Below are 72,089 nucleotides of genomic sequence, written 5' to 3'. Positions count from 1 at the left end.
TCGTAATATCTCTATGCACCTTTAATGAGAGGATGTTTATGACAGGACAGGATGAGATCAAACCATGATTCTTTTATTTTTGCAAATTGGAACTAATTCCAGGTTGGAACTGAAGCTGTGACCGGGGAACTGAAGAAACGTCGGACCATTGGATTGGTCTGCAAAATCGTTCGCCAGTCATTTGGTTTTGTCAATTTACTGCACACATCTTATTTGCATAGAATTGAGAAAATTTCTATTCATATGTTGACTTGTCACTGAAATCGCCACTCCATGTTATGAAAATGACTGGCTGTTTGTTGCTTGCTCATACAAACGTTGGATAAGTCTTCTTCTGTAACCAGCACACTCTTATGCTGATAAATGTGCCTTATCTTTGCACACTGATCTGACTGAACGGAGGAAAGTTCAAAACATGTTCTCGTACTTGTTTTGTTCACTAGCTACCATAGCTTCCTGAACACGTCGAGCAGGAATCGTGTCACTTCTGCATTTTCATGGTACACTACCCCACATACCTGAATATTGGCTTCTTTCTGATATGGCACCAGATACAGATAATGAGCTACAAGCAAATCAGATTAGATAACTCAAACCTGTAAGACTCAACAATATGTTCTTTCAATTAAAAAAAAAAACAGCATTGAAGAGCCCGCGTTGCTTTTAATGGACTGATTTGTTCCAATCCAAGGACTCAGGAGCAATCTGAGGAACAACTGAGGATCTCCCTGTCACCAGTAAGTCCACAATCCTTTATACCTTTTAGTGAGAAATCAGTATGAACATACAATCTCTTCTAAACTCACTTATGTTATCAGAAACAGAAATGATGTGCTAACAATAGTCTCTGTGTTCATCGGAGAGGATTCGCCTTGAAAACAAGGCGAGACATTTCTGTATTTTGTCAAACTATACAGTGCCTTGCAAAAGTATTCATACCCCTTGAACTTTTTCACATTTTTCCACCTTACAGCCACGAACTTAAAAGTTTTTTACTGAGATTTTATGTGATAGACCAACACAGAGTAGCACATCATTGTGAAGTGAAACGAAAATGATAAATGGTCTTCAAAATTTTAAACAAATAAAAATCTGAAAAATGTGGTGTGCATTAGTATTCAGCCCCCCTGCGTCAATACTTCATAGAGCCACCTTTTGCTGCAATTACAGCTGCAAGTCTTTTGTGGTATGTCTCTACCAGCTTTGCACATCTGGACACTGAAATTTTTGCCCATTCTTCTTTGCAAAATAGCTCAAGCTCAGCCAGATTGGATGGAGAGCGTCTGTGAACAGCAATTTTCAAGTCTTGCCACAGATGCTCAATGGGATTTAGGTCTGGACTTTGACTGGGCCATTCTAACACATGAATATTCTTTGATCTAAACCATTCCATTGTAGCGCTGGCTGTATGTTTAGGGTCATTGTCTTGCTGGAAGGTGAATGTCCTTCTCAGTCAATTCTCCAACAGGTTTTCTTCCAGGATTGCCCTGTATTTAGCTCCATCCATCTTCCCATCAACTCTGACCAGCTTCCCTGTCCCTGCTGAAGAAAAGCATCCCCATAGCATGATGCTGCCACCACCATGTTTCACAGTGGGGATGGTGTGTGCAGGGTGATGAGTAGTGTTAGTTTTCCGCCACACGTAGCGCTTTGCATTTAGGCCAAAAAGTTCAACTTTGGTCTCATCTGACCAAAGCACCTTCTTCCACATGTTTGCTGTGTCCCCTACATGGCTTCTTATGCCTGTCTTTCAACAATGGCTTTCTTCTTGTCACTCTTCCAAAAAGGCCAGATTTGTGGAGTGTACCGTATGACTCATAGTTGTCCTGTGCACAGATTCTCTCACCTGAGCTGTGGATTTCTGCAGCTCCTCCAGAGTGATCATGGGCCTCTTGGCTGCTTCTCTGACCAGTGCTCTCCTTGCTCGCTCTGTCAGTTTAGGTGGACAGCCATGTCTTGGTAGGTTTGCAGTTGTGCCATACTTTTTCCATTTTTGAATGATGGATTGAACAGTGCTTCTTGAGATGTTCAGAGCTTGGGATATTTTTTTTTATAACCTAACCCTGCTTTAAACTTCTCCAGAACTTTATTCCTGACCTGTCTGGTGAGTTCTTTGGTCTTCATGATGCTGTTTGTTCTTCAGTGTTCTCTAACAAACCACTGAGGCCTTCACAGAATAAGTGTATTTATGTTGAGAGTAAATTACACATAGTAGGACTCTATTAACTAATTAGATGACTTCTGAAGGCAATTGATTGCACTGGATTGTATTTAGAGGTATCAGAGTACAGGGGGACTGAATACTAATGCACACCACATTTTTCAGATTTTTGTTTGTTTAAAATTTTGAAGACCATTTATCATTTTCATTTCACTTCACAATTATGTGCTACTCTGTGTTGGTCTATCACATAAAATCTCAATAAAAACTTTGAAGTTCGTGGTTGTAAGGTGGAAAAATATGAAAAAGTTCAAGGGGTATGAATACTTTTGCAAGGCACTGTACATATATCTACCCTCTTATGTGTACCTGTTCTTACATTTCAAGCTTTGTGTTTCAAAAGTGTGTTCCACTATCTGTTGGTAGTTTTTTAACAACCCCTGAAGAACTCTCTGTGAAAAACCAGGGAATAGAATGGACATCTTGTCTTCTTCGGCATGGAAAATGAGGAAAGCAGTCACAGATATTTTCTACTTTTTAGGCCGTTAATGATAAGACAGTCAGTAGGCCTTTGCTTTGTTTCCATGTTGTGACATGATCTCTCACTGGTGACCCCAGCAGTCTGAATTCAAGGATGATTACATGTTCAAGCTGTTATAAGAGGTTATACACCCATGCACCCACACCGCCATCTTCTGGTGTCAAGTGTGATTGAACTTGAGATGCTCGAACCCTTGCCAACCACCTGGGAAGCATCATAAGAGATTAATACGATATTTATAATGGTGTTGAAGTACTATAAGTAGAGGTGTCTAATTGTATTTATAATTTAAAGATATACTGCTACGGACAGAACAAACATAGCACTCCTAACAATATGAATTCTTTTCACATACCATGGAAAAGGTAAAAACACAATGGTGGCACAAATTTTAACTAGGAGATAATATGATCATCATGCTATCAAAAACGTTAATGCCTAAGATTTCATCTCATCTCATCTCATTATCTCTAGCCGCTTTATCCTGTTCTACAGGGTCGCAGGCAAGCTGGAGCCTATCCCAGCTGACTACGGGCGAAAGGCAGGGTACACCCTGGACAAGTCGCCAGGTTATCACAGGGCTGACACATAGACACAGACAACCATTCACACTCACATTCACACCTACGCTCAATTTAGAGTCACCAGTTAACCTAACCTGCATGTCTTTGGACTGTGGGGGAAACCGGAGCACCCGGAGGAAACCCACGCGGACACGGGGAGAACATGCAAACTCCGCACAGAAAGGCCCTCGCCGGCCACGGGGCTTGAACCCGGACCTTCTTGCTGTGAGGCGACGGCGCTAACCACTACACCACCGTGCCGCCCTATATATATATATATATATATATATATATATATATATATATATATATATGAATGATTCACCACATTTCGTGTCAATTAAATCTTATTAATAGTAACGGATCTAGATAGATCCAGTGACTATAGACCAAACTTTAATATGCCTAAAGTCAATGTTAATGTCAATAATGACTATTATAAATTGCCAATGGTAGACCCTCTGATGATAATGTGCTTCTAATAATATTCTATTTCTAAGTCTAAGTTAGTAAAAGTCAGACAAAAAAAGTCAGACAAGTTGGTTAGAATCTAACATCTGGTCTGGTGATCTAACCCTGTCAGATATAGGGTTGTCTTGCTGCCGTCCAAAATAGTCCATCATTCGTCCCTGGTGACCATTGCGACGGGTGATCCCAGCTTTATCTTGGTGATATTTCTGATATTTTTTCTTCGTAGTTTGGCTTTCGCCATTTCCACCAACAGAACGTCGTTTCATTATCTAATTCAAGAGAACATAAAGTTAAAGATGAGCAGGCGATAAATGCAGACGAAATGCAGACGCGAAAAAACAAACAAAATGGTTGAGTGTCACGGGATTTCTCGTTCTCTCGCGCGTATCATTAATAGCACCATCTGTATGCTTTATCAGTAACTGCTAAGACATTGGGTGGCTCAGTGTGACCCCACGGCATACCAAATTCCGCTTGATTCATATGCACGCTTGATCTGCATGTGCATGCCTCCGGCATTCACTCCAATCCCCCCGTTACACCGATCGGTGTACCGACCGGGGAATCGGCATATACCGCGGGGTACACACACTTGAGTCAAACCATACAATGTCAGACACACGAAAAGCGGAAAGTCAACTATTAATTTTCGTCAACATAAATGGATCAAGTTCAGGGCCGTAGGCAGTATTTTAAAATCACCGAGGTCCATGATGTGCAAAGCGCGCACCGAAAAATTTTCGCCATATTTAAATGAGAGGGGTGAATTACACACCACACAAGAGATCTATTCCTGAAATTACTTTTAATGGTGTTTGAACTGAATATCATCAGTTTTGCAAAAAAAAAAAATCATGTATGTGGCAAGAGTAAGAATAATTTAAGCTTGTTTAATGGTTTGATCTGGCCCAAGCAATGAGGACAAAACTGCTGTCCTAAATTTAACAGCTTGATGAAAGCGCGCTGATGGTGACCATGAAGACCCCGTGTTTCCTGCACTGCGTTCCTCCCCCGAGTCGCGCGCTCATTCGGTTTTGTGTTCTTGGTCTCAGAGCCGTGCGCACGAAACAGACACAGAAGACAGAATCAACGTTTAACATAATTAACAATGCACTTTTTACGGAGACGTTTTAATGTTATTCTTTATTTTTTTATCCAGTTGAATATTTAATGTACAAATGTATTTTCAGCTCTTAAAAATGGCCGAGGTCCAGACCTCAGTCACTCATGATCAAGTTATATATTTTTTTAACTAATCATGTGTAGTAAGGGTGGGCGGGAGATTTTTATGTTGTCAGCGGGAGGTTGGGAGGATTTTCTAAATGTTCCCTAAAGCGGGAGATCTCTTGCCCACGACGGGAGAGTTGGAGCCTCTGATATACCCTCTGATAAATGTGCAAATTCTAATTGTGCAATATCCCCACATAACTCTCATCCCCCTCCCAAAATGTGCAATATTTCCATATAACTTTCCCCTCTTTTCATAATCCAGGAACAGCAATCAGGACTAGCCTTTTATTTTCTCATCTCATCTCATTGTCTCTAGCCGCTTTATCCTTCTACAGGGTCGCAGGCGAGCTGGAGCCTATCCCAGTTGACTATGGGCGAAAGGCAGGGTACACCCTGGACAAGTCGCCAGGTCATCACAGGGCTGACACATAGACACAGACAACCATTCACACTCACATTCACAACTACGGTCAATTTAGAGTCACCAGTTAGCCTAACCTGCATGTCTTTGGACTGTGGGGGAAACCGGAGCACCCGGAGGAAACCCATGCAGACACGGAGAGAACATGCAAACTCCACACAGAAAGGCCCTCGCCGGCCGCGGGGCTCGAACCCGGACCTTCTTGCTGTGAGGCGACAGCGCTAACCACTACACCACCGTGCCGCCCGCCTTTTATTTTATTACTGTTATTTAACATTTGCCCTCTCCTTTTGTTTAATACTTGGATTTTTTATAATTTTGTACATATTACCACCTTTTTGTATAGTGCTTTATATTTTATATTTTTATTATAATTTTCTATTTCCTAACATTGTATTTTTTTTTAAATAGTGTTTTATTTCCTAAACTGTTGACTCTGAGAGAGCCCTGCACAAAAATCCCAATGTGTCTGAACTGTTGGTTTATGCACAAATGGCAAATCTAATCTAATCTAATCTAATCTAATCTAATCTAATCTAATCTAATCTAATCTAATCTAATCTAATCTAACCAGTAGCTACATACTCTAAAAAATGCGCCATATTCCACTCTGCTCAGGTTAACTGTGGGGACTTTTATTTTGGAAAGAAAAAACAAGACTCTAGAAAAATGAGCCTAAATTAAAGTAAAATGGAGGAAGATGTTATTATTGTTCTAAATGTTTATGAATACCTTATAAAGTGTTTATGCCATATGTAAAGAATGTGTTATGTAAAGACCATTTGTGTCAAAGTATTATCAAAAGTGGCCTTTACAAATGTTGGAACAGGAATCAGTCCAGTTCGTATTTTTGAATAAAAACACATTTTATAAAATTACAGTAAATTAATTAACTCTGTTGTTGTTGTTGCTGTTGTGGTTTTTTTTTTTTGTGAAAATCAGCCATGTTCTTTCTCTTTGCTTGAGAACTCAACGTGACGTCACAGCCCTAACAACCAACCCTCGAACAACAGGAAAAACGCAGGGTCGTCATCGTCCAATCACAGACAGGAGAAGTGAAACACAAAGAGCTGGTTGGTTGCGAGTGGCGCGAAAAAGACCACGTGGTCACGAGCTTTGGCGCGAAAGTTTCTCTCACGCGCTGTGTCTCTTTCTGGGCTCGTGCAGCTTTGTGTTCGGCGCTGAGGTAAAAGAGAGGGAGGAAAGTGTTGAGTTATAACTTTGTAATAAACAACCTGAAGTAAAAATGGACATTGCGGAGCCTGCGGTGGAAAATTCTGGACAAATGATGAAGGATGAGTTAGCCGAGAAGTGTCAGAAGTTATTCCAGGCGTTTTTGGAAGAGTAAGTTTTGTTCTTTGGGTTTGGAAGCGAGCTAGAGAAAGTTACAGACTGTGTGGATAAAATACAAAATGGCGGCTGAATGATTCTGAGGAAACGTATGAATAGTAGTTTAGGTTTGACTTATACACTGCCTGGGGCTTTTTATTAGTTTTTAAATAATTGTTAATATACTAACATATTAATATACTCAACCGGGTTGGAGCCACCCATAATCTAAGCGAAGACATATTTGTCCCTTTTATGACTAAATGATTAAAAATATTTTAAAATGACCCTGAATTCAACGCATTCATTACTTTTCCTCAGTATCACTTGCATTATTAGTTAAATTATTTAACTATTTAACTACTCATGCATCCAAGACACGAAACAAACAACATGGAGGACATGTCTTTAAAGCAGATACGCAGAACCTTTATTTTTAAATACATTTCTGAGTGGATAGTATCTCCATCCTTGACTCTTGTATGCTGCATAAATGGGAATAAAAAATATATTTTTGAGAGTTAAAATCGACCGCAAAGTTGGGATTCGAGCTGAGCCAGCCAGCCCTGAGTGCATGACGTCACAGCAGGAACTGGTTTTAAGGCCGAGGCCTTTGACAGCTATAGACCAAAGTCATATAAATAAACATTTATGGTGAAAGTAAGAAATAGCGTTACCGACTAAGACTGATTTGACTTCACTGATTGTGGGTTGACTCTCATTAAAACAGGATGGGTGTTATAACTTATGCAACATGCATAAGAAAACTACATAAGAAAATGCATGCATTTTCACTGATAAAACGTAAAAGTCTCATTAAATAATCAGATGAACTGAGACAATCACATTCTGAAGCAAATTAAATAATCTTATACCGCTAACTTAAACACACAATACAAGTTACATGTATTAATCTAAATGCAGGTAAACAACATGTTTGTTGTTTTGTATCCAAATGAGAGTCGGAGCTTACCCGTCTGCGTTCTCACTTCTTGAAGGCCGATCTTGTGGCTGATTGTTTTGAAACAATCTGACTTTCGGTTGTTCGTTCAGTTCTTCGTTCATTCGCTTCTTCCTCTTAAGGGCCAGATATCGCTGCTGAGACCACTCATTCTCCGTTTTCTCCATATTGAGTACGCCGCTATTACTGCTCAGTTCAGGCAATTACTAAAACCCAGGACGGGACGGAATGGGACATCACCGGTTTTAGCAACAACTGCGGTGAGGTCACTGCCTGAGCGATAACGTGTCCCTTTTCCGTCACGGTCTGATCGTGCGCTGGTATAAATTTACCATGCGCAGACCGATTTTTTTTTTTTCCGGGAAGTCTAAATTTACCATTTCTTGCTGCGATTTTGTACCGAGCATTTCAACACATTTGTGGACTAATAGAATGCGAATTGTGACTACAATTGTGAGATTTGAATATGGATGAGGAAACAATCATTTCCCAGTCACAAAATGAAGATCAGCAAAACACACAGTCCAAAGAGGCACGAGACTAGCGATTCTCACTCAAATAAATCAATATTCATCAAGATAAAGTGAAAATAATTTATTTGTGGATCAAGTATGATCATAAATCTCCTATCATATTGGGCTGGTAAATTCTGACTAGGCCCAATGACAACAGTCTAATTATACCAAGTTGGTAAATTTGAGAGAATAACTAAATTATTATAATCATGAGGAGTCTTACTTAAACAAATCAATATTCATCAAGATAAAGTGTAAATAATTCAAGTATGAACATAAATCTATATTAGGCTGGTAAATTCAGACTAGGCCCAATTACACCAAGTTGGTAAATTTATTCTGTGGTAAGGTTAGACCGTGGCTGCTACAGTTTAAATTTACCTGGTAAATTCAGACTGGTGGTAAATTCAGACCATGGCTGCTACAGTATAAATTTACCTGGTAAATTCAGACCGTGACACCGGGTTTTACCAACCACCCTCAGCTCACACTCCAGGAGAACTGGTGCAACTGAACTTACTTTCCTTTTCTTGTAGTTTTCTTTCCTTTAATTGTTGGTACTGCACCCTGTTTCAATACGGGCTTGTAGCCAACGCTCCTCAACAGATCAGAGGTCTCGTACGAGTCTTCAGTAAAATGTGCAGAGCAGAGGAGAGACCACTTTGTAGGCACTAGGGCTGTAACAATATGCGTATCGAAATCGCGATACGCAGAGCCATGATCCGTGTCGCGATACAAGAAGGCAGAATCATGGTACACCCTTTCAAACTTCTCCTCAGCCCAAAAACAAAGGCGCTTCCAAACTTCAATTTATGAATACTTTACTTTTTATTTAAATTACATTTTAAACTTACTTAAATTACTTTTATTTTTTATATCTATTAGTAAGTCATTTTTTCGCTGACCTGCAACAATCTTCTGCGAGTCATGCAATGTCCACACTCACCACTGGCAGAGCATTCATTTCTTTTAAGCGGTCGCCATTCTGGTTGCGACCAGAGCGACTCTGTAAACAAGCAGCTCATTGGCTGGCTAGGTGTGCCACAAGCCAATCACTTGACCGGAAAGGCATGCAGTGTTGCCAGATTGGGCGGGTTTAGGTGCTTTTTGGCTGGTTTTGAACATATTTTGGGGTGGAAAACGTTAGCAATATCTGGCAACACTGAAGGCATGTCTGCTTGGGCGGAAGCCTTCTGTGGTAGTTACATTTTGACACATGAGCAATGTTTCACTATAAAAATTCCGTAATTTCCATCTGTTTTCCGCGATCACAGAAAATCATTGGCCCTATGAGAGTGAGACAGTGAGAGAGCCCCCCCCCCCCCCCCCCCCCCCCCCAAAAAAAAAATCTTAACGGATTTACACGATTTGGAAAAATGACTTTTTCAGAACCGAAAAAACCAGAGCTTCTGGCTCAACAGTATTATTTTGAGAAATAAAACAGTCTTTGGATATACATTTGTTCATTTTTGCATACATATTACTCATTCTCTGCAGTGGTCTGAATTATTTGTTATTAAATAGTTAATGTAAGTAAGTAAATGTTAATAAATCAAATTTACTACTTTAAAAATACATTTAAAAAAAATCGTGGGTGTATCAAATCGTGGGTCAAAAATCGCGATACGAATCGAATCGTGAGTTGGGTGTATCGTTACAGCCCTAGTAGGCACCCAATGTGCCCGTGAACTTCTCGCAAAACATGTCCAAATCTTTGCAGTTTGAACATTCTTGGTCCATGAATGCAACGTAAATCCACCTTCTGCCGTGTTGCTGCACCGGCCAGCAACACATCTACGTGGCATGGCGATAAATTATTTCAAAATGAAGGATCGGAGTCGCAGTCAGCTCTGTGTTTTAGTATAGCGGAAATGGCGATGAGACCAATAGCCTTCCTGCTGTGACGTCGCGGACGTCAAGGTCATTCACTCAGACCGCTACCTATATGAATCACTTTAATCGTAAAAATTACTATATTAGATTTATTGTTAACGCTTAAAACTGTTCCTGTGCCATTCTTGAGGTCTCAAGGCATTTATAAACAAAAGCGAGGCCATGGCTCTGCGTATCTCCTTTAATGAATAAGCATTTAGGTCGACTGCACAACTAATATAAATAATTTTAACTTTTGCAGATTACAGAAAAGTGCATGTGTACATTTAGATCAATGACTATTTTTTATTTGCCTTATTCAACTACTTATCCATGACATTTCCACTCACAGATCACATGAACTGGATATTAGTTACAGAATTGACTTTATTTATAGACTGAGTTCATTACTGCAACAACAGCAAAATCCTGCACATATTGTTTATACTTCACAGACCTGCCACTTTGAGAACCACTACTGTGGAGGACCAACGCTGTCTCCATTGAGATAAAATAATTATGAATGACATGAGATTAAACTGATGGGTAATTGCTTAACTAACCATAAGTTACTGATTAGTTACCCAAGAAAGCTGTAGAAACAAGAATAACGGTTTGAGTTATATTAATGTTCGTATGACTGTAACTGGGCGGCACGGTGGTGTAGTGGTTAGCGCTGTCGCCTCACAGCAAGAAGGTCTGGGTTCGAGCCCCGGGGCCGGCGAGGGCCTTTCTGTGCGGAGTTTGCATGTTCTCCCCGTGTCCGCGTGGGTTTCCTCCGGGTGCTCCGGTTTCCCCCACAGTCCAAAGACATGCAGGTTAGGTTAACTGGTGACTCTAAATTGAGCGTAGGTGTGAATGTGAGTGTGAATGGTTGTCTGTGTCTATGTGTCAGCCCTGTGATGACCTGGCGACTTGTCCAGGGTGTACCCCGCCTCTCGCCCGTAGTCAGCTGGGATAGGCTCCAGCTCGCCTGCGACCCTGTAGAAGGATAAAGCGGCTACAGATAATGAGATGAGATGAGATGAGATGACTGTAACTCAAACTGTCTGTGAGTGTCGACATGTGTGACACGATTAACCTTCATATATATTTATTATTTATTTTTCAGGTTTCAGAACAGCGATGGCGAGTTGAAGTATTTGCGTGATGCGGAGGAGCTGATCCGTCCAGAGCGCAACACGCTTCTGGTGAGCTTTACTGACCTGGAGGGATTTAACCAAGAACTGGCAACCATCATCCAGGAGGAGTTCTACAGGTATTAAGACTAACGCAGAGTTTTTCCTTTTTTTTTATGTTTAAGCACTTGATTGATGAACGTGATAACCTGTTCTTTTTTTTGTAGAATCTACCCCTTCCTGTGCCGTGCTGTGCGTAACTTTGCCCGGGATCATGGGAACGTTCCTGTTACTAAGGAGTTCTACGTGTCCATTCAGGATCTGCCAACCAGGCACAAGTAAGGAGAACGGATAAACTTCTTAGTTTTAAATGAAAATCAATTTGGCGAAGGTTTTGTTTACTTTCGTACAGTGTGGTGACAAGTAATAATTTTAAAAGTTCTTGTGCGGTTCTCCAGGATCCGTGAGCTGACCACGCTGCGCATCGGGTCTCTGGTGCGGATCAGCGGGCAGGTGGTACGTACACACCCGGTGCACCCCGAGCTGGTGAATGGCACCTTCCTGTGCCTGGACTGCCAGAGTGTCATCAAGGATGTGGAGCAGCAGTTTAAATACACGCAGCCCAGCATCTGCCGCAACCCGGTGTGCAATAACCGCCGTCGCTTCCTGCTCGACACCAACAAGTCCAAGTTCGTCGACTTCCAAAAGGTCTGAGATGAAAGGGTTGCTGGAAACCTGAATAAGAGATCCGTCTTAGTTCAAACGCTGATATGTAATGATAATTACATGTGCTGATGCTGAGGTGTTGCTCCGGAAACCAGGTGCGTATCCAGGAGACGCAGGCTGAGTTGCCACGAGGATCCATTCCACGGAGCATGGAGGTGATCCTGAGAGCCGAAGCGGTGGAGTCAGCACAGGCCGGAGATAAATGCGACTTCATCGGCTGCCTCATCGTCGTGCCTGATGTGTCCCAGCTCGCTACACCAGGTATCAGTCTTCATGCTCTGGATAATCAGCTATAAACATCGGGGTTATGTTTAGAAGTAGATGAACAAATGATGATGACGAAGGACTTGTCAATCATGTTGCCTGTCAATTCAGAAAGCTCCGCCCCTTTGCATTAGCATTTTCATTCGGGATCCAGGTGGGCTAGACAAAGCTACATAAGCTAGGTTTGATGGTCTTAACTGAGACAGGATGGTCCACCAAAATCACTGATTGCACTTTTAATTTCAGGGATGTGATCTTATATGTGATATAAAACATTGCAAAGCTGATCTGAATGTTTGGTTAGATATAACTGCTAAACACAAATGGATTTTCCACATATAATTATTTCTAAATATCGCCCGTAGTCAGCTGGGATAGGCTCCAGCTTGCCTGCAACCCTGTAGAACAGGATAAAGTGGCTAGAGATAATGAGATGAGTAGCACAGTATAAAGTGGGCAGTATAATATGACAAGTATCATGAAGTTACACATTTACCATGTTAATGTTTGTGTGTGTTTTAGGTGTCAGAGCAGAGACTGGTTCTCGTACAGCCGGATCTCAGGGTTATGAGAACGAGGGCGTGCGTGGTCTAAAAGCTCTTGGAGTCCGAGAGCTCTCATACAGACTGGCTTTTCTGGCCTGCCATGTAGCACCGACTAATCCCAGGGTAAGATCCGGCCTCCACAGCCAACCGTCACGCAGTTCTATAGCGTGATTATAACGTGAGTTGTGTTCCGTGTTTAGTTTGGCGGGAAGGAGATCTGTGACGAGGAGCAAACGGCCGAGAGCATTAAGAAGCAGATGTCGGTGAAGGAGTGGGATAAAGTGTTTGAGATGAGCCAGGACAAGAACCTGTACCATAACCTGTGCACTAGCCTCTTCCCCACTATCCATGGTACATGAACGCACACACACGCACACACTCAGACATTTACATTCTCAAATTAATCACTACACACACTCAGGCTGCTTGACAAAGCAAAAAAACCAAAACACTCATAGTGTGTGGAATCAACTTTTTGGAGTCAATTCCAGAGCTTTCAACTCGACTCCAAGGATTTACTGATTATTTGATTGAAAATAAAGAGTCGACTCCAAGGATTTACTGATTCTTTGACTGAAAATAAAGAGTCGACTCCAAGGATTTACTGGTTCTTTGACTGAAAATAAAGAGTCGACTCCAAGGATTTACTGATTCTTTGGAGTTGACTCTTTATTTTCAGTGCCTGGATTCAGGAAACAGCTGTTTGGCTGAGTGTATTTTGGAGTTGAGGGGAAGACTTTGGAGTTGACTCTTTGTTTTCAATGCTTGGAATCGACTCTGGGAACCTTTGGAGTGTGGAATTGACTCATTTTCATTGAGTTGACTCTTTGCTTTGAATTCCTGGATTCAGGGAATCGACTCTTTTTTGACACTAACTCCTAACACTGGCTGTGAACTGAAAGCAGGATGGTGACGATGAGTTTTCGTACAAATTATTTTAAAAGTATATATGGTGTGTATTAATAGAATTAAATGTTGTAGGATTTGTATATTAAAGAATAGTTGAGGTACTTGCAGACTGACTGATTTAAATAGCATCATGACACCGCATAAGGAGTATTTAAAAAAAAAACAACAACAAAATGAAACAGGAGCTAATAAACTAGGCGTTAATAAAAAGTGTTTGTGCATGTATCCAGGCAATGACGAGGTGAAGCGGGGCATCCTGCTCATGCTCTTTGGTGGTGTCCCAAAGACCACCATGGAGGGCACATCTCTGAGGGGGGACATTAATGTGTGCATTGTGGGCGACCCCAGCACAGCCAAGAGCCAGTTTCTCAAGTAAGAAACACATTGTGACAGTACGGATAATCGGTTTAACTGGTCTTTGTAGTTATGTGCTAATTAATGTAGTTATACTGATTGATCTGGAGTTTGCGACCATCAACTCTATTTATTCAGTCACAAATAATTCAGCCATTTTGAGCTCATTCTGATTGAGCACTTTGGTGTTTGGCTCAGGCATGTGGAGGAGTTCAGCCCGCGTGCCGTATACACCAGCGGGAAAGCGTCCAGCGCTGCAGGTCTCACCGCCGCTGTCGTCAGAGATGAAGAGTCACATGAGTTCGTCATCGAGGCGGGAGCTCTCATGTTGGCTGACAATGTAAATACAGAAGCAATAATAATTACAGTAACAGGAATAATTATAGGAGTGATAATAAAATACACAAATCCTCTATTTCGCAACTTTGTGCAGGGTGTGTGCTGTATTGATGAGTTTGACAAAATGGAGATGAGAGATCAGGTGGCCATCCATGAAGCCATGGAGCAGCAGACCATCTCCATCACCAAAGCTGGGGTCAAGGTAAGGGTTAAAGGTCAAAGCATGGTTTGCTTTAAACTAGTGTTTATCTCAAGGACATAATGGCAGGATGTAATGTTTTGTATGCATGAGAATACATTTTTAAGTTGTATCTTCACTCATAGGCTACACTGAACGCCCGAACGTCCATCTTGGCTGCAGCGAACCCCATCGGCGGCCGCTACGACCGCGCTAAATCGCTCAAGCAGAATGTCAACCTGACCGCACCCATCATGTCCCGCTTCGACCTCTTCTTTATCCTGGTGGACGACTGTAACGAGGTGTGCGTGTGTCACACAGTAGAGCCAAAGTTAAAGTTGCGGCTTTAGCTCTGACTGTTACAAAGCACTGACACCGGAGACTCCTTCCATAAATTTTAAATAAACATCTCCTTTGTCATTTCCTCAGGTGACTGATTATGCCATAGCCAGGCGCATAGTGGACCTGCACTCCAGGATCGAGAACTCCATCGAACGTCTGTACACTCTGGACGAGATCCGGCGGTACCTGCTATTCGCCCGCCAGTTTAAACCGAAGGTCAGGATCACGCTCGGCGACTCACACACCACTTCACTGATCAACCCTGAATAAGGCATTCGATAAGAGAAAACAAAGATGCGGCGCTGTCTTTAGTGCGCATAATTCATAACCAGAATTGTCTTGTTGGTTTCATCGTTATGAGTTAAGGGTGTGCTAACTTAGGCACACATCCAGGGCTCATCAATAGGATGATATAATATTGATATTATATCACAGTACATTTTTCTGATACACGTCTTGCTGAGTTTACCTTTATATCATGTGTCGTAGAATTGTCAAGTATCATGATATATGTGTTTTTTGATATATCGGCAAGCTCTACACACTGAAAAGCTACTTTGCTAGAATTGCATTATCGCACTAAATGCAAAAAACTGTGTGTGTTTTATTAGATCTCTAAAGAGTCGGAGGATTTCATCGTGGAGCAGTACAAGCGCTTGAGACAGAGAGACGGCTCCGGCGTGACCAAATCAGCCTGGAGGATCACCGTGCGCCAGCTGGAGAGCATGATCCGTCTGTCTGAGAGCATGGCCCGGATGCACTGCTGTGATGAGGTGGGCTGGGTGTAGCTACATCCCAAACCACACCTTTTCATCCAAGTGGTGCACTTTGACCCACAATGCACCTGTCTCACACTGTCTCTGCCTCATTCAGGTGCAGCCCAAACATGTCAAAGAGGCCTTCAGGCTGCTCAACAAGTCCATCATTCGGGTGGAGACGCCTGACGTTAACCTGGACCAAGAGGAAGAGGAGGCCATGGAGGAGGAGGAAGAGGAGAACCGGGTGAATGGTAAAGGATTCCTGCTCATCACAAACAGATTCATGAGTGATACAAATTGAAGCATTTGAAATGAAATAAAGAGCAATCCAAACAGATGAGATTCACTGTATACGTATGCTCACTACATAGGAGCTACATAACAGTGTACTAGAACCTACATAGTGTGCTGATTTGGGTAATCAGACATTCATTACATAGCTGTTTGAGATGATAATTTTATGTAAGCTCATATCACTTTTAGGACAGATTTGCGTTCTGTTTTTGTATTGAATTAGAAATTTAATGCATAATTTTGGAGGGGAAAAAAAGACAAATTTTCCCTCATACGCATTTTCTGACATCAACCAACGGCCCTCATTCATCCCAAGACATTAAAGCAATGATCGTTCATATTTTATGTTTGGATTTTGATAAATAATAATTAAAAAAAACCCTGTTTGAACATCTTAAGCGTTCAAATACATAAATACAACAAGGAATTTTGATAAATTAATTCTGGAAGTATTTTCAGAATCAGAAACCCAGAATCAGAAACACTTTTATTGCCAGGTATGTGGACACACACGAGGAATTTGACTCCGGTTTCACTTAGCTCTCATAGTACAAAACAGATACAAAGCGTATACACAAAACAAACAAAAAATGGTGCAATAGGTGCATAGTGCAAAGTAATCCAGGTAAGTCAAGTATGAAATAGATAAATATATATAAAGTATACAGTGTGCACAGAATGACGGTATGAATGTGCAGATATTTTACAAGTGATATCACTGATATATGAATCTGGATTTTAGCTGTTCATCACAGAAAGGATTTCCCTTTTGGTGCAATATGGTGCATAGTGCAAAGATGAAATAGTAAATATAAATAAGTCACACACACATCACATTATCTCTAGCCGCTTTATCCTTCTACAGGGTCGCAGGCAAGCTGGAGCCTATCCCAGCTGACTACGGGCGAAAGGCGGGGTACACCCTGGACAAGTCGCCAGGTCATCACAGGGCTGACACATAGACACAGACAACCATTCACACTCACATTCACACCTACGCTCAATTTAGAGCCACCAGTTAACCTAACCTGCATGTCTTTGGACTGTGGGGGAAACCGGAGCACCCGGAGGAAACCCACGCGGACACGGGGAGAACATGCAAACTCCGCACAGAAAGGCCCTCGCCGGCCACGGGGCTCGAACCCAGGACCTTCTTGCTGTGAGGCGACAGCGCTAACCACTACACCACCATGCCGCCCATATAAATAAGTATAAATATAATATAAGTAACAGTGAGCACAGAATGACAGTATGAGTGTGCAGACATTTTGCAAGTGATATTCCTGATATATGAATCTGGATTTTAGCTGTTCATCACAGAGACAGCCTGCGGGAAGAAACTATTCTTGTGTCTGGTTGTTTTTGCATACAGTGATCTATATCGCCTCCCTGAGGGGAGAAGTTTAAACAGTTTGTGACAAGGGTGTGATGGGTCCGCAGAAATGTTACCTGCCCGTTTCCTGACTCTGCACAGGTACAGGTCTTGGATGGAGGGCAGGCTGACACCAATAATTTTCTCTGCAGACCTTATTGTCCATTGCAGTCTGTTCTTGTCCTGTTTGGTGACCGATCCAAACCAAACAGTGATGGAAGAGCAAAGAACAGACTGAATGATGGCAGAGTAGAATTGTGTCTGCAGCTCCTTAGGCAGGTTGAGCTTCCTGAGCTGGCACAGAAAGTACAACCTCTGCTGAGCCTTTTTGATGATAGTGACTCTTGGTCTCCCACTTCAAGTCCCGAGAGATTGTGAAACCCAGAAACCTGAAGCTTTCAACAGCAGTCACAGTGTTGTTGGTGATGGGCAGCAGAGTGGGGGGGCTCCTCCTAAAGTCCACTGTCATCTCCACAGTTTTGAGCGTGTTCAGCTCCAGATTGTTCTGACCGCACCACCAGACCAGCCGTTCAACCTCCCGTCTGTATGCAGACTCGTCACCATCTCGGATGAAGCCGATGACCGTTGTATCGTCCGCAAATTTCAGGAGTTTAACAGACAGGTCTCTTGAGGTGCAGTCGTTGGTATAAAGGGAGAAGAGCAGTGGGGAGAGCACACACCCTTGGGGGGCGCCAGTGCTGATAGTCCGAGTGCTGGATATGATGCTCCCCATCCTCACCTGCTGCTTCCTGTGAGTCAGGAAGTTTGTAATCCACTGACAGGTGGAGGAGGGCACAGTGAGCTGGGTGAGCTTGGTGTGGAGGATGTCTGGAACAATGGTGTTGAATGCCGAACTGAAGTCCACGAACAGGATCCTGGCGTACGTCCCTGCAGTGTCAAGGTGTTGCAGGATGTAGTGTAGACCCATATTTATTGCATCATTTCATACCTTCAGTTTCCTCATTCGCCCTAAAGGGTTGGGGTTTTTTTTTTACACTAAAACATTTCCATGGTTACATGAGAGTATAGTATTCGTTCAGCCGACTGTTTGTGCCCATTTCGACTTCCCGAATCGAATCGAACAGCAGTGTATGAGCTTTCTAATTCCTCCGTCTCCTCTTCGCTCCAGGCCAGGACGTACCCAACGGCCATGTGGACGGTCACGAGCACACCAACGGGGTCAACGGCGAAAACCACAGCGCCAAACCGTCTCTGCGTTTGTCCTTCTCCGAGTACAAACGCATCTCCAACCTCATAGTGCTGCACCTGCGCCGTGCTGAGGAAGGTGAGATCTCTGGGTTCTGATTGGTCAGAAGATTAATTAATTTATTTTTAAACAGTGTTGGTTATTTTCCGATAACACTACCGCATGGAGTGTTTTATTCCTTACTTACAATGTGTGTGTAGATGAGGAGGAAGAAGCCCTGAAGAAGAGCGCAGTGGTGAATTGGTACCTGAAGGAGATCGAGTCTGAGATCGACTCTGAGATGGAGCTCATCAACAAGAAGGCCATGATCGAGAAGGTCATCCACAGACTCGTGCATTATGTAAGAGGATTATTATTTTTTTTTTTTAAATTCCTTCTTAGCAACATTGAAGAAGGCTTTAAACTCCACCCACTTCATGATACTTCCTGAATGTGCATTCCAGTCCTTATTTACAACCTTAATAGGGAGAAATTTCTCAAGATATTGATTGGATTTATGATCAATTTTATACCTAAAAAGAGATGAAAAAAGGTGTCGATTAAACAAATGAATCATTAAATGATCATGATTTTCTGTAAATATCTTTCCTCATTCCGCTTCTTCACAGTGAAATAAAATAAACTCACATTTTAATTCTTAGGTCATTCAAAGCCTAGATTTTTGATGCAAATGAACGAATATTTAATGAGAAACCTCATTTGCATAAATAAATGCAGCTTGCGAGGATTGCTATATCTGTCTTGAAGTAATTCCTTTCCTTGGATAACAACGAACAAATATTTTGTATCCTGGTGAAAGCACTGATGTTTGTTTTTGTTATTTTTTCAGGACTACATCCTAATCGAGCTGTCCCAGTCGGGTCTGAAGGGTTCCGCCGAGTCCAGCGCAGCTGAAACACAGGAGGACGACATCACGCTGGTCGTGAATCCAAACTACACACTGGAGGATTGAACTTTTCAACATGTGTAATGTTTAAAACATGCGTCCTTATTGACTCGTAGAGAACGAGGGCTTGGATCAGGATACGGCTCGGGTTATTTTCCTGAACTCGGCTGGTGTGTGTGTGTGTGTGGAGACCTTAAGGAAGATGGCCGTGTGAAAAGAAGCCTCTGTGCAAAACTTGTAAATATGTTTCTGAATTTTTTTGTTTTAAAGATGAATGTTTCTTTGTTGATTTAGCCGGTTTTGTTTTTTATCATGAAGAAAGAACTCTGTATGAAAATGTTTCTGTTGTCTGCATTTTGTTCAAAATATAATAAATAAAACTGCAATTTTTCTGATCTTTTTTTTTTTTTTGATTGTTTATTTGTATTTGTGCCACCAGAAACGTTCTGTTATGTTTTTATTTTAAAAAAGCTTCACTTTGTGTCAGGAAAACATCCAGTGCTGAAGGTCTCCAAAGAAAGAAAGAAAGAAAGACCTCTATTTTAAAATATTTAAAATATAATGGATCGTGAAAAATAATCAAAACGTACAGGATGTAAAATTTAAAGAAAACCTAGCTGGATGTTTTTGGCCTAAATTTTTAATTAAATCTAGTAATTTTTAAAAATTAAATAAAAACATTTAATTTTAAAAATCATTTTATATACATTATTTAAATAATTCCTTTACGATCAAAAAAGATTAAAACTAATAAAGTAAAATGTTTAAAGGTGTTTTCTTCACCTGCAGGGGGCGCCAAGGCAACAAACTGCGCATAACCGGAAGAAGAAGTCGATAAAGGAGAATTTATGCGCTTTTATAATTATAATCACAACACTTCAGGGTATTTACTGAATTAATTAAATAACCTAATTAATAACAGAGTGACGTTTCAAAATAAAAGGGCAAAAAGAAGACTCGTGACGCGCTGAGTGTGGAGAGAAGGACCCGGAAGTGCCGGACAAAATGGCGGCGCCCTGCAGGAGCCTGCTGAGGTCAGCTAGGGAAGGTAAATCTATGGAGTTTTAAGGTTTCATCTACTGTAACAGAATTAATTCACTAATATACATGTTGTGACTATTTTACTGTTGTATTTGTTAGAAGTTATAAACTGTACATTTAGATTTGAATCCAAAATTGAGATGTGTTTACTGTATTAGTGCACTTAGTAGCTATATGAGATTTTAATGTGATGTTCTAATGGATTGTACACTTCAGTGTAGAAAAGGGAGTGATTTGGGGATTAATTGACTCACTGTGCATGAATTTACAGTTGATTAAGTTGCTTGTGTAGTAAATTAAAGGGATTGTTAGAGATAGAAGTAAAGCAGAATGTAATTGTATGCAGAGAAATTGAGCACCAGGTCTGCAAAGTAACCTGGAGAAGACAGGAACAGAAGTTTGGTACCAATGGAAGGATGTCTCCTCTCATCTCATTATCTGTAGCCGCTTTATCCTGTTCTACAGGGTCGCAGGCGAGCTGGAGCCTATCCCAGCTGACTACGGGCGAAAGGCGGGGTACACCCTGGACAAGTCGCCAGGTCATCACAGGGCTGACACATAGACACAGACAACCATTCACACTCACATTCACACCTACGCTCAATTTAGAGTCACCAGTTAACCTAACCTGCATGTCTTTGGACTGTGAGGGAAACCGGAGCACCCGGAGGAAACCCACGCGGACACGGGGAGAACATGCAAACTCCACACATAAAGGCCCTCGTCGGCCACGGGGCTCGAACCCGGACCTTCTTGCTGTGAGGCGACAGCGCTAACCACTACACCACCATGCTGCCCATGGAAGAATGTGGTGGTGGTGGGTTTTTTTTGTTTTTTTTTAAATCAGTTCTGTATCGAGGAAAAAAACATCTCAAGCAGCCAAAATCCCAAAATGAGGTGCTTTTCAAGTTTATAGATGATTTCAGTCCAACATCAGGGCAGTCAGTGATAAGTGGATTACGATATTTAAGACATGGCTCAAATGTGAGGGTGAAATATTCGTATCTACATACTATCCATCAATAACACGACGATGAAACTAGTAAATAGTGTTGAGTAATGAATTGTCTCATGGGGAAGCCATGGCCTAAAGGTTAAGGAAGTAGCTTTGGGGCCAAAAGGTCGGTGGTTTGATTCCCTGTTCCAGCAGGAATGGTTGAAGTACTCCTAGGCAAGACACCTAAACCCCTGACTGCTCCCCAGGTTGTACAACGCACTGGATAAGAGCTTCTGTCAAATGTAATGTATTGTGACTGCTCATTGATGTAATAAAAAGGATGTGGAACAAATTATTGCAAGCTTTTCAGACGACGTACCAAACCAAGTACCAATTCCCAGCGCAGATACCAACAATGAACGAGCCACCTTGCTTATGCAAGTCCATCCCTGCCTGCTAGCTGTGACTACTAGTAGTAATGGTTTTATTAAGAATACAACTTCATATTCCCACAGTCGCAACCCAAGGGCTGAATTGATGTTGTGACATTACAAAATATGATTAACATTAAAAATAATGTAAAAGATCAATATACTCCTAATTAAAACATAGGAAGAACATTTGAACAGTTAAGTGTTGATTAAAGGAGCCATGTGCGGGATGGCACTAGTTCTGTAACGTTCAGTTCAACACTTAAGAATGTCCAGATTGCTAGTAGAACGGGTTTGATGGCAGCTAATGTTCACTCTTGTAGGCAGTAAAAGATGGCGATACTGTTCAGACACGAAGAATGATTTGGCAAACTTTAAAGTCAGAGTCGAACGTCTGGAGTGAAGAGATGGCAAACCAAGGAATGCGCAAGCGTCGGCGTAGCAGCTACTCAATAATAATAATAATAATAATGGTAGTAATAATACCATTATAATGAGATGTGAGACTGGTTGAATTGGTGTAGTCCGTTAGCTGAAGTCCAGACTTTTGGCCTTTCAGTAGGGCCTTTGTGTACCACCATGTGGAGACTACCATAGTTTGGGAATCACTGCTCTACTGGGTTCATACTGTACCATGCTTCATCCCAATACCAGATCTTCATTCATGCGCCAGAGGGCCCCAAAGGCTGCTGGAAGAGTCCGGGGACATGCTCCCCTGGAAAATTTTGAAATTACAGACCTCAAATGGTGCATTCTGGTGGCATCTAGGACTGATTTAGGCACAATTCAACATAATTTGCTGTTTTTTTTTTTTTTTTTTGGTTTGTTTGTTTTTTGTTTAAACCTTGTCAAATATCCAAGGGGTGGAGTTTTAAAGGGCAAAATTAGATTTGAAATGAAAACTCTTTGTAGCACGCCTCTTCATTTTCCAATTCGAGGATGCCAGGAACAGAATCAAGGTCAAATCATGCAACAGTGCCATCTAGTGATGAGCGCCTAGAACATGGTTTTATGCATGATTTGCGAATGGCAGTTGGTGCACGCAGCGAAACCTTTTATTTTCACTTCTAGTTTGAGTACTAGGATCGTCTAGACCTATGTATTACAATATCTTCCCATTTCTATAGTTATTACTCATTTTCAGAGGGGAATAGGAGATATTTAGGTGCAGAAAGTATTCAATTTATGGTATTGGGGTTTTGTGTGCGTGCGCGAGTGACCGCGCGGCAGAGTGCTGCGTATCCACGCTTTGGGGAAAGCCCTGGGTGTGAGAGTCTGTCATCACCTGACACGATTATCACTGATGGGCTTCATGAATCTACAGTCTGGGTTAGAAAGAACTCGGTCCCAGATGACTGGTGCTCGTGCTGGTGTGCTCACTTTGACAGAAATCCAAAATCTCCTTTAAGACATGGGGAGTCAAAAATTGGAGTCCCTGTTTGCTTTGACGCATTGTGCAATCTATTTTTTTTTTCTTTTCTATCAAATGATTCACTACATTGATTCATTCCTTAACAAACGTGTGCATATGTTTCAGCAGGTCTTCAGTACATTTCCAGCAGAAAGCTCTGTACAAAGACGTCTCGCGCGGAAAGCTTGACCTGCTTCAGACCTCAGCAGTGTGCGTTCCAGCACCGAGCTCTTCACTGTAGCAGCTCCAAGACAGACGCAGCAAAAACCACAGACCCTGTGAATAACAGCAACGACCAGGAAAAGAAAGGAGAGCAAGATTCCGGACCAGAGTATATTCCTAAGAGGAAAGCCAAAAACCCGATGAAAGTAATCGGATACGCGTGGTACGTGTAATACACAGTGCTCTGTGATGCAGTGTGTGGGAGAGAGAGAGAGACTCTTACAGTAACAGTGCAATTGATCAATATATGATCTCTTACAGGATAATTGGTCTTCCATCTGGTATAATCGGGTTTATTCTGGCTAAAAGGCAAGTGGACAAGAACCGGCTCCAGCAGCTGAAGATCCGACAAAGGATGAAGAAATCCAATGAAGGAGAATATGAACATGAACGCTACAAACCAGCAGCGCGGATGCAGTAACTGGATTCGGCGATATTTAGATATTTATGAAATGTGGATCATGTCGGAATCAGGACTGTCTGATGGGAACTTTATCAAAAAATATTTTTGTAATTAACATGATTTAATTTTGATTTTTGGATCCCAAATGTGTTTTTTTTTTTTAAATTCAGTGTCCTAGATTTGAAAAAGGGATACTCGGATTTTAGCTACGAATGAAACTCTGTTCGTCTTGTGCACAGAGTAAATGTGGTAAAAATGGGAGAATGTCAAATTTTCTGTCCCAAAATACACTAATAAAGGCTTATAGTCCTTGTATACATTCACGGCCACTTTTTAATAGAAACTTATTCTTGATTCTAAGGTCCCTGTTCTTGGCTGCAGGAGTGGAACCCAGCTTGGTGGGGGCCAAATGTTGCTGTGAGGATTCCCCCCCCCCTTCTGTTTTCTCCCCAGTTTGCATCCACATTCCATCATGCGCTCACTGGCCACTTAAATAGGAATGTGTTGTTGATTTTAAGAGCCCTGTTCTTGGTTGCAGGAGCGGAACCCAATGTGTTCTGTTTCTTGTTGCATGCTGAGATGCTTTTCTGCTCACCACAGTTGTAAAGAGTGACTATATGACCTACTATAGCCTTCTTGGCAAAAAAAAAAAAGCTTGAACCACCTCAAATGTGTCCATTTTCTGATCTCCAACCCTCTCTTGTCAACAAGGTGTTTGTTTCCACCCATAGAACCGTTGCTCACTCATTCACTCGTGTGGTTCCCCCCCCCCCCCCAACACTGTTCTGTGTGAACTCTAGAGACTTTTTTTTTTTTGTGTGTGTGAAAACCCCAGCAAGAAGATCAGCAGTTTCTGAAATACTCATCTCATCTCATTATCTCTATCCGCTTTATCCTGTTCTACAGGGTCACAGGCGAGCTGGAGCCTATCCCAGCTGACTACGGGCGAAAGGCGGGGTACACCCTGGACAAGTCGCCAGGTCATCACAGGGCTGACACATAGACACAGACAACCATTCACACTCACATTCACACCTACGCTCAATTTAGAGTCACCAGTTAACCTAACCTGCATGTCTTTGGACTGTGGGGGAAACCGGAGCACCCGGAGGAAACCCACGCGGACACGGGGAGAACATGCAAACTCCGCACAGAAAGGCCCTCGCCGGCCACGGGGCTCGAACCCGGACCTTCTTGCTGTGAGGCGACAGCGCTAACCACTACACCACCGTGCCGCCCCTCTGAAATACTCATCTGGCTCAAACCAACACCCATGGCACAGTGAAAGAATGTCACTTCACTGTGTGATCACAAATTTTCCCCATTCTGTTTGAACATTAACTGAAGCTCTGGAGTTGGACTTGCATGATGTGATGCATCATGCTTCTGCTGTCAAGGGATTGGCTGATCAGAAAACCGCCACCAACAAAACAGCAGGGGGAAGTGCTGGTGCTTTTTTTTTTTTGGACGTTTCAACAGCTGTCCTTTTTAGGCACAAAGTATTTAAGTGCTCAGCTGCTCTTTAAGTAGAATTTGAAGCACACTCTTCTTTCTTAATTGTCTTTTCTACTGACTTGATCCATTCACTTTTAACTACAAGGTTAAAGGTCTTGGACGAAGACGTTAACTTGACTGAAGCAGCCAAAATACCATAATCGTAAAAGGTTAAACTGTTGAGAAGTTATGTGGCTGCTATGGTGTTCCTAGAACAGGCTAGGTGGCTGTGATTGCTGAGCAGTTGGTAAGCTGTACCAAGTGGTTCCTGGAGCATAGCTAAGTGGTTAAGGTGTAGCAATGCCCAAAAATGTCCCAACTCGCAATAAACAAGCGAGAAGGTTGGTAAAAGTAGCGAGTATTGTGCTTTTAACGTGTGGAAGAACATACAGAAAGTGTGTGTGTTCATGGTCAACTCGCACACCAGCCAGACGACCACAACAGGTGTTTGGGTGTCCCTAATAAAGTGGCCGGCGAGTCTTTTGGCACCGTCTTGTGGAAGCTAAATTGTTTATAGCAGCTATAAAGGGTCGTTCCCACCCCAGCCGTTACACAGAACCCCTCCATTCTTACAGTTACAGCCTCCTCACAGAAAACTTCACCGGATCAGCGATTACTCGCGGTTTTTAACTTGTTACAGTTGTGCATCTGCCATACAAGTCTCTGAACGAGCTGTTACTATGGCAACGGTATGGTATTAGAATAGCACGAGTGTTATTACAGTAGTCTCTATGTGTATGATCGTCCAGCTTTGTAGACAGTTATTGAAAACCTTCACGCTGAGACAGTTACAAAAACACAACTACGAAAGATAAAGTGAAAAGAAAAAAAAATTAAAGCTTTAAACTCAAACTCGTTCAACTTTTCCTCATTTACTTTTAATACAGAGGATGTCATGTACAAATGTAAATTTGGGATAATCTGCCCATATGTAAACTTATTTACAAACTTCAGCATTGTCACAAAGTGACATCATAATAGGATGGTGCAAAATTATTGGCACCCTTTATCCCACCCCAAAAAAACACAGCATGTTATGAGAGCTGCTGTGGCTGCAATAGTGATGCTGTAGGGCTGGGCAATATGGCAACATGATACTGATATCGTGATCTTTAGGTGTAGTACAACCCCGATTCCAAAAAAGTTGGGACAAAGTACAAATTGTAAATAAAAACAGAATGCAATAATTTACAAATCTCAAAAACTGATATTGTATTCACAATAGAACATAGACAACATATCAAATGTCGAAAGTGAGACATTTTGAAATTTCATGCCAAATATTGGCTCATTTGAAATTTCATGACAGCAACACATCTCAACAAAGTTGGGACAGGGGCAATAAGAGGCTGGAAAAGTTAAAGGTACGAAAAAGGAACAGCTGGAGGACCAAATTGCAACTCATTAGGTCAATTGGCAATAGGTCATTAACATGACTGGGTATAAAAAGAGCATCTTGGAGTGGCAGCGGCTCTTAGAAGTAAAGATAGGAAGAGGATCACCAATCCCCCTAATTCTGCACCGACAAATAGTGGAGCAATATCAGAAAGGAGTTTGACAGTGTAAAATTGCAAAGAGTTTGAACACATCATCTACAGTGCATAATATCAAAGCATTCAGAGAATCTGGAAGAATCTCTGTGCGTAAGGGTCAAGGCCGGAAAACCATACTGGGCGCCCGTGATCTTCGGGCCCTTAGACGGCACTGCATCACATACAGGCATGCTTCTGTATTGGAAATCACAAAATGGGCTCAGGAATATTTCCAGAGAACATTATCTGTGAACACAATTCACCGTGCCATCCACCATTGCCAGCTAAAACTCTATAGTTCAAAGAAGAAGCCGTATCTAAACATGATCCAGAAGCGCAGACGTCTTCTCTGGGCCAAGGCTCATTTAAAATGGACTGTGGCAAAGTGGAAAACTGTTCTGTGGTCAGACGAATCAAAATGTGAAGTTCTTTATGGAAATCAGGGACGCCGTGTCATTCGGACTAAAGAGGAGAAGGATGACCCGAGTTGTTATCAGCGCTCAGTTCAGAAGCCTGCATCTCTGATGGTATGGGGTTGCATTAGTGCGTGTGGCATGGGCAGCTTACACATCTGGAAAGACACCATCAATGCTGAAAGGTATATCCAGGTTCTAGAGCACCATATGCTCCCATCCAGACGACGTCTCTTTCAGGGAAGACCTTCAATGTTCCAACATGACAATGCCAAACCACATACTGCATCAATTACAGCATCATGGCTGCGTAGAAGAAGGGTCCGGGTACTGAACTGGCCAGCCTGCAGTCCAGATCTTTCACCCATAGAAAACATTTGGCGCATCATAAAACGGAAGATACGACAAAAAAGACCTAAGACAGTTGAGCAACTAGAATCCTACATTAGACAAGAATGGGTTAACATTCCTATCCCTAAACTTGAGCAACTTGTCTCCTCAGTCCCCAGACGTTTACAGACTGTTGTAAAGAGAAAAGGGGATGTCTCACAGTGGGAAACATGGCCTTGTCCCAACTTTGAGATGTGGTGTTGTCATGAAATTTAAAAATCACCTAATTTTTCTCTTTAAATGATACATTTTCTCAGTTTAAACATTTGATATGTCATCTATGTTCTATTCTGAATAAAATATGGAATTTTGAAACTTCCACATCATTGCATTCCATTTTTATTTACAATTTGTACTTTGTCCCAACTTTTTTGGAATCTGGGTTGTACATGCGTGTACACACTAAGCAATTGGTTTAATATTTCAAATATATCAGCACTTTTTTTTTTGCACCATCATTTTGTTTGCAAACCCTCTTGCAAACTAAATATCAGCATCTTCAAGTATCACTATGATTTTTGGCATATTGCCCATCCCTACGACTCAGCACAAATATTAAGACATAAGGCAACTCCAAACAGATTTTAAAAAGGTTATTTAAATTGTAGGCAGTGTTAAATGCAGTTGAGCACAAAGGTTTGTGTCTGCAATGCTTTAAAAAAAAAAAAGTCTGAGAAACTGATTAAAATTAGAATTTCATGACGTGTGTATGAGAGAAAGGAAAAAAAATGGATAAGGCATTATACAAGTGAGTGTACGTTACAGTACTATTAATGTTAAGTCCACTTTGGATTCTTTAAACTTCGTATAAATACCCTTGTTCTGTGGGTGCACAATTTTTTACTCAACTGTAGAAAATAGGAGCTGGAAAGGAGAAAGAAAAAAACAAACAACCATGCATATGATATACGTGTAAATAATTTGCAGGGTTGATTCTCATTTCAAAAAAGAATATATATTTTACACATTTGTTACAGATACAGAGTAGTTTTACATTTTTATTCGAAACAACTTGGATAAGATTTTTGTCGTGACTTGATTAAGGGTGCCAATATTTCTGAAACTCATTGCAACTGGATTTGTTTGAATAGAAATCTTTCACTCCATCGTCCATCTCGTTCAGGCATCTTTACTAAAATAATTTCAACTTGCACAAGGTGTATAGACTCAGCATTAAATTCATTATTAGTACAAATAATCAAATTCCTGCTCGTATCAAAACGTAATTAATTCACCTGTGTCTAAAATACATGTTTCCAGCTCTTAAACTTGACCTAAAGACTAAGAAGGTGTTCATGGAGTAACCCATATTTTAAATATTCAGTAAACGCATCACCGCAGAAAAGTGCGTAGTACCCAAGTGGTTGGGCGACAGCTACCTAAGGTGCCTCCTATCTTTGTGAACCTCCAATGATTTGCAGGAGGAAAAGGAAAATCTGAAGGACGTCGACGTAGATGGACAGAGCGGCGAACACGTACTCCTCTGGATTTATCGCGTGCTTCCTGTTCCCGATGAGGAGCTGTGTGTGATAGGCCAGGAACTGGACACCATATGAAGCAGAAGAAAAAAGAAGCACTTAAATACAGAAGTGATCGAGAAGCTTGAAGTGTAAAATGTAGCTGAAGATGACGATGTCGAACTCACCAGCGTGAAGACGATCGCTCCGATAGCAGCGTACAGCATATGAAGCCACGGGATCTACAAATGACATTTACATTGATTTATATCTGAAATAATTTACTCTCAAAGTTAGAAGCAAAGTGCTCAAGTTCTCCTGACTGTGTCTCGTCATTATACCTCACTTCGCTATTCCCGATAACGAAAACTATTTTAATTTAATGCTGACTAACACGCATCAATACTTCCACTGGACACCACAATTAACCGTCTTTTCTTTTCGTGCATTAAGTAAAGGATAAGACACGCTTTGTCATGCTGTTCCCACACTGAAACAAGTGTTTTATTCCTCTTATACCAAATCAATTTTCCAATTATTACCGCACTTTATTTTATTAAAAGAGTGACACTGTGCTTTTTATCCATTTAGTGTTGTGGAAAGTCCATGAAACAAAGTTACTTCCTGCTGCCACGGATCTTCTAGACCAGGGCTTTTCAAAGTGTGGGGCGCAGCTCCCCTAGGGGGCGCCAGAGTTCTTCAGGGGGGGCACAACGTGAGGAAAAATAAACCAGAATAAGTTACTATTGCAGACATTTAGCGAACTTCAGCTAGCCTTTGCCAGAGACAAAATGGACCGATTTTTAGTACCTAAAGCTACAGTGAGTGAGGAGACAGAGTCTGGGCCAAGCAAAAAAAAGAAGGAAGTATGAGCATGATTATTTAAAGTTTGGATTTTCATGGACTGGATCTGAAGATGCTCCACTGCCACAGTGTGTTGTCTGCCAAGAGGTGCTAGCTAACGATGCTATGAGATGTTTAAAATGTGTAAAACAAGATGTTTAAAAAAAAAAAAAAATGTTTAAAATATGTAAAAAAAATGTTTTAAAAAGCACAGATGTTTAAAATGTGTAAAAAAAGATGTTTTAAAAAAAGCACGTTTAAAATGTGTAAAAAAAGTTAAAAAGCACAGATGTTTAAAATGTGTAAAACAAGATGTTTAAAAAAAGCAGATGTTTAAAATGTGTAAAAAAAGATGTTTTAAAAAAGCACGTTTAAAATGTGTAAAATTTTAAAAAGCAGATGTTTAAAATGTGTAAAAGGTAAAAAGCACAGATGTTTAAAATGTGTAAAATGTTTAAAAAAAGCACAGATGTTTAAAATGTGTAAAAAGTTAAAAAGCACAGATGTTTAAAATGTGTAAAACAAGATGTTTAAAAAAGCACAGATGTTTAAAATGTGTAAAAAAAGATGTTTTTAAAAAAAAGCACGTTTAAAATGTGTAAAAAAAAGTTAAAAAGCACAGATGTTTAAAATGTGTAAAACAAGATGTTTAAAAAAAGCAGATGTTTAAAATGTGTAAAAAAAAGATGTTTTAAAAAAAGCACGTTTAAAATGTGTAAAAAATTTTAAAAAGCAGATGTTTAAAATGTGTAAAATGATGTTTAAAAAAGCACAGATGTTTAAAATGTGTAAAAAAGTTTTAAAAAAGCACATGTAAAAAATGTTTTAAAAAGCACAGATTTTTTACACATTTTAAGCGTGCTTTTTTTAAAACATCTTTTTTTACACATTTTAAACGTTTTAAAAAAAGCACGTTTAAAATGTGTAAAAAAAAGTTTTAAAACGAAGATGTTTAAAATGTGTAAAAAAAGTTTTAAAAAAAGCACAGATGTTTAAAATGTGTAAAAAAAAGATGTTTTCAAAAAGCACAGATGTTTAAGATGTATAAAAGAAAAAGTGTACAACAACTTTTTTTTTTTTTTAATACGAATGGAACATTAAGTATAGCAACAACAAAAATTGTAAGGGGGGCGCTGTTCATTTGCTCTGTGAGGGGGGGCGGACTCTCCCACACTTTGAAAAACCCCTGGTCTAGATGCTATCAGCAGCCGTTCCTTCACCAGACAGATCTCAGCTCTGGAGAATCAGGGACAGGATGAAACTCGAACTTCTGATGTAGCCACGCCCACTAGCCTTGACTGATGTAACTTTGCATATGAATATCAGTCATGAATTGTGAAAATGAGAAATGGAAAAAAAATAATAATAATAATGAAACCTTGAACTTGCAAATACTGGACTTACCGGTAAGTGGCCACTTTTGTGCTTTCACTTTCTGTTAAAATTTCCACTCAAGTATCAACAGGCTCTACATTTTTCCCCACCCCCGCCTAGGATTAAACTCATAAACCTTCTGGTTACGGTTATGAACTTCACTTACGTATTTAAATGACAGTACGATCGCTGTGATGATTCCGGTCACAAAGACGACGAGTCCCAGGACGCAGAAGAGACCTCCACATTTGGTGAAATCCACCTGATTGGGAAAGTTAGTTGTAAACGAGCTCAGAAAACAGCGTGTACACACACATACCGTTCATGTCGTAGTTTTAAATCACCTTTGTCTGGAAGCAGAAGACGGTCACGGCGATGCAGACGACTACGGTGATCCCGAGCGCCAGGAACACAGACTTGGTGTCATAGTAACTGGAATTAGAAAGGATGTGTGGTTAAGGACTGAACATGTGATTTTAAACAAATAAACAGAAAAAAGAAAAGAAAAAACCCAACATGGAGAACAAGCTGTCCAAGGACTCAAAATGACAGACACCTTCATTTTAAAACATACATTGAAAGTCTCTCACTCGTACGGGGGGGGGATTGCAAGTTTGCCTCACTACTAAACAGATAAATTACCGTAAAATACCAAATAATAGCCCGGGCGATTATTTGTCTCAATCACGTAAGAGACCCGGCGCGTATTAGAGACTAGGCGGCTATTTGGAACAGGCGATTAATTCCTTCTTCACAAACACCTTCCCCAAAATCTACCTCAAAACGGGGAAAAAATCATTCTCAGATAGGCCTACTTTTAACCAGTATAACTTACAGTTTGTTTAGAGTTAGATTACAGATAGCACGGTGCCGACTTCAGGGAATTTTGAAGACGCAGAATGCATCTTCGCATGGCACAGTCGGGGTGGATAAAGGATAAATCACACACCTTTTCCTGTTAATGACTAGTTAAGCGCATGCTTTACAAAATAATCAAGAAACCACACCATTGTCTGTGCGCAGCACTGTGATTTAATTACTCTGCAAAGTTATGGTCACTTGCTATCACCCTCACCCATGCAGCCTCCACCCTTTGCGCTTCGCGATGTCTGTCAATCTGAAATTGCATGGAGGGCGCGACGTTGAAGCAACATAATTAGGGTGCGAAGTGTCAAACCAAAGGGTTTTTTCTTATGCTGAAAAATAAGTGACCTGCAGTGGCTACATACTGTCATCTTGCATTCTCACGTTTCTCTCCAAGACGTCTCCCTATTTGGCCGATATGAGCCTATTCCCCAAGTGAGTTGGTACGGTGGCTCGACCCCGTAGAAAACTTAAAGTTCGGATGAAAGTTAGTTGAATAGGTTACTGACTTGTAGGCCTACATGTTGCCTGCCTGACGCGTGCTTCTGCCCAACTTGCACGACAGATTACTTGTTGAAAAGGCCCCTTGGATTAGATTGGCCGCGAGCAGACTGAAATGCATGTTAGAACGCTCTCACCTTTTTTGTAAAGCGTCTTCCAGATCCGAATGGGTAAGGGCAAGTGAAATGGTATAAGGTCTTTAATAAAACTCAGTGTGTGCTTTGACGCATGCATTCGGCAATTTAGGTCGTTTAACAGAAGCAGCAGTCCAACCTTGGAAACCCGCAGTCCTCAATGTCACCACACACGCTGGCTTTCGTTGGGTATACCCAAAGGGGTGGCTAAGACATCTGTCAAAAGTTACGGAGTTGCATTCCTCAAGAAATATTACGGTAGACCAAGATTATAACATTGAAATGGCATGTTTATTATCACGTAACAAAATGTTGTAGACAGTATTATAGAAATAATTTCATTCATTCATTCATTCATTCATTCATTCATATTGTTTCGGTAGAAAACTATGCAATGCAAAATCGTTTAAACACCAGAAAACCAGAAAAGTGCTGGGCCTCAAGATTCTAGATAGAACGTTCGGACGCTTTTTTTTTTTTTTTAGACCCCGGCGAGTATTCGGAACTGGCCTTTATTTGTCACAACACACGCGTACACCCGGCCGTTAAAGGGAACTCGGCGGTTAATTGGAACTCGGCTATTATTTGGTATTTTACGGTAAAAAAATAAATTCAAAATTCATATTTCTAAAAGGAGTGATTAAGACATACAGATATTTATACCTAGTGTATAGTATTTCTGTCAGTCAACGTTGTTCCTTTTATCTAATTTTTTTTATTTAACTTGCTGCCTTTTTGTAAATCCAGATTTTTTTTTACATTTAAATTAAATCAATATGAACAGTTAAACAGCTCTTTCCGGCCATCAGACTGGAAGAGAAGCGTAGAGCTGTTAGACGCAGTTTCAGAGAAAATTGCATGCGCTGATTGAGAAAATTCAACCAGACTATTTCTCAATAATCATCTCGAGCGACTCGGCAAAATGGCATCCAATAGCTTAGTCACTGTAAGTGAGGAAGAATTACAGATGATGAAAGAAAATGCTGTTCCTAAAATAAAAGCACTAAAGATGCTGCGAAGTTTGGTCTGAAACTATTCGAAGGGAAGGTGGGACTGATTTATTTTACTGATTTCAAAACAAAGGATTTTGTGCGACTCAGTGTAGATAAGTGACAAGTCTGCGCTGCAAAGTTATTACATTTGAAGACTTTTTTTAAATTAAAAAAAAATTTTTTTTTCACCCGTGTATTGATTCTAAAGCAATTCTCCAGCTCAGGCTCAGTGAATAATAACCTCAACTTTGACTTGATTATTGTTCACTTTACCTTTGGAGAATAACTGTTAAATAATGATTTAGTAGCTCATAATGACGACCATTTCTTAATAATGAGATCCTCTCAGATAATTATAACGGAGTATCTCAATTATGACTTTCCATTTCTTAAGAACGAGCTCCGATCTCATCACCATGACTGAGCACCTCATAATTATGACCGTTCCTTACAGTGAGCTTCTCTCTCTCGTAAATCACAGCGTCTCATATCGATGACTGAGCGTCTCGTCACATTAACTTAATAGTAGACAATAGTTACATATACTATTAACTTAACGTAAAGATAACCAACAGATTCTTTTTTTTTCTTCATATTTATTCTTTTGTATTTGTAATTATTTCTACCTGTATATGCACGACCCCACCAGCTCTGCTGATCAACTTATTGTGTTTAAATAAAAAAGTTACTCATTCATCTCAATGACGCTATAGCATGTGACGGCTATTTATTTAAGTGGCAGAAACAGGCTTCCAGAATTTCTCACACACACACAAAAAAAAGTGAAAATGTAATTAAAGGAGATACACAGAGCCATGGCCTCACTTTTTGTTTATACAGTAAATGCTTCAAGACCTCAAGAATGGCACAGGAATAGTTTTAAGTGTTAAGAATAAATCTAATATAGTAATTTTTACGATTAAAGTGATTCATATAAGTAGCGGTCTGAGTGAATGACCTTGACGTCCGTGACATCACAGCAGGAAGGCTATCGGTCTCATCGCCATTTCCGCTATACTAAAAAACACAGAGCTGACTGCGACTCCGATCCTCCATTTTGAGTTAATTTATCGCCATGCTACGTAGACGTGTTGCTGGCCGGTGCAGCAACACGACAGAAGGTGGATTTACGTTGCATTCATGGACCAAGAACGTTCAAACTACAAAGATTTGGACATGTTTTGCGAGAAGTTCACGGGCACATTGGGCGCCTACAAAGTGGTCTCTCCTCTGCTCTGCACATTTTACTGAGGATTCGTACGAGACCTCTGATCTGTTGAGGAGCGTTGGCTATAAGCCCGTATTGAAACAGGGTGCAGTACCAACAATTAAAGGAAAAGAAAATAAGAGAAGGAAAGTAAGTTTAGTTGCACCAGTTCTCCTGGAGCGTGAGCCGAGGGTTGCTGCTAAAGCCCAGGATGGAACAGGATGTGACATATTATCGCTTGGACAGCGACCTCCATGCGGTCATTGCTAAAAACCGGTGATGTCCCATTCCATCCCAGGTTTTAGTAATCGCCTGAGCCGAGCAGTAATGGCGGAGTACTCAGTATGGAGAAAATGGAGAATGAGTGGACCAGCCGTCTGATTTCTCTGCTGGATATGCTCGCCTCAGCAGCGATATCTCGCCCTTACGTGGAAGAAGTGAATGAACTGAGAACTGAACGAACAACTGAAAGTCAGACTGTTTCAAAACAATCAGCCACAAGGTCGCCCTTCAAGAAGCGAGAACGCAGACGGGTAAGCTCCGACTCGCATTCGGATACAAAACACCACCACTCGTTGTTTACCTGCATTTAGATTAATCCATGTAACTTGTATTGTGTTTAAGTTACCGGTATAAGATTCAGGGATGAGAATGAAAAATATTTAAAAAGTCTGAAAAAACCAGGGCGGGGCCCATAGCCCAAGGGGGCGGGGCCCATGGGTTCCAGGGGCTAATGATTTTTGGCTTTTTTTTTTTTTTTTTACCCCAAAACCATTAATTTTATCAGCAAAAAGTTGCAATGTATTTGGAAATAAATTCCCCTTCTTGGTGGACTACCAGGTGAAAATGATTAATAACGTACAAGAGACTTGTTTTTAATCAATTCACATTTGATGATTTCAAAAAAAAAAATCAATGCACCTTTTAATATAAACGAGCTCTACAGTATTATATTTCTGCATTTTTGCTATTCATGTCTTTGAATACTCTAATCCTTTAAAATGAAGTGCAAACCAGAAAAAAGTTCTGTCATATAATTCTCTGAAGCTTTCTTCTGATGTTATCATGGTAGCAGGAGGTCTTGCATATTAAGCAGGCAACATTCAACATCACTCATCACTTCCCTTTCAACTGTTGTGTGTACTAACTAGGTTTTATCTGGACAGGATGTTGTGTAATGTAATACAGACACCATATGGTCAATTTGAAGATCGAGATGGTGATTTTGAGTTCAAGAACAGGCATGTACAATGGGCATTACATATTGGAAAATTTTTTTTAAATCAAAAACTATAAGTTCATCTCGGCCTAAAAAAACGTGGGCAGACGCTCCCGCGCGGCACATCCCAGCAATTCCCCCCCATGAAATGAGCAATAAGTAGGAGAGTTATACACGGTATCATACCTAAAATTTTATCAGAAATATAGATATGATACTATGATTCTCTCCAACATGCTACATTAGACAAGCTAACCTCATTTATAAAAGATACACACTTATATATGACGTGTATTTGATATATATGATGTATATTCATACGTTGTTACTTTACGGAAATCTTCAACAAGTTTGGTCTTTTCATGCCACCCTGTTGTTGACCTAAATATAATGCACATGAACTGACACTACTCACCTCAACATGTCCTTTACAATCATTTAAGCCACCATGGGCAATGCTGAAACCACTGCTGCAAACAGTACATCGCACGAAACTGTCATTATTTTCTACCCTTATTAGACAGGGAGATTCTTTTGTGTAATCTGAGCTGAAGTGGGTTTTGTACTTTCGTTTTTTGGGGCGCGCGCTCTCTCTCTCTGCTATGCCAGTCGGTCCTCGAGAAAAGGGATAAAATCCCGCCCACACTGAAAGCTGATTGGCTTATTTTGCTGAGTAACCCAATCAGGATGCTCTTTGTCTGGCATGCGCTACATGAACAGGCACACAGGCAGTGTTGCCACATTGGGTGGTTTTAAGTGCATTTTGGCGGGTTTTGAACATATTTTGGGCTGGAAAACGTCAGCAATATCTGGCAACACTGCACACAGTCTCCCTCGCGTGTGCACATTCTAAGATGCGTGATGCAGACCTTAATGTTGCGCGCACATGCTCTTGCTCGCTTCTATCAATATGCAGGAGACTCCCGGAAGTTCTGGGAGACTTGGGATGTCTGCGTTATAAGGTGATCACAGATCACAGATTATTTAATTTGCTTCAGAATGTGATTGTCTCAGTTCATCTCATTATTTAATTAGCCTTTTATCAGTGAAAATGCATGCATGTACGTGTACGGTATGTTGCATAAGTTATAACACCCATCCTGTTTTAATGAGAGTCAACCCACAATCAGTGAAGTCAAATCAGTCTTAGTTGAGCAAGTCGGTAACGCCATTTTTTACTTTCACCATAAATGTTTATTTATATGACTTTGGTCTATAGCTGTCAAAGGCCTCGGCCTTAAAACCAGTTCCCACTGTGACGTCACGCACTCAGGGCTGGCTGGCTCAGCTCGAATCCCAACTTTGCAGTCGATTTTAATTCTCAAAAACAATTTTTTTTATTCCCATTTATGCAGCATACAAGAGTCAAGGATGGAGATACTATCCACTCAAATTTATTTAAAAATAAAGGTTCTGTGTATCTCCAAGTGTAAATGTACTACTCGAGACTTCTGATACTTAACCTAGGGCTGATGGTCAGACTAAATTCTCCATTTAAGACTTTTCACATAGAGGTTACTCCTTAAAGGAAAAGGCAACTTTTGTACAAAACCAGGTGTGTAATAGGAGAAAAACATATACGTAATCAATTCCGTTAATTATTTCCATTGTATATCGAACATGAAAAAATATTTTTAACTTTGAAATCATGAATTGACACAGAGGAGCCGAAGTTGGAGGAGTCAGCCATTTTGAGATTGTGGGCAACTATAAACCAATCAGAATCTTTCGTTAATGCGCCTCCCTCTGATCTGTGACGTCACTGGGCCCATGAAAACAGTGTTTACAAGCAGATCACTGTGATTAGGAGTCCCGGCGGGTGGCTTGTATTCGATTCGTTTATATCCCGACCTTGTCAGCTGTCAGATTTATGTTCATGGACCCGGTAAGCTGGTAAATATTATTTATTTTTTTCTTTACCAAATTCTAACAGAAAACGAGAGCGCCCGAAAGGGAAAACCGAGCCGAGCCGCCTCACGCATGCGCAGTAGGCTTGGTAGGACAAATCCAAATAGGAGTCATTCAGGATTCAGCCATGTTTTTGCTCCGTGTTTTTACTCAACCAAAGTTCTACAGTATTATGAGCTTTAAGTTGCATAAATAAAACCATTTGGTGAAACTTTGAAGAAGCGATTGTACTGGTTTTTTACCTTATTACCATGAAGCACTGAAGAGTTCTTTTCAGTGGTGGGCCGCATGACATCACGCAGTAGATCAATATGGCGGAACGCATCTTCGCTGAGCTCAGCGCAAGCCCATATTATTAAAAAGTTAAAAGATACTGTTATGCGGTCTGTTCTTTCTCTATAAATTCCATGATCGATTACTTTATATATTTATCTATCTATCTATTTGTGGTGATTTTGTACAAAAGTTGCCTTTTCCTTTAAATTGCACTCTGTTCTCTGTAGAATGTAAGAACACGAGATAAGACACGCTCAAGATCATTCTGAGATAATTCAGTCCCCACTCTGCGTCTCACCCAGCTCTGAATCTCTTTGGATCGGAATAATTCTGTGCATGGTGCTGAATTTACTGACACTGGGCTATAAATTAACGTTAACTAATAATACAAAGGACTCCTACACTCGCCCTACATGCATGTTGTATTTAGCAAATGGAGTACAACACAGAGTTTGTGTCAACACACTTGACTCTTTCCCCAAATACACACCCTGTTCAACAACGGCTGACATTTACACTCGTACAGCCCTGTGAATGGCTTCAATGGGACGACGCTGGAATGTTCCACTCAGACACGGAGTTCGGAGACATTAGAGTTAGCTGCTTACCTTGATATCGTCCCTGTCATATAGGAAAAAGCCAGAGTCTGAGGGGGGAAGGAAAAAAAAAAAAAAGGTCATTTTTTGAGCAAGACACTACTTCTTTGTGTCCAATTTAAATCTAAGCAACTCTGAAGTACTGGGGGGAAAAGCTTTATAAATGCTGGTTTCCATCACCTGTACATATTCATGACAAAGCACCATTTTAAAACAGTTTGGCACCTACGTGTTCTTAAAATAAACTTAATTATAGGATTAAGACAGAACATACACAGCTATACACAGGAAAAAAAACAGACCACTTTTAATGGTGGTCATGATCAGTTTTCCAGGAGCACAGGATTCTTGAGCATAGTGAACGAATAAAGTGCTGCTTTTACAGGATGAAGGAAATAATTGTTTTTTTAAAAACGTTTTCCATTACAGACTTGGCTACACCCTGCCGGCTAAATGACTCAGCACTCCACACTCACAAAAAGGCCGAGCAGGATAAGGTTCCAGGGGAAACGCCTCCTGAAATGAGAGAAGGGGGGCTTAGAGATATACATATAAAAAAAAAAACCAATATCTTTATGTCCTTACTTCACTTTTTAAACACACAGGACTTTCACTTTGTGTCTGAGGACATGCATACGCCAGTTTTATGGATATTACACTTTTTCCCCTTTTCAAAAGAAAAGATAGGAGGTGTTTGCTCACCTGGGTCCCTTACAGCAGACCAGCACGAGGTGTGTGACGATGTACACGGCACTGTAAAGCCACACACACGCACGCCTTAATATCCTTCCATGGACATCATTATTCATGCAGCTAAATCATGTTCTCGTGCACTTCAATTATCCATGAACTTAACTTCAGTAACTAGAGCTGCTCAGCTAACTAATCTTTTAAAATCTTCGGTTTTAACCTCCTAGGGCTTAGCGGTCACATGCGTGGACAGCACTTTATGGAAATTCGGAACAAGAATCCATATATGTGGACATACTTTTTCTCTAAAAGTACATCTTATCAAAAGATGATGCTTAGTTTTTATTCTAATCAGGTTCTAATAAGCCCAAATAGCAAAGAGAAATAAAAAATGCATGTAAAAAAACAGCTTGGGCCTTAGGAGGTTAAAATAAAAGTCGAAAGTACAAGGTTAAAGCGATCAGATATTGGCTCTGGAAAATATCGGTCCTCATGAGATTGCAAGTTCTCCAAGGTCAGGAGCCAAGTAAGAAATATTGGCCCGTGGTCTCTAGGTGGGACATTCATACAATGTTCATCAGGAGTTCGAAAAGAAGTCTGAACTTTTCTCAAATGGGAGCCATCATACACTCACCGGCCAGGTTATGCAGTTCTCTAAAATCAGCCAGCGCGATGCATCAAATCACGCAGATACAAATCAAGAGCTTCAGTGAAATGTTCAAACATCAGAATGGGAAAAATTGCGATCTCTCAGTGAAGTGTGACTTTCTTTCATTGTGGTATGGGTGTTGGTTTGAGCCAGGTGGACTAGTTTGAGCATTTCAGAAACTGCTGATCTCCTGGAGTTTTCACACACAAATAAACAGTCTCTAGGGGTTTACACGGAATGGTGCGGAAATAAATAAAAAAAAAATAAAAAAAAAACCCATCGAGCGAATGAGTGAGCGACAGTTCTGTGGGTGGAAACAAATGCCTTGTTGATTGAGCCCAGAGATCAGAAAATGAACAGATTTGAGGTGGTTCAAGCTTCTTTTTTTTTTTTTGCCAGGAAGGATAGACTAACTCATATAAAGTCACTCTTTACAATCGTGGTGAACAGAAAAGCATTTCAGCATGCAACAGAAAACAGAATGACACATTGGGTTCTACTCCTGCAGCCAAGAACAGGGATCTTATGCCGCTTTTCCACTACCAACGCGGCTGAGTTGGGCTGAGCCGTGCCGTGCTGAGTCGAGCTGAGCGGGGCTGTTGGAGTTGCATTTCGACTACAACCGCGCTGAACCGTGCTGGCTGGAAGTGGGTGGACACATTAGGTGGAGTTAGCGAAAGTGGGTGGACGTCACGTGATGTCATTAGGCGGCGCAAACAGTGACATCAGTGACCTTTTAAGCGGTAGTCTCACGACCCGGATAGTAAACAATAAACATGAAGGACATGGAGTCGTTAGTGTTGCTGGTCTTGGTGCTGTGGCTTGTTGTCACTGACAACGCCAACAGATACTGGCAAGAGCGTATAGATGAGGCGAGGCACATAAGGCTTCAGAAATTCTCGTAATTCTTCTTCTTCTGGGTTTACGGTGTTTACAGATCCCAGCGTGCTCGCGGGGCGTGTGTGGGCATGTGAGGACACTCTTCCTCACCAATCAGTGCACAGGGGAGTGTCTGCTCATGCCCCTAGCCCCACTCAGCTCGGTTTGGCTCGCTTCAGCCCCACTCCAAAACCGTGCGAGTTTTGGGTGCTGAGTAAGGCTGAAGCGAGCCGAGTCGTGCTGCTCTGAGGCAGTCGAAATGCGAGCCGTGTCGGGCTGAAGCGAGCTGAAAAAGGGTAGTGGAAAAAGGCCATTAGAATCAACAAGTTCCTATTAAAGTGGCCGGTGAGTATATGATGGAATGTGGATGCAAACTGGGGGGGGGAGAATCCTCACAGCAACATTTGGCCCCCACCAAGCTACAAAAACATGTCCACAAACACACAGCTCATAACTTTGCTCCAGTGGGTCAAACGTCAACTAACTTGAATAAATGCAAATTAAAGATTCGCACTAGCACACACAAAAAAAGGGAAAGAGCAAATCGTTCTTACTATGAAGCCCAGTAGACTCCTGGGTTTAATATGACAAATCTCCGCACAGGTTGTCTGAAATGCAGAATAGGAAAAAAAAAAAAGTTATGAAAATATTTGAGAAACATGTATACACATTCTGTATGCACACCAGGACTCACACAAAAGTGAAAACTGCCACAATGCTGACTGTGACGAGGAGCTGAGCTGCAAGGATCAGGTACACCTAACAGGAAAGGACATCAAGATCACGAAGAAGAAAGGTTTCTAGAAAAGCTTTACTTCAAAACGTGGAAAATTCCACTCGTCTCTAACAACTGGTGGCCATTTTAGCGTACAGTCTCAATCTAATTAAAAACAGCCCTTACTTCATGGTACGCCATCAGTGTTTTAATATCAGTTCTAGCACCTGCCCTAGACCACTCAGTGCTATGATGATATAGGAAAATAATCAGTGTTTTATTCCTCTTACACCACAGCAACTTGACAATATTTAGCACCGACGCTGGAAACTTCTTCCAAAATAAATAAATAAATAAATAAAAACTTGAAGGGGGAAAAAAAAAAGCTAAACAAACATCTCAAAACAAGTACATTTATATCCAGCAATTCTGTCAAGGAGAATTAATCAACACCTTCGAACTGAGCAGTGCTGTGGCGGAACAATCATGCATGCAACTAACCCTCATACTAATGAGGAGCAGAAAGTATTAGCTCTTACTTTGCGAATAAAACCGTGCCGCACGTTGATGCTCTCCCATCCTGACGTCGTGGTGAAGCCATCGTCACCTGTGACATCACCAGACGTACCATCAGATCACACTAGCTTACAATGGCAACGTAATGAACATAAAAGCAGTTTCTCGAAGAGGTACTCGGTTTCTAACTTGCACTAACGCACCAGAAACCTGTTTAAAAAGTATTACAATTATAAATATTACACGCTGAAATTAGTGTCTTGAGATGTTTTTTGTTTCTTGCATGTTTTAATTGGGTTGTATTAAACATGTTACGTTCACTTACACTTAGTCAAATATATATCTGGTTCGATCAACTGGAATCTGACAACTGGGTATAAATCTACATCAAAAATATCTGCTTTGTGACAGTGTCTATTGTTAAAAAAGTTCAATTTCCAGAACCAGGTTTCTCTGGATAAAGCGATCCAGAATCTTGACCTTTATTAAATCAAATGTCTGCTTGGATTCTTGGCTGTGTAAGGAATATGGAACTGGCTCTCACCCGAGTCAGAGATGGGAATTGTTGGTGGGATTATGGGTGGCATTGGTGGTGGGTACCCTTGACCGGGTTGTCCTGGATACCCTTGACCGGGTTGTCCTGGATACCCTTGACCGGGTTGTCCTGGATGCAGGGGGTACATTCCAGGCTGCCCCTGGTAAGGGGCAGAGGGCTGGGGGTAGGGAGCTCCAGGGTAGGGCCCAGGCTGTGGCTGACCTCCATACGGAGAGTAATCGTAGACTGGAGGTGGTGCGGAAGGTTGTACACCCCCAGCTTGAGGATTTGAAAGTGGCCGTGACTCATCGTAGCTCGGGGGGAAGTCTGATCTGGACATCCCGACTCAGAGATTCCTGTGAGATACACATCAAAAGAAAGAACATGTGACCTTAAAAAGTTACAACCACAACGGTGATATTTTTAAGAATAAAAAAGTATTAGCTTCTACTTTTCAGTTTTCCACACCAAATCCTGTTAACTGCCGTGCAGGTCTTTGGTTAGGCTACAGTGCCATTCTTGCTCGCGATGGGTCATTGACTAAATTGAGGCGTTCTGGTGGAGATGCTTCCCTGAGCAAACCCATCGGCAAAGTATTCGCCACTTAGTTTGCTGACAAAAACACCGCCACCAAATTACACCACATGCACTGAAGATTTTCATGACGTTTTTGGCCACTCATGAAGTGAAGATCCCCCCCCCCAAAAAAAAAAAAAAAAGAAAAAAACGCACACCTTGTGAAGCTCGGAAAACATTCACTGTGCATGGCATAAATTGGTAGCATCGCCACCCATCTTCATTGCCAGGTATTCACAAATCCATCAAGAGCTGGAGTGTGACCAGGGTCTTATGGACAAAGTGTGCACAAGAACTGTTTGAGGAACTCAGGTACTCTATATACAGTATATCAAACCACTGTTGATTGTCTTTGGACCTGGAATTTGGACCTTGGAAGCCATGGCCTAATGGTTAGAGAAGCAGCGTTGGGACCATAAGGTTGCCAGTTTGATTCCCTGGACCAGCAGGACTGGCTGAAGAGCCCTTGAGCAAGGCATCTAACCCCTGACTGCTCCCCAGGCTGCTCTGGATGATTATGATCATATTATTATTAATAATAATGCACAAACCAAGCTGAAAAATATCATCCTCTCCAGTTAAGTTGAAACCTCATTGGAGAAGCAACCAGGTTGTGGATGAGTAGGATCCATTCATTCAAACCCAAATTAGGCCACGCCCATTAGTACATTTCTCAAATCTATATACATGATCAATTTCAGCAACAGAATTTTTCAGATTAAAGCCCCATTATTCATCCAAACTTTTATCATCAAGGAGTTAAAGGCGTTAGGATTTACATGCATCATGTCTACACACAGTCGGAGCTTTTACCCTTCCTGCTTGGCGTTATTGTGATGTTTGGGTGGCTTTAGCTTCAACAGACAGCACTTGCTTAATCTTCTTAACATCTTTTTCCTACTTCCTGCCCCATGACATGACTTCACATGACTTGAGTTCAATTCAGTTCAACTTTGTTGCTGTTACACTTCACTAAAATAAAAATAAAAAAAAAGACAGCAGAGTGTGTGATCTTAACACAAGAGTGCAAAAATCTATGCTCACTGTACTACAAACAAACAGAAAGAAATTCTAGCTCGAGATAGACCTTTAGACATCTCATCCAGCTTGTGGAGTAAATAAGTCACTACAGACACTGTTTTAGACCCTCGTACACGCTCAGCGGTCCAGATCAAGTGTGTTCAAATCCTTCACGCATCATCAGCCAAGCAAAGCACTTCATGGAGCAGTTTCAGGTCTTCCTGTTGTCTGAAGGGCGTCACGTACAGAAACTCTGTGGTCACTGCGGTTTTACTGAAAAATGAGAAGTGAATTCTAACAAGCAACTCGCAGCAGATCACAGATAACCAGCAGATCGCTCCAGGGCCTCTACCAGCTCTGAGCTGGATACAGCCGAGGGTTTGATCTGAACGTTTCTTGCTGTTGAAAGATGATTTCTACATTGTGGATGATGTGCAGTACCACATGAGTGGTTTCTCATCATTTCACACCAGTACTCTTTTTTTTTTTTTTCCTCTCCGAATAAGAGCCATTAGAAAAGTTACAAGTGCACTGATGGGACGATGTGTCCCGACACGTCCCCTGTTCTACTACAGACCTACATACTGTCTCTCCCTCCCTCTCTTATAGTGGAACGATGAGAATTCTGTTCATGATCATTGATAAAAAGTTAAATTTCTGCCAAATACCAACACTAGTGTCCGGATCATTGCCCTGACCCTTATTTCTAACTAACCAACTTCTACAGCAAGAGTTTACAAAGACAGATGAAGCAAGAAGCACCGGTGAAATAAATAGTTTGAGAGTCCAGTTTAACCCTTTGGTGACTGACCCCTTGAAAATCGTTCCTCCAGGAACGATGACGTTTCAGTTGTCAAGACAACAGAAAAACTAAAATACAAGAGCATTTTGTTTTGTGCACAAGAGCATTGTGACGTATCTTTCTGTTTTGTATTTTAGTTTTTCCGTTGTCTTGACAACGGAAACGTCATCGTTCCTGGAGGAACGATTTTCAAGGGGTCAGTCACCAAAGGGTTAATGACAGAAATAATCCAGAAAAAAAAAAAAAAAAAATCACTAACAAACAGATTAGAATATCAGCACCAAGGACGAGAGGTAAAAAAAATAATTGGAGACTTTTGGGGTATTAAAATAAAATACAAATTAATTCCTCAAAGGGTTGTTCGAGAAGTCAAATGGAAATGTGGGCTGATTAAATAAAGAAAAATTATATAATAAACAACCACTAATAGCTTCTGGAAGTGTTCAGATTTTAATTTAACTCAAATGTATTTAATGAGGTTTGCATTTAATGTAATAAAACGTCTGAGGCATCACATTTTATCAAGTTCGTTATGAATTGAGGGCAGAAAATAAATCTCTCACACAAAAATAGTGAGAGACGGACAGACAGACAGTAAAACACAGATGGCGAGAGAGAGAGAGAGAGAGAGAGAGAGAGAGAGAGAGAGATGGCAGGGGGAGAGAGATGATGTTGGGGTAACAGGTGCAGAACAGTAGCAGGTGGATGGATTTCTGTTTTCATTTCAAAATATTAATAATCAATCATAATCTAAAAAGAAAAAGAAAAAAGAGAAAGAAAAAAGAAAGAAAGAAAGAAAGAAAGAAAGAGAGAAAAGAAAGAAAGAAAAGAAAGAGAAAAGAGAGAAAAGAAAGAAGAAAGAAAGAAAGAAAGAAAGAAAGAAAGAAAGAAAGAAAGAAAGAAAGAGAAAAGAAAGAGGAAAGAAAGAAAGAAGAGAGAGAAAGAGGAAAGAAAGAAAGAGAGAAGAGAGAGAGAAAAGAAAGAAAGAAAGAAAGAAAGAAAGAAAGAAAAGAGAAGAGAAAAGAAAGAAAGAAAGAAAAGAGAAGAGAAAAGAGAGAAAGAAAGAAAGAAAGAAAAAAAAGAAAGAAAAGAAAGAGAAAAGAAAGAAAAGAAAGAAAGAAAAGAGAGAAAAGAAAGAAAGAGAAAAGAAAGAAAGAAAAGAGAGAAAGAGAGAAAGAAAGAAAAGAAAGAGAAAAGAAAGAAAGAGAAAAGAAAGAAAGAAAAGAGAGAAAGAAAGAAAGAAAGAAAGAGAGAAAAGAGAGAAAGAGAAAGAAAGAGAGAAAAGAAAGAGAGAAAAGAGAGAAAAGAAAGAAAGAGAAAAGAAAGAAAGAAAGAAAGAAAGAGAGAAAAGAGAGAAAGAAAGAAAGAAAGAAAGAAAGAAAGAAAGAAAGAAAGAAAGAGAAGAAAGTTCACAGAATGTGGCACTTGGCTATGAGCCTCCATCCACCTTTTTGTTTCTTTCTGTCTCTGTCTCTCACCATCTTTGTTTTCATCTCTCTCTGCGTCTGTGTGTCTCTCTCTCGCAGTGCATTGTGGGAAGTCCTGAATACTGGAAATTCTCATGTACACTTTCTGGCATGAATACAAAATGTCTGGCTCCCAAAATCATGCACTCACCAGGAAATATGATCAGATATTTAACACAACACGTGCAAAAGCACCTGACAGCGTAACGCAGCAGGGCTGGAACACAGCCGTGTGATAAACATGCCAACGGCACGTCAAAACCTGTCGCCTGTCCTGACTGTGAGAACGGAATAAAGGCCATGACCAACACCTACTTTTATAACAACAACAACTGAACCCAGGTGCAGCTGTGGTCTGAGATCGGAGTTCGATCTGCTGTAAAAGCCGTCGGCCTGCTCAGCAACGAGGAAAAATACAAAACAGCAACATATTTTAGTATTCAATCCGCATCTGTCTCTCTCTGTCTCTCTCTCTCTCTCTCACACACACACACACACACACACAGCGTTACAAATTTCCATCACCATGTTTCAAGACATCCAGTTGCCTAGTAATGCAGAAATATTGGCACCCATCACAAATTGAAAACATTGACAATTTCAGCTCATGAGCACATGGTATAGTTTAGTGTGCGAGTTACAGATTACACGCACACACCACAATGTACGAAAACATTTTCACTCCCATGGAAAGAAAGAACAACAGCACCACACCTCTTCCTGACATGCTCATCAAAGTTGTTGATCCATCCATGCATCAATGACCATGTTAAGCATCTTTACCTTTAGTAAAAGGTCACTTTTACTTATACACCATCTTACTGAAAGATCTCCAGCCAAGCATTAACCTCATGCCGGAAGCGACTGTTTGGTTAAAAACATCCTCATACCAAGCAGAACTCATGATACCAACCAATTTATTTTATAGGATTTGCTACAAAACAGACCCAAAGCACAATAATCCAAAAACAGATTTTAAAACGAGAGCTTTCGCATGTATTTATATTAAGAAAAAAAAAATAAATCCCTCACATGCTAACAACATCAAAAATCAAAACAAAACTTAAAGCTTACGTGTTGCATTTTTGGTCCATTGCTGTCAATTTTTTTCTTCATTACACCGTTTCATACAGCTTCACGTTATGGAGCTGATTTCGAAAATCGAGCACACGATGAGTAAAAGTACGCTGTTCTCAAACTGATCTCCAAAGCCCCCCGCCCTTCCTTCTTCACCATTCTGTCTGAGCCCCATGGAATGGCTTTGGAGCCACGATCCGATTCCATACGTTGAAACCACAAGTGTTGAAGCTTGACTGATTTACACAACAGCCAATAGTATTTGAAACATGTCGTCATACCATGTCCCTTCTCAATCTAAACAAATATGACAGAAGCTTAGCTAAATATGGAGAAGGTTTAATGAGGCTTTTTTCCAGCTGTGGAGGATTTCTCATTGAGTCAAGATGGTCACCATTTCAGAGAGAAACATCTAATGACAAACATGATGATCTTGTCCATCAGTCTGAGGTGGAGTAATTCCAGCCCTGAACAGCCCCAAGTTTGGTAAAACCCTCGATCTGAAATGTCATCAACTCGTACAAACTCCACCCATTTACTCCCCATCAAAAAGGACAACGTGCTGGAAGATGCACCAACAAAAACAAGATTCTTTTTAACAAGCAAGACACGCCCTCAGAGGCAGGACCTATACACATAGAACATTTAATTGCAAGAGCACAAGACTAGTACAGGTTGATATGTAGTGGATGTTCATTATGTCTATCTATTACAGATATTTTAAGTTCGTTTCTTAGACAAGGATTTTTTAAGCTTGTTACCTCGTTAACAATTCTCGAAATAACAAACAGGCCACACACAACTACTCACGGATCATTTAAACTCCATAGACAAGACAGGCAACATCAAATTCACACACGAAGAGGAAACGGACAAGACAATAGCTTTTTTGGACTTAAAAATACACCACACAGAAGAAGGGAACATTAGAATCACAACATACAGAAAACCTACACACACCAACCAATATCTTCTCTGGACATCTGAACATCCCGTCGCACACAAAATGTCAGTAATCAGAACACTATACGACCGAGCACAGAGCATCACGGAGGAGAAAGACAGACAGGAGGAGGAACAACACATCCAACAGGCATTAAAAAACTGCCAATATCCACCGTGGGCAATCCGAAAAGGGAAATTACAGACACAAAGGAAAACAAACGAAAAAAAAACACCGAAAAAACAAACCGGGGCTTTGTCACACTACCGTACATAAAAGGAGTCACAGAACGCATCCAACGATCCATGAGGAAATACCACATCAACACCCCGGTCAAACCATACAAGAACCTCCGACAGCTGCTAGTTCACCCCAAAGACAAAATACAACTGGACAATAAATGCAATGTCATCTATGAAATCCCTTGCCGTTCATGCAATAAAGTCTATGTTGGTGAGACAGGCAGATGCTTCCATACTCGAAGGAAAGAACACCAAATAGAATGTGAAAAAGAAACAAAAAGACTCACAAGATCCGAAAAAGAAAACCAAGAAAACCTAAAATCAGCCATTTCAGACCACTGCAAACGGCAAAATCATATAATGAATTGGGAAGAGGCCAGAGTCATTCGCGCTGAAGAGAATAGATACCAGCGTTGGATTTTAGAGGCAGTGGAGATACGCAAGCGGGCGCAGAGGACGATGAACCGGGATGAAGGAGCGTACGCGCTGTCACACACCTGGAGCGCCGTCCTGGAGGAGCGACCTGACAGCAGGAGGCGTGAACTACCTGTCAAATTGGGCGGGACGTTCACGCCTCCGTAACGCAACATCAGCTGATAAGGCACGTCACCACTCGACATCTGGTGACTGTTTCTGAAGAAGGCGGGAGATTCTCGCCGAAACTGTTAACGAGGTAACAAGCTTAAAAAAATCCTTGTCTAAGAAACGAACTTAAAATATATAGTACAGGTTGACTCAAGAAAAAACATTTTCCTAGAACTGGTGATAAAATTTATCAACGCAAGATGAGAATATTTCCAAAACATTGGCGACATGAAAGGACAGGAACAGGATTTTGTCATTTTATACCCAATATCTCTTCTTTTTCAGCGGTGTTGAAAGATTGTTGGTTTTCCTCATGGGGATTACGCGTCCAAAACAAAACGCAGTTGCCTTGACGTCTGTCATCAGGAACAACCGAAGACACTCTTGCTAAGATGACAACGTCCCACTGTTGAGAACACGGTGAATAACCATTTGTACACAAACTCCTCCACTTCCAACATGTTCTCCTCAGACTGAGCTCATGCAGAGGATTATGGGACACGGAGCCGTACAACAAAGCATGCAAGTACGAACTCAATCGGCGTTAAAGTGCCATTCCACCATTGGATGTATTCTTTGGCATAAAATACAATATATTTTATGACAACATGACTAGACAGAGAAATCTTTTAGCTTCAAAATGATATATCAAACATAATTTTTTGACAACGACAAGTATATTAATTCTGCGACCAAAGTCACCTACCCTTTTAATTTCCGCGCGGTAGTGAAACGTGATGTCATCGGCAGGTTCCCCTTCTTGTGTACCACGTGTCGGTCCATTTTTAGACCAGGAAACCCCCAAAGTGAGAGAGTCATTTCTCCTCGTATATGGGGGCCAAAAAAATTGCGAAAATTTGAGTTAATCTTTCAGTTAGCTAGATTTATTGGTATTAGCTAGATTTATTGGTATTATTTTTATCATGTTCTATCCGCCATTGCTGATCATATGTGCCACGTCACACGGTACACAAGAAGGGGAACCTTCCGATGACATCACGCATGGAAATTAAAAGGGTAGGTGACTTTGGTTGCAAAATTAATATACTTGTCGTTGTCAAAAGTTTGATATATCATTTTGAAGCTAAAAGATTTTTCTATCTAGTGATACCATTTATATATGTTGTCAAAATATATTGTATTTTATGCCAAAGAATACATCCAATGGTGGAATGGCACTTTAATGCAAACGTTCAGTTCATTCCAGCCTGACTTTGACCTCTACACGACTCCGACACACCCAAACACAGCCGCATATTTATACTGTACGAAGTGAAACAGAAAAACCAGCTATTCAAAGCTGATAAATTCCGTAGTGATTTGATGAGAACATATTTCCATGTGACATTTAGTTTTTGCAAACATTTCTGCCCATTTGTTTTAAGGTGCCAAGAACCATTCATGAAGAATACAAAATATTTAAATCTCTGAAATCATACATTTGGGACGAGATCTGGCTCAGATCCAGCTTCAATTGGGTCCTATTTCAGGAGGTGATCAATGCAAGTAATTAACCCTTTCATTCATAAATAAGTCAAGGAAAATTCCTTTGTGACACCGAAATTTAAGTGTCTAATGTCTGGAATATTTAACAGATATTTGATGACCAGAATTACAAATTATAGCACGATGGTGTATTGTGGAGCTGATTTAAGAAGGTTATAACATCGAGGAGAGTTTTTCATCTCATCTCATTCTCTCTAGCCGCTTTATCCTGTTCTACAGGGTCGCAGGCGAGCTGGAGCCTATCCCAGCTGACTACGGGCGAAAGGCGGGGTTCACCCTGGACAAGTCGCCAGGTCATCACAGGGCTGACACATAGACACAGACAACCATTCACACTCACATTCACACCTACGCTCAATTTAGAGTCACCAGTTAACCTAACCTGCATGTCTTTGGACTGTGGGGGAAACCGGAGCACCCGGAGGAAACCCACGCGGACACGGGGAGAACATGCAAACTCCGCACAGAAAGGCCCTCGCCGGCCACGGGGCTCGAACCCGGACCTTCTTGCTGTGAGGCGACAGCGCTAACCACTACACCACCGTGCCGCCGAGGAGAGTTTTTGTTTAAAAAAAAATAAATTCTGATCAATGAACAGACAAGTGTGGACTTGAAGCATGAAAGGGTTAATAATAATACTAGTGTGTAAAGTATGGGTCAGGTCTGGGACACGCTGGATAATCCAGGACACGAGGAAATTATGAGTAATGATCATCACTCTTTGTTGATTTAAAAACCATTACAAATCATTTTTGTTCAAACTGCAGCTTTCGCATTCTCACTCTGCCTTTCATGCATAATTTTCTTTTTAAATATTCCAGATTCTTTAGAAGTTTTTCCTTTGATTATTTGAAACGTCGTAACTTTTTTAAAATTTTACTTTACCTGGATATCATTATAAAAAAAGAAAGTCATCATTTAAAACTAACAACAATAATAATAAAGGAATGTCTGTGTAAAAATATCTTCCATTATTCTATCCACATTCACTGGATATGAGCAATCGCACGCTCTGATTGGCTACTTTACTACTAGGATATATCAGCTCATATAGATGACTTGCAACCACATGATCAAAACGTGCTACGTCACGAGCGTCCACCATGATGGTGGATAAACAAAGCGACTAGGACAGCAGCTGCTGAAAGCGTGCCTGTAAACAACGCTGAATTCTCTCAGTATTAGTACGATTTGAACGCTCGAGCGAAGATTCGATACAAAGGGAAGATAGATACGTGTGGGTTTTGACCCATATTTTAAAAAGTCGGATTTTTCTGAGGATAAGACGCTTCTACTGACCATCGAGTACCCAGATATCGCGTTCTATCTGGTTTGGTAGACTTCACGGGTTGACAAATCTCAAATGAAGGCTTATAAGTCCGTGGAAGCCGATAAGTTCTTTGTCTCTGGATGGGTAAATAAATACCTGATTAATTAAACCAGTCAATGATGACAAAGCAGTTGTACTTGCAGGGTTAAGTTCGGGCTTCTTTTGCATTTAGTTTACGTCCGTGTGTGAACAACATAACCCTATTACTCCTGGGCTATACCCGGAACAAATTAGTAACAAGCTGAAAATTTCAGAATATGTTCAGAATACCTTTAGGAATAACATACTAAAAGTCCCCGGAAATCCCCCTTGTGCCCTCTGAGAAATTCAAGATGGCGTCCAAAATGACCGCCAAATGGAGATCTGCCCATATCTCAGGCCCAAAACAAAATATTAATGCAATTAAAAGGTCAGAATATATGTTTTGTAGGGTAGGAGAGTAAATTCCAACATGTGTGTATTAATTACATTGTGTATTAACATTATATAATAATGTGTACATTGTTATTATAACAGTATATTTGTGTATAGTGTGGATCCATTGGTTACTCGTTCACTCCGTATCATCCTATTCTGTTCACAAAACAACAAACAATTACTAGGGGTTGGAGCACTTATTTTCATTAATATTAAAGTAAATTGGTGGTGTAAAATGAAAAATGGCATGTTAAAAGGTCATGCTGAGTTCAGTCATTTTTAAAAGGTCATGCTGAGTTTAGTCGTTTTTTGTCCGAACACACTGGCATTGCTAGGAGTTGGCGCTAGAAACTCAAAGATGAATTTTTTTTTCCACCCTTAAACAAGCTTGAATAAATTCCCTACTTCATTGATGGTACAACAAAGGTCCAAGCATTACAACTGAGGCACTGAGAAGTGTTTAATGGCCCTTTTCCACTACCCTTTTTCAGCTCACTTCAGCTCACTTCAGCCCGACACGGCTCGCGTTTCGACTACCAAAAACCAGCACGACTCGGCTCGCTTCAGCCCTGCTTAGCCCCTAAAACTCGCACCGTTTTTGAGTGGGGCTGAAGCGAGCCAAAGCGAGCCGAGTGAGGCTGGGGGCGTGAGCAGACACTCCCCTGTGCACTGATTGGTGAGGAGGAGTGTCCTCACATGCCCACACACGCCCCGCGAGCGCGCTGGGATCTGTAAACACCGTAAACCCGGAAGGAGAAGAATTACGAATTACGAGAATTTCTGAAGCCTTATGCGCCTCGCCTCATCTATACGCTCTTGCCAGTATCTGTCCACGTTGTTGGTGACAACAAGCCACAGCACCAAGACCAGCAACACTAACGACTCCATGTCCTCCATGTTTATTGTTTACTATTCGGGTCGTGAGACTACCACTTAAAAGATCACTGATGTCACTGTTTGCGCTGCTTAACGACATCACGTGACGTCCACCCACTTTCGCTAACTCCACCCAATGTGTCCACCCACTTCCAGCCAGCACGGTTCAGCGCGGTTGTAGTCGAAATGCAACTCCAACAGCCCCACTCAGCTCGACTCAGCACGGCACGGCTCAGCCCGACTCAGCCGCGTTTGTAGTGGAAAAGCGGCATAAGTCTACTCATTGTTTATAAGCAAGAGCTTTTATTGAGGCAGACCTTTTTGTCATGAAAGTCGCCGGAATGTTGAAGCGTACTGAAACAGCTTGCCATTGTAGTTTTAGAAGATAGAGTTCTCAAATTTAATTTCCCTTTAATATTTTATCAAAGCTTAAAGATGCACTAAATATTAAGGAAATTGATGTCTAATTGTTGTCTTACATTATGTTCATGTATGTAGGTAGCCTACTAAGCTAATCTGTCAATCATGTCAACCATCAAATTCCATGTAATTTCCACATTAATGACCTTGTAATCTTGGTTAATTTTAACAGTGTGACAATGGTGAATTTGCATTGCTTGTATGAGAGAACATATAATTTAACATTTTAATTGCATTTATATTATGTTTTATCCCTGAGATATTGAAAAATCTCCAATCGGCGGCCATTTTGGACGCCATCTTGAATTTCTCAGAGAGCACAAGATGGATTCCCGGGGACTTTTAGTATGTTATTCCTAAGGGTATTCTGAACATATTCTGAAAAACTCAGCTTGTTACTAATTTGTTCCGGGTTGGACTCAATTTTGAGCTAATGCTCTTTGGCTAACAGACAAAGTGTGAAATTTTGACAAGTCTCTAGCTTTATGGCTCGCAAATCACATTTCAGTTTATTTCAGGCAAAATTTTGCTGGCGTTCCTAGAAGTGAAATGGTAACACGTGTCAAAATTATAACAACGACTGACCGAACCAAGACAAGAGAATGCTCATTTTATAGCAAAATTCTAGCAACACGAAATAAAATTCCTCCACGATATTGAGAAAGCTTTTGAATCGGGGCGTCACTAGGCCTTTTTTTACTGGGGTACGTGCCCCAGTATAAATCAGCTGTGCCCCAGTAAGAAAATGTTGAAAGATTTTTGTAACAAACTAGTTTCTTTGGCAGATCATTTATCTACTGTAAGTTGTAGGACAGAGTGTGTTTCAAACTTCTATCGCCTCTTCTTTCTAACTAGTTTTCTGATTGGTCTGGGAGATTCTCACTGTAAACATAGCGTGCGTGCCATGAGTCCATTTACCCTACTGGAGAGATGAGTCGACTCTTTGGAGGAGTCAGAGAACGGGCTCTGGATGAGTGAAGGTAGCGCGAAGTTTTTGCAACAAAACTAAGCAAACCATATTCTAACAAACCCATTAAACTACATCGAATTAAACGATATTAAATTACTTTTCCAGATGGATATCAGACAATTCTTCTCACGAAGCAGAGACAGGCGCAGGGAAACAGTGACAGATGAGGAGGAGGGTGAGAGAGGTAAGATTAAGGTTGTAGGCTATGTGCTAGTCAGTCATAACTAACTAGCCAAGTTCGTGAATCGTGAGAGTTGAGGTGACACGTTTAGCATCTTAAACGTTGCATCTGACACGTTAGCCACTTTATCCTTCTACAGGGTTGCAGGCAAGCTGGATCCTATCCCAGCTGACTACGGGCGAAAGGCGGGGTACACCCTGGACAAGTCGCCAGGTCATCACAGGGCTGACACATAGACACAGACAACCATTCACACTCACACCTACGCTCAATTTATGCCACTTTTCCACTACAAACGCGTCTGAGTTGGGTTGAGCCGTGCTGAGTTGGGCTGAGTCGGGCTGAGTCGAGCTGAGCGGGGCTGTTGGAGTTGCATTTCGACTACAACCGCGCTGAACCGTGCTGGCTGGAAGTGGGTGGACACATTGGGTGGAGTTAGCGAAAGTGGGTGGACGTCACGTGATGTCGTTAAGCGGCGCAAACAGTGACATCAGTGATCTTTTAAGCGGTAGTCTCACGACCCGGATAGTAAACAATAAACATGGAGGACATGGAGTCGTTAGTGTTGCTGGTCTTGGTGCTGTGGCTTGTTGTCACCGACAACGCCAACAGATACTGGCAAGAGCGTATAGATGAGGCGAGGTGCATAAGGCTTCATAATTCTTGTAATTCTCCTTCTTCCGGGTTTGCGGTGTTTACAGATCCCAGCGTGCTCGCGGGGCGTGTGGGCATGTGAGGACACTCCTCCTCACCAATCAGTGCACAGGGGAGTGTCTGCTCACGCCCCCAGCCTCACTTGGCACGGTTTGGCTCGCTTCAGCCCCACTCCAAAACCGTGCGAGTTTTAGGGGCTAAGCAGGGCTGAAGCGAGCTGAGTCGTACTGTTTGGTAGTCGAAACGCGAGCCGTGTCGGGCTGAAGTGAGCTGAAGCGAGCTGAAAAAGGGTAGTGGAAAAGGGCCATTAGAGTCACCAGTTAACCTAACCTGCATGTCTTTGGACTGTGGGGGAAACCGGAGCACCTGGAGGAAACCCACGCGGACACGGGGAGAACATGCAAACTCCGCACAGAAAGGCCCTCGCTGGCCACGGGGCTTGAACCCGGACCTTCTTGCTGTGAGGCGACAGCACTAACCACTACACCACCGTGCCGCCTCTACTGATCAAATTTGCAAAAAATAAAATAAATAAAAATGCTCCAGTTCTCAAAATCCAGTGAATGTGGCTAGAATAAGACAGTTATTCCACTCAATCTCATCATACAGGAGATTGACTCGGTGCTATGCACCTCATCAGCTATCAGCTCATGTACGACTCGATTTCATGGAATAACTTAATTTTGGCCAACACCAAATATTTATTTATCGACACACAGTAGCTATATATGAATACTCTTGACATTTACTCAGCTATCAATTAAAATATCACTGTTATTAAAGTGAAAGTGTTTACTGGCGTCCCATCCTAAATATTTTATTACTTACATTTCATACTAAAAATAAAAGACAAAGATGTTGACGATACTTGAAAAGGTTCCTGCACTTTATTGTACCTTAATGGCTTTTCACTGCAGCAGGACCCTCTAAGGCAGGGGTGTCAAACCTGATCCATAAAGGGCCTTGTGGCTGCAGGTTTTCATTCTAGCCATGCAGCAGCACACCTGACTTGGCTCATTCAATCAACTGAACTGTCTTCACACAGTCAAATACTTGCAGCCACACCCACCCTTGATTAAAGGGTGGGTGTGTCAGTTGATTGAATAAGCCAAATCAGGGTGCTGCTGCATGGCTGGAATGAAAACCTGCAGCCACACGGCCCTTTATGGATCAGGTTTGACACCCCTGCTCTAAGGTACTTATTTGTACCCTTTATATACTGATTGGGAACACAGGTTCATATAATTACCTTGAGGTCCAATAATAAGGAGATGCACTCACTTGAGGGATAGAAATGCACCACTACTTCTGACAAATGTGAGTCCTTTTCTACTTCTATTCAAAAACATCTGCATTTTCCTTTTTCTTTCCCCTACCCATAATTTCAAATGGAAAAAACTAAAAGTTCACAAACTTTCCTTTCCCTGCTCATGTAGATAAACATGTACACAACGTTCTCACCATGATGAAGAAACAAGGTCAGGAGGGGAAAAACGTGGTGATTAGAACGCACAACAGAATCCAGTCCAGCTGTTTCCAAGCTGGTGACATGATTACACACCAAGAGAGGAATTTCAAAACATCTGACCAAATTTCTTACCACACTCCTTCCTTGAAGCAAACTCCAGGGAGAAGTTCTTCCTTTTTGTGTCCAGAGAAATAATAATAATAATAATAATAATCCTCTGGAAGAAGTCTTGCTTTAAACACAGAGAGAGAGAAAGAAACATCCACAGAGAGAGAGAGAGAACACTTTCTTCTTTCAAAGGTTGTGACGTTCTCAGTAATTTGATCCAAAAGAACTGCAGCCCTCTGTGTGTTTATAGCAATCTCTCTCTCTCTCTTTCTAAATAAGGGTGTAGTCAGACACACCCCAGTGACATATCCTTCCCAGCTTGGTGTCGCTACACTCACAGTTTTAAGTGAATCGGTTCAGTAAGAGTCGACTCATTCGACTCCCAAACGACTCATTGCTGGCTTTTTTAACCCTTTATTATTTTTTTTTAAATATATAAATCTGTTCAGGTCAACATGAGCATATCTTTTTTTTTTTTTTTTTTCAAACTTTGTGACATGTTCTTGGATCGTTCTGTGGCCTGAACATGAGAAAAGTACAAATGTATCTGATTTCAGTGCTTTACCTTTATATAAACCCATACCCTCCTGGATGAACACCTGGCCATTACGCCCATACAGTAAGGGAGAGCGGGGAGAGTTGAGATGAGGGAGACCTGGGACTGTTTGTATTCCCATAATTCCCAAACTGGATTCTGTTGTGTGTTCTAATCACCACGTTTTTCCCCTCCTGACCCTGTTTCTTTATCATGGTGAGAACGTTGTGTACATGTTTATCTACATGAGCAGGGAAAGGAAAGTTTGTGAATTCCCATAATTCCCATTGTGGAAGAATTGAAATCCAAGTTAGACAGGGGTGGAGTAGTTGGAGCAATTTTTTCTGGATTTGAAGAAAGCCTTTGACACCGTAAACCACAATGTTTTACTTTCCAAACTGTCCTCACATAACATCTCAGCTGACACGATTAAGTGGTTTACATCACACCTATCAAGAAGGAAGAATTGCACTAGAATAAATGACACACTCTCCACTGAAAATATCTGTTCAATAGAGATCTTGCAGTCATGTGACCGGAAAGTACACAGCCGCCATCTTGTCGGTAAAAAAACACCGCTGAATACTGCTGCACTCGTGTACAGAATGGATCAATTTCAACCGACGGACTACACGGCTCATTTTTCTAATGAACAGATAACTAGATATATGTCTAAAATAAACGATCTACAGATTAGTGACCCTTATGGCTTACCGGACGGAGTTTTCACGACCGGATTTTGAACTGCCAGCGGAATACCCAGATGTGTATAATTACCTCATTAACTTTCCCTCGCTGTTCAGTGGTGAAGCACTGCATGCTTATAAATCTCTGGACAGTTATCTTTATAGAAATTCAGGATTTGTCAGCGACTCAGATGTGGCATCTTGTAAACAAGAATCCTCATTGGATGGGTAAGTCACTTAAGTATTGAGTATAGCACTGACCAGCCAATTATAGAATAGAATAAGGTAATTCCAGCTGTAATTCCAAATCGTCCGTCTTGTTTACCATGGATCTGGCGTTGGAGAGGTAGCGGCTTAGCAGTGGAGGTTTGAGTGGCTGTTTTCTGAGCTTAGTCAACAGGCCGGCTCTGCAGCCTCGCTTTTGCTTCCGCTCTCGGCGCCGCCTCCTTCGCTTTGCTTCCGATAACAATCCACGGAGACCCCGCTGGTCTTGCTATCTCGTCCGGAATGTTGTGCATGCGATGGAAATCGCTACAAACCGTCATTTTCTGCTGGAAACCCATGTCCAGTAAGTCCATACAGTTGTAGTGGATATTGAAGTCCGGTACAGACGAACAACACGCAAAAATACACACAAAAAACATAAAAACCGTGCACAGGTAGGGAGAGCTTGTAGCCGCAGCCGTTGTAGTAGAATTGTATATAGTAGGGTTTTCCAGAAGAAAAGGTAGAAGTAAAAGCAGAAGTAGAACCAGAAGTAGAAGTAGAAGGCGGAAATATGGCGTTTGACCGACAAGATGGCGTCTGTCACAATCTGGATCGGCTGTGACGTCACATGCAAGTGCTCCATAGGGGTGCCTCAGGGTTCAATCCTAGGCCCTCTATTGTTCAGTATATATATAAATGATCTTCCCTTAGTTTGCCCCGATGTTAACATCCAAATGTATGCTGATGACACAGTGATATATGTCTATGCAAAAACAAAACAACAAGCGGCATACAAACTTAATGGAGCGTTGAGCAAAATAGTTGACTGGCTAGATTACTCTTGTCTGACACTGAATACGTCAAAAACTGTTTGTATGTACTTCTCTTCACGTAAAAATACTACTCAAGAGCCGGACATATTTGTTAAAGGAGAAAAGCTCAATGTAGTAGATGATTTTAAATATTTAGGGGTCATTGTTGACTCTCATCTAACTTTTAAAAAACATATTAAAAAGGTTAATGGTCGAGTTAAAAGGAATCTCCTCAATTTTAAGGTAATAAGGAATCAGATGACCACAGAGGCAGCCAAACTTTATTTTCATTCTATGATTTTAATACACATCTCATATTGCTTAACCACCTGGTCTCAAGCAAATGCAACCGCCATGTCACTAATACATAAATCCTATAAACAGGCACTGAAAATTTTGGACAAAAAATCCAACACCTACCATCACTGTACTATCATACAGAAGTGTGGTTTATTTAGTTTGGATAGTTTTATTTTCTTTTTAAACTGCTGTTTATTATTTAAAATTATAAATAATCTTGCTCCACTTCCCCTTAAAGTGCCATTCCACCATTGGATGTATTTTTTTGGCATAAAATACAATATATTTTATGACAACATGACTAGACAGAGAAATCTTTTAGCTTCAAAATGATATATCAAACATAATTTTTTGACAACGACAAGTATATTAATTTTGCGACCAAAGTCACCTACCCTTTTAATTTCCGCGCGGTAGTGAAACGTGATGTCATCGGCAGGTTCCCCTTCTTGTCTACCACGTCACGTGTGACGTGGCACAGATTATCAGCAATGGCGGATAGAACGCGATTGTCAGCTTCGGAAAAGAAGCGAAGGAAAATAGCAAGTGATGCCCAAAGGAGACGGTCGATGGTGAATATCGGCACAGCAATCGACAAGTGGAAATCGCGTTCTATCCGCCATTGCTGATAATCTGTGCCACGTCACACATGACGTGGTACACAAGAAGGGGAACCTGCCGATGACATCACGTTTCACTACCGCGCGGAAATTAAAAGGGTAGGTGACTTTGGTCGCAAAATTAATATACTTGTTGTTGTCAACAAATTATGTTTGATATTTCATTTTGAAGCTAAAATATTTCTCTGTCTAGTCATGTTGTCTAAAATATATTATATTTTATGCCAAAGAATACATCCAATGGTGGAATGGCACTTTCAGCAATTTGTGAGTCTGTGCAGACCCCCAAATAATACAAGGACTACAAGAGCGTCATCTAGAGGGGACTGTATAAGTGTGTTTAGACATTCTACTTTTGGCCAAAGTGCTTTCTCAGTAAAAACATCAGGGTTATGGAATAGCATTCCTGTTAGTATCAGGCAAAGCACCACACTCAGTACTTTTAAATTAGGTCTTAAGAAATGGCTAAAAGCAGGGCAGCACTGTGGACATTTTTAGTCATCGATCTTGTGTCTTTGTGTTTATTTTATTATATATCATGTTTTTTTTTCAACTATGTACTTGTTACTGCAATATACAGTAGGCCTATATCTGCACATAGTCCCACCCATAACATGTTTTGTTGTATTTTTTTTTTTTTAACATCAATTCCTGTCCAGGGACTACAGATGAAAATTAGCCTTGTGGCTATAATCTGGCTCAATTGTATGTTGTGCATTGTCCCTGTCAAATAAACAAATAAATAAATAAATTAATAAATTAATTAATTTCACCCAGGCAGCACGGTGGTGTAGTGGTTAGCGCTGTCACCTCACAGCAAGAAAGTCCAGGTTCAAGCCCAGTCGCCGGCGAGGGCCTTTCTGTGCGGAGTTTGCATGTTCTCCCCGTGTCCGCGTGGGTTTCCTCCGGGTGCTCCGGTTTCCCCCACAGTCCAAAGACATGCAGGTTAGGTTAACTGGTGACTCTAAATTGACCGTAGGTGTGAATGTGAGTGTGAATGGTTGTCTATGTGTCAGCCCTGTGACGACCTGGCGACTTGTCCAGGGCGTAGTCAGCTGGGATAGGCTCCAGCTTGCCTGCGACCCTGTAGAACAGGATAAAGCGGCTAATCCTTATAGGACGCCGAATCACTTCGAGTGGGAGCGTCCCGAAAATAAGCTCAAGGTTTTAGATGACATCAGAAGTTTGATGTTGCTGCTTAGAGTGGCTGACTTCCTTCCTTTAGAGACACACTGCAGTCACTCAGGTTTATGGAGTGAAATATTTTATCAACCGAAGCTTAAAAGTATTTACGACTTCGCCTCCACCTCCGTTCTACGGTATGTAATGTCCGCAAGTGAATTGGGAATTTGTCAGAGATTAAAGTATGTAGCCTAGAGATACCATATATACATTCCCTAGCCACTTTATTAGGAACACCCACCCATACAAATCAAGAGCTTCAGTTAATGTTCACATTGTTCAAACATCCGAATCGGAAAAATAGGTGTTGGTTTGAGCCAGATGAGTGTTTTTGGTTTGAGTATTTCAGAAACTGCTGATCTCCTCCTGGGGTTTTCACACACAACAGTCTCTGGAGTTTACACAGAATGGTGCGGAAAACAAAAAACAAGTCAAGTTTATTTGTATAGCGCTTTTAACAATAAACATTGTCGCAAAGCAGCTTTACAGAATTTGAACGACTTAAAATATGAGCTAATTTTATCCCTAATCTATCCCCAATGAGCACACCTGTGGCGATGGTGGCAAGGAAAAACTCCCTCAGACGACACGAGGAAGAAACCTCGAGAGGAACCAGACTCAAAAGGGAACCCATCCTCATTTGGGCAACAACAGACAACATGACTATAACATTACCAGTCCGAACATAAAGTCAGCTTCGTTGATGCTATAACCCCCCCACCGACGGAAACCCAAGCGCAAAACCGTTCACGACAACCGCAGCCCCAAAGTCAGCAAGTCAACTGCAGTCCCCAGCCACAAAAGCACCACTGCAAGAGTCCAGAGCGTCCTCCAGGCGCGACCCCCAACTGTCCACATGGGGTCGTCCTCCACAGGAGCGATGCGATGAAACTCCAACCAGACACAGGGCACCAGGATGGATCAAGCAGGTCCGAGGAGCAGAAGAGGTTCAGCATCTCAATCCCAGGACCGACATGTAACTCAGAGGGACAAACAAACATTGAATGAGTGAGCAACAGTTCTGTGGGTGGAAACGGGAAACGCCTTGTTGATAAGAGAGCTCAGAAAATGGACAGCCCTCAGTTTCCCAAAAGCATCGCAGCACAAAGATCATCATTAAATGGTAGAGCGAGCAGCACAATGAACACTCTCTTTCCTAGTTAAGATGCTCTTAGCGTTAAGAGGCTTTTGGGAAACCCACCGCAGATTGGTTTGAGGTTTTGGGTTTTTTTTCCGGGAAGGATATAGTAACTCATATAATCACTCTTCACAACCGTGGTGAGCAGAAAAGCATCTCAGCATGCAACAGAAAACAGAAGAACACACTGGGTTCCACTCCTGCAGCCAAGAACAGGGCTCTTAGAATCGACAAGAAGTTCCTATTAAAGTGGCTGATAAATGTAGTATTATTTATTAAACTTTATTTTTTTCAAAATGGTCAGATGGGGAGAGTTGGGACAGTTTATCCATCATGTGACAGGTTTTTTTTCTTGTGGTTTACAAATATAAAATAGTTTAAAAATGTTTGTTAAAAAAATATGGGCGTGACTCTGCATGAGGATGAAGCTTATTTCATTCCTCTTTGAGAATGGAACTGTTTTATCGAGTCAGGTTTTGGGGAATCTAAACTGGCAAGTTTCTGTCGCTGTACCAGCATTGTGTGTTCATACAGTTCATATGGGACAAGATCTCATCTCATCTCATCTCATTATCTCTAGCCGCTTTATCCTTCTACAGGGTCGCAGGCAAGCTGGAGCCTATCCCAGCTGACTACGGGCGAAAGGCGGGGTACACCCTGGACAAGTCGCCAGGTCATCACAGGGCCGACACACAGACACAGACAACCATTCATACTCACATTCACACCTATGGTCAATTTAGAGTCACCAGTTAACCTAACCTGCATGTCTTTGGACTGTGGGGGAAACCGGAGCACCCGGAGGAAACCCACGCGGACACGGGGAGAACATGCAAACTCCACACAGAAAGGCCCTCGCCGGCCCCGGGGCTCGAACCCAGGACCTTCTTGCTGTGAGGTGACAGCGCTAACCACTACACCACCGTGCCGCCCTGGGACAAGATCATAAATAAAAATGAAACACTTTGGATTAAGCGAGGTATTTTATTTTTGTTCCATATCTCTCCACAAAAAAAAGACAGAAAAAGTGAAGTCTGAAGGTCAGTATACAGTGGTGCTTGAAAGTTTGTGAACCCTTTAGAATTTTCTATATTTCTGCATAAATATGACCTAAAACATCATCAGATTTTCACACAAGTCCTAAAAGTAGATAAAGAGAACCCAGTTAAACAAATGAGACAAAACTATTATACTTGGTCATTTATTTATTGAGGAAAATGATCCAATATTACATATCTGTGAGTGGCAAAAGTATGTGAACCTCTAGGATTAGCAGTTAATTTGAAGGTGAAATTAGAGTCAGGTGTTTTCAATCAATGGGATGATAATCAGGTGTGAGTGGGCACCCTGTTTTATTTAAAGAACAGGGATCTATCAAAGTCTGATCTTCACAACACATGTTTGTGGAAGTGTATCATGGCACGAACAAAGGAGATTTCTGAGGACCTCAGAAAAAGCGTTGTTGATGCCATCTCTAAAGAGTTTGGACTCCACCAATCCACAGTCAGACAGATTGTGTACAAATGGAGGAAATTCAAGACCATTGTTACCCTCCCCAGGAGTGGTGGATCAACCAAGATCACTCCAAGAGCAAGGCGTGTAATAGTTGGAGAGGTCACAAAGGACCCCAGGGTAACTTCTAAGCAACTGAAGGCCTCTCTCACATTGGCTAATGTTCATGAGTCCACCATCAGGAGAACACTGAACAACAATGGTGTGCATGGCAGGGTTGTGAGGAGAAAGCCACTGCTCTCCAAAAAGAACATTGCTGCTCGTCTGCAGTTTGCTAAAGATCACGTGGACAAGCCAGAAGGCTATTGGAAAAATGTTTTGTGGACAGATGAGACCAAAATAGAACTTTTTGGTTTAAATGAGAAGCGTTATGTTTGGAGAAAGGAAAACACTGCATTCCAGCATAAGAACCTTATCCCATCTGTGAAACATGGTGGTGGTAGTATCATGGTTTGGGCCTGTTTTGCTGCATCTGGGCCAGGACGGCTTGCCGTCATTGATGGAACAATGAATTCTGAATTATACCAGCGAATTCTAAAGGAAAATGTCAGGACATCTGTCCATGAACTGAATCTCAAGAGAAGGTGGGTCATGCAGCAAGACAACAACCCTAAGCACACAAGTCGTTCTACCAAAGAATGGTTAAAGAAGAATAAAGTTAATGTTTTGGAATGGCCAAGTCAAAGTCCTGACCTTAATCCAATTGAAATATTGTGGAAGGACCTGAAGCAAGCAGTTCATGTGAGGAAACCCACCAACATCCCAGAGTTGAAGCTGTTCTGTACGGAGGAACGGGCTAAAATTCCTCCAAGCCGGTGTGCAGGACTGATCAACAGTTACCGCAAACGTTTAGTTTCAGTTATTGCTGCACAAGGGGGTCACACCAGATACTGAAAGCAAACGTTCACATACTTTTGCCACTCACAGATATGTAATATTGGATCATTTTCCTCAATAAATAAATGACCAAGTATAATATTTTTGTCTCATTTGTTTAACTGGGATCTCTTTATCTACTTTTAGGACTTGTGTGAAAATCTGATGATGTTTTAGGTCATATTTATGCAGAAATATAGAAAATTCTAAAGGGTTCACAAACTTTCAGGCACCACTGTACGTGACAAGCTGAGAAACCTATCTTGTGGTAAGAGGGTATAATAAACACTCTCTAATGCAATATCAGTGTAACGCGACCTGCAAAGAATTTCACACCATCTCCAAAAGCTCAAAACTCATCCCAAGTCTTGGCTCATGTCCATGAGAACTTGTTTCATGGAATCAAACACTTAGGGGATGTGCTGTTATGGGAAAACAATCAACTTCAGGGTGGGAAAAGTAACTCCAGCTTCATCATACCACCTTGGAACTGGTGTTGGAGCCTCAGCCTTGCTCTGTGACATGGGCGTTGATTTGGAAGAAGAATTAAATGCAGTGTTGCATTCACTTTCGCTCTCATGTTCATGGAGAGCTACATGTGATGCACTTCGACTCAGATTTCCAGCTTCATGTGCGAGCATCTGATGAGAAGAAGCAGCGGATTCTGACTTTATTTCAAGATTTGAAGTCTATTTTGTCCTAGAGGATCTTCACATGGAGGAGGAGACCTCGCTATGGAGGAGAACATTGTGCACCATGGGTGGTTGGCGGCTTCATGATGTTCATGGTGGATGTGTATGAACATTTCTCATCATCATCATCATCTTGTTGATCTTTGGTTTCTCTGTCCTGCTCTTGGATCTGGATCTTCTCGCCTTTTGACACTTTTATTATCAGCCCTAAAGCTCTCTGAGAAGCAGGAAGACTTGACTGACGGATATTTTTGAATTGGCATGATGGTATTTATTGAATAAACCCACCAACCAACCAACCAACCAACCAACCAATCTAAAATCTAGTAATATATTTAACTGTGCGCTCTTGATACGGTTTGCATCTCTTTTAGTTTTTTCAGCAGCCTCAAAATCACATGGCGGCATTTAATGTATCTCGCTTTTAGGTACTTGTTTGTGGTCAAAATATGCATTTTTTTAAAAACTCCTCCATGGTGTGAACAGACTCCCAAATACCTGCTCATGTTTATTCATATGGTTTTGAATGACGTTGTTTTAATGCACTTCCTTTTTCGACCACTTGATGGCAGCAAAACTTTTTTTTTTTTAACTCTTGTACACGTTTTGACAGTAAAGCTTTCAAGATGCCTCAGTGCATCTTTAGGTCTAAATATATACCTTAAATCATTTTTAAAAATCTATAAATATACACACTATAGGTATGCAATGCGATCTCATTTGCATACAAATTGTCGGTTGCTGGGACGCGCTTCCTGCTAATCGGCTTTCGACTTTTCCCGAAAGCTCCAAGAGGCCCGAGTTACAAAAAGGAGAGAAAAAATAGATTTTGTTCAACAGGATAATTGATTTTATTTAATTATAGTCAGTAGGTTTACAAAAACGCACAGTGTAACAGCATTGGTTTTGATATGTGGACGCACATTTGCATAGTTCTTTACATACAATTAGAGCAACAGAGAATAATAGGAAGCAAAATTCACAGCACTGAATTCTGGGTAAATTAATAATTAAACTAACGCTGGTGCACGATCATGAGAGTCAATCTGCTTTAATTCTGCTCTGAAGCTAAGCTAACAAGTCTAATGTCGCTAACACGCCACAGAAGTCTGTTAGCAAACATCGGACACCAAACGCGTCTTTTCTGAAGGGTATAATTGTCCAAGTTTGATTTTTTTTCCCACCAAGCAATTCCATAAAAGTCACAGTGATGATGATGATCAAGCCTGGTGATTACGTGCATCTTCAGCTATGGAATGTTTAGCTAACATCAAGAAATCCAAAATGGCGTCACTTGTGAAACCCTGTACTGTGTGTACCTTAACAGTCCAAACGTCAGAGAAACCTGATCTTTCTCTCCCTCTCAAAAAAAAAAAAAAATCACTCAAAGAAAATACATCAGATTAGCAAACATTAAAATCACACAGCAAACGAGAATGATGATTTCTCTTCAATACACAGCCTACAGTACGTCTCTTAAAGGTGCAAAAGGTGCAAATTTATTCGGTCATGACTGATTTAGTCACAGACCAGTCGAGATAAAGGCTCAGGAGGTGTTTTCAAGTGCCATTCCACCATTGGATGTATTCTTTGGCATAAAATACAATATATTTTATGACAACATGACTAGACAGAGAAATCTTTTAGCTTCAAAATGATATATCAAACATAATTTTTTGACAAGTATATTAATTTTGCGACCAAAGTCACCTACTCTTTTAATTTCCGCGCGGTAGTGAAACGTGATGTCATCGGCAGGTTCCCCTTCTTGTGTACCACGTCACGTGTGACGTGGCACAGATTATCAGCAATGGCGGATAGAACGCGATTTCCACTTGTCGATTGCTGTGCCGATATTCACCATCGACCGTCTCCTTTGGGCATCACTTGCTATTTTCCTTCGCTTCTTTTCCGAAGCTGACAATCGCGTTCTATCCGCCATTGCTGATAATCTGTGCCACGTCACACGTGACGTGGTAGACAAGAAGGGGAACCTGCCGATGACATCACGTTTCACTACCGCGCGGAAATTAAAAGCGTAGGTGACTTTGGTCGCAAAATTAATATACTTGTCAAAAAATTATGTTTGATATATCATTTTGAAGCTAAAAGATTTCTCTGTCTAGTCATGTTGTCATAAAATATATTGTGTTTTATGCCAAAAAAATACATCCAGTGGTGGAATGGCACTTTAAGGTGCGATAGTCGACTCTGTGTTTCTTCATAAACACATCCACAGAGGTACACAAACTACTCATGAACTTGGTAGAAACAATAAGGGAAATAAAAACAACAACCACAACCCTATTTTGCATTCCGGGCTTTTTAAGGCTTAAGGTGACGTGATCTCTCAAAGCTACTGTGAATCGTGGATTTCAAACCATCCGAAAACCACAACCAAGCTTTACCACAAACCAGGAGCAGAATGATGCAGGAATCGTTCTTTAATTCAAGGTAAGATTTCATACGATCGACCCACTCGTTCATTTTCACGACTGAAATGCTACAAATCGAAGGATTGTGATGTAACGTCGGTGCTTAGTGTCAGGATCGAAACGATGCAACGATGGACGTTTGCTTTGGGGTGGGTGCTGCTGTGCGGAATGGCAGTGTGAGTTTGACTGTTTTTGTCTTGTGACATGTTAGCAGCTACGTTCTTGTCCGCGACGTTGAAAATTCGCCTACGGCAATGTTTAAAGCTCAGTAAGGCTACGGTCACACTACAGCTGGTGATGGGTTCTCGTCTCGTCTTCTTCCGCTTATCCAGGACCAGGTCGCGGAGGCAGCAGTCTAAGCATGGAAGCCCAAACTTCCCTTTCCCCAGACACCTCGGCCAGCTTCTCGGGAAGAACACCGAGGCGTTCCCAGGCCAGCCGAGAGACATAGTCCCTCCAGCGTGTCCTGGGTGGATTGGGTGGCAGTCGAAGGCAGGGGCCTCGACGACCTGATCCCCGGACACAGCGGCTGGTGATGGGTTGTCGATGAAAATGAGGTGATGCTTCTCTGAGCTTTGGGAAGTGTTCCCAAACCCATCTGCGGGTATTTCGCCGCTTGGTTTGCATCAAGTTTTTGGCCACTCGCGAGGTGGAAACACCACACTAAAAAAACAACTCATGAAGCTTGGAGAACATTCACCGTACATCTCACGAGCTGCAGCATGACCGTAGCCTTACATAAAATTTACGAAAGGGACACGACACAATGATGGCGACAGTTTCGTGTTCAACGTTTAATATTTAACCGTTAATGGATATAAATTTTATTGTTTTCTTTCATCGTGACGCTTCACGTTACTACTTTGGACAAACGCCATGCCATGATATCATAAGACGCCGCGAGACCTCTTTCCAAACTTCAAGCTGAGATTAAATGCGCACTTCTTGATTAGTTAGCTAATCATTGTAGCCATGTTTAGAGTCTCTGAACTACAGGATCTGGTTCAGTAGTTTTTCCGAGTGCTCGTTTTGCGCCGTTGAAATACATCATGTCCGGATTACTCTATTACGCCAGTCACCTAACAAGAGCTTTAAACCATTTCAACTGTGACCGTATTCCAATATTAAAAACGTTTGAACACAGCAAAGGCTACAACTAGGAAGCTCAAACCGAATCAAAAATCCTCACTCACGGATGAAAGGATTGGATCGTTTCCAGAGGGAATAGCTGAGGTCATGACCTCTGGTCGATTGCACAGTGAAACGCACGGCAATGAAGTCATAAATCCTGCACGTCATGTCCTTAGCGTAACAGACATTTTAATAATTTAACGCCAGAATCGGCATTGATGATACTCAGTCGTTGAGTGACCATACCGTAGATGTTACCTATGATGCACTGCAAGTGGATCAACACACACACACACACGGAAAAAAAAACGAGTAATGAACTAAAGTTCAAGTCTCTGTAAGACATAAGTCATGCTTGTTTTGCAAGCTCCTGACACAGTGACACCTTTTGCCAAAAACCAGAGTTAATTCAACACCAGTGTTTAAATGAAACGTGGGCGATGCTGGTTATTTAACGTAGCTTTAGGCGAGTCAGTTACCCCGCCCTCCCCCTTTCCTGGAACACAACCAGCACCTCTGATCTAATCTGATTTGATTTGCTGTATTGTGATTCAAGCATCATTCCACCCAGAACAACTTTTTAATAGTGTTAGTACATTATTGCCTATTATTTATCATAGAAAAATATGAATATATATTATTATTAACAAATAAATATGAATAATCTCATCTAGGTGCAGTCATAAACAGAAGGTGCATGCTGGGATTGATGTTCAGATGGATGATGGGGGTGTAATCAGCACAAACCAGCTGGGTCTTCAGCCAGGGTGGGGTGGGGTTGTGTGTGTGTGTGTGTGTGTTGGAGAAGGAGGAAGGGGTGTTGTGTTGTGTTGTGTTGTAAGTGGACCAGTGCAGCGCAAAGCCTTCAAATCAATGCTAGTGTCCTGGATCACACTTTGACACGCCCTGCATGACCTCATCGGCTACTTTCCTGTGAAAAAAATGGTCCGAGTGTGTGGAATCAGTGAGAAGTGTGATAATATTTATCTCCAGTGACTTCACAATGTGCTAGCAGCCTTGTCCGGATAATCGAAACTGGCTTTCTAACTGAGACGATTATGGGATATCAGTAACCGCAGGAAGCTTATCATGAATCATTAACCGGCGCTGAGAGACAGAGGTTTGCGTTACGGTCACTGATCATGCCCTTTAAAGAATGTTAAACCAAACGATGCTTTATTTTTAAGAAATTACTGTACACAGTCTGAAATATGAGGTCTTGTTATCTGTTCAGGTTAAATTTGACACTTGCAAAATGTATGAATAATAATTTGTCCCGATTACAAATTACATTGTGAATGAAATTTTTATAAAACACAAATTTCAGCTTTGAATTTGACAAATAACGAGACCTTTATTAAAATTAGTGTTCCCAGTGTGAGGTGGAAGTGTTACCTGATTGGCTACGTAGCTTTTACAAGTAATAAAGAAAAAAAAAATGCTCCCAAAAGAAGTGATTCATGAATGTGTAACATCTCATCTCATCTCATCTCATCTCATCTCATCTCATTATCTGTAGCCGCTTTATCCTGTTCTACAGGGTCGCAGGCAAGCTGGATCCTATCCCAGCTGACTACGGGCGAAAGGCGGGGTACACCCTGGACAAGTCGCCAGGTCATCACAGGGCTGACACATAGACACAGACAACCATTCACACTCACATTCACACCTACGCTCAATTTAGAGTCACCAGTTAACCTAACCTGCATGTCTTTGGACTGTGGGGGAAACCGGAGCACCCGGAGGAAACCCACGCGGACACGGGGAGAACATGCAAACTCCACACAGAAAGGCCCTCGCCGGCCACGGGGCTCGAACCCGGACCTTCTTGCTGTGAGGTGACAGCGCTAACCACTACACCACCGTGCCGCCCCCGTGTAACGTTTTAAAAAATAAATAAATAAATCCTTCAATTATCCTTTGGATTTGTGTGATTTACTTCAGGGTGTTTTTAATCCCATGATCCATTCTCCTATTTTGTTTTCAAAGAAAACCTAGCCGTAAATGGATCTCCAAGCAGCACTGTATCTCGGATTAACCAGCACCGGATGTGTAGCCCTATTCACATGGAATTAGTTCCAATCCCAAAATGTTTTATTTATTCGTGAAATTATAAAACGATAATCAGACTCTGGTCCTGTAACGGACCGTTAGTGCGACCACAACAGGTATATAAATCCTCCTGTTTACAGGATTTCTGCACAGGATATAACATTACGGAATTACAGTGTTCTATAAATAAACTCATCCAACAACGTGATCATATTACCAGGTTGGAAAGAAAAAGAAAAAAAAAAACATCCTGTTGGAATCTCGTTCGTCCTGATTTCATTTGCG

At 41.3% G+C, this 72,089-nt stretch overlaps 3 protein-coding genes across 4 annotated transcripts; 2 read left to right on the top strand and 1 right to left on the bottom strand.

The window, feature by feature from the left end:
- The first annotated feature begins 6,509 nt into the window (after nucleotides 1–6,509).
- On the top strand, nucleotides 6,510–19,751 carry mcm6 (minichromosome maintenance complex component 6). Its single transcript, XM_060918653.1, has 17 exons — nucleotides 6,510–6,731; nucleotides 11,176–11,322; nucleotides 11,410–11,520; nucleotides 11,641–11,890; nucleotides 12,004–12,169; nucleotides 12,695–12,840; nucleotides 12,918–13,068; nucleotides 13,857–13,998; nucleotides 14,179–14,320; nucleotides 14,414–14,521; nucleotides 14,644–14,799; nucleotides 14,927–15,055; nucleotides 15,451–15,612; nucleotides 15,713–15,848; nucleotides 18,393–18,548; nucleotides 18,671–18,810; nucleotides 19,300–19,751. The coding sequence occupies exons 1-17, from the start codon at nucleotides 6,634–6,636 to the stop codon at nucleotides 19,420–19,422; spliced, it is 2,463 nt and encodes an 820-aa protein (XP_060774636.1). The 5' UTR covers nucleotides 6,510–6,633; the 3' UTR covers nucleotides 19,423–19,751.
- Nucleotides 19,752–20,221: 470 nt separating this feature from the next.
- Nucleotides 20,222–24,120, top strand: si:ch73-71c20.5 (DUF4748 domain-containing protein). Of its 2 annotated transcripts, none has more exons than XM_060918095.1 (3): nucleotides 20,222–20,404; nucleotides 23,306–23,561; nucleotides 23,660–24,120. In XM_060918095.1, exons 1-3 carry the CDS (start codon nucleotides 20,362–20,364, stop codon nucleotides 23,817–23,819), a joined length of 459 nt encoding a protein of 152 aa, XP_060774078.1. In that variant the 5' UTR covers nucleotides 20,222–20,361; the 3' UTR covers nucleotides 23,820–24,120. The 2 variants fall into 2 exon arrangements, with proteins under 2 accessions (XP_060774078.1, XP_060774077.1); XM_060918094.1 differs by having other exon boundaries at nucleotides 20,223–20,404; nucleotides 23,303–23,561.
- A 2,031-nt stretch (nucleotides 24,121–26,151) lies between these two features.
- Nucleotides 26,152–57,909, bottom strand: tmbim1a (transmembrane BAX inhibitor motif containing 1a). The gene is made up of 12 exons (XM_060918652.1): nucleotides 57,651–57,909; nucleotides 42,995–43,341; nucleotides 42,474–42,541; nucleotides 41,914–41,978; nucleotides 41,774–41,827; nucleotides 39,704–39,754; nucleotides 39,478–39,517; nucleotides 39,014–39,051; nucleotides 31,649–31,736; nucleotides 31,471–31,566; nucleotides 29,276–29,329; nucleotides 26,152–29,171 (listed from the first exon to the last, which is right to left on the bottom strand). Exons 2-12 carry the CDS (start codon nucleotides 43,323–43,325, stop codon nucleotides 29,022–29,024), a joined length of 1,035 nt encoding a protein of 344 aa, XP_060774635.1. The 5' UTR covers nucleotides 43,326–43,341; nucleotides 57,651–57,909; the 3' UTR covers nucleotides 26,152–29,021.
- Nucleotides 57,910–72,089: the final 14,180 nt, after the last annotated feature.

Source organism: Neoarius graeffei, chromosome 4 (assembly GCF_027579695.1).
Source record: "Neoarius graeffei isolate fNeoGra1 chromosome 4, fNeoGra1.pri, whole genome shotgun sequence".
NCBI classification, from domain to species: domain Eukaryota; kingdom Metazoa; phylum Chordata; class Actinopteri; order Siluriformes; family Ariidae; genus Neoarius; species Neoarius graeffei.
This window is presented reverse-complemented; position numbering and strand designations above follow the sequence as displayed.

Bases quoted from the DNA above. Each gene is read 5' to 3' on its own strand.
- si:ch73-71c20.5 (XM_060918094.1), top strand. From the start codon at position 20,362: ATGGCGGCGCCCTGCAGGAGCCTGCTGAGGTCAGCTAGGGAAG. The intron at 20,405-23,302 runs GTAAATCTATGG...CATATGTTTCAG, and splicing joins GCTGAGGTCAGCTAGGGAAG to CAGGTCTTCAGTACATTTCC. The intron at 23,562-23,659 runs GTACGTGTAATA...GATCTCTTACAG, and splicing joins AAAGTAATCGGATACGCGTG to GATAATTGGTCTTCCATCTG.
- mcm6 (XM_060918653.1), top strand. From the start codon at position 6,634: ATGGACATTGCGGAGCCTGCGGTGGAAAATTCTGGACAAATGATGAAG. The intron at 11,323-11,409 runs GTATTAAGACTA...TTTTTTTTGTAG, and splicing joins ATCCAGGAGGAGTTCTACAG to AATCTACCCCTTCCTGTGCC. The intron at 18,811-19,299 runs GTAAGAGGATTA...TTATTTTTTCAG, and splicing joins TCCACAGACTCGTGCATTAT to GACTACATCCTAATCGAGCT.
- tmbim1a (XM_060918652.1), bottom strand. From the start codon at position 43,325: ATGTCCAGATCAGACTTCCCCCCGAGCTACGATGAGTCACGGCCACTT. The intron at 42,542-42,994 runs GTGAGAGCCAGT...GTGATGTCACAG, and splicing joins AATTCCCATCTCTGACTCGG to GTGACGATGGCTTCACCACG. The intron at 39,755-41,773 runs GTAAGAACGATT...GTGGCTTTACAG, and splicing joins GGAGTCTACTGGGCTTCATA to TGCCGTGTACATCGTCACAC.